The 72,089-nt window shown below is 32.3% G+C and overlaps 1 long non-coding RNA gene and 1 other non-coding gene across 2 annotated transcripts; both read left to right on the forward strand.

Moving 5' to 3' along the window:
- Nucleotides 1–15,172: 15,172 nt before the first annotated feature.
- LOC123663782 lies at nucleotides 15,173–15,278 on the forward strand. Its single transcript, XR_006744704.1, has one exon. It is a non-coding gene; the product is annotated as a U6 spliceosomal RNA (small nuclear RNA).
- An 18,915-nt stretch (nucleotides 15,279–34,193) lies between these two features.
- On the forward strand, nucleotides 34,194–50,870 carry LOC123663529. Its single transcript, XR_006744674.1, has 3 exons — nucleotides 34,194–34,204; nucleotides 46,038–46,041; nucleotides 50,710–50,870. It is a non-coding gene; the product is annotated as an uncharacterized LOC123663529 (long non-coding RNA).
- Nucleotides 50,871–72,089: the final 21,219 nt, after the last annotated feature.

Below are 72,089 nucleotides of genomic sequence, written 5' to 3' on the forward strand. Positions count from 1 at the left end.
TGTCCATTGCCTTTAGGGCTTCTTCTCGAAAAATGAATTTATCAAGAAGAGCCCCTCCACTTCGAGGAAGTTGACAAGCAACTGCCTCCTGCGATTCCTGCACCCCAATCCTTGTGGTCCGATTCTCGATTCGTCGTGGTCTTGTAATTCCACTTTAGTATCCCATAACAACGTTATAGAGGCCTAAGTAGTGTGCATAGGCATGGCCCTTATAATGTGATGATATTATAAGGGCCATTATACAAGCCTTCGGTATCACTTTCAGTCAGTAAGTTTAAATACAAGGCACGCTACCCGAGTCTACACACTGCTGACTTCCACAACGTGGCTAGTGTCTTGTGGACCAGAAAACCGACGCCACCTTGGGAAAGCCCATCAATTTCACGGAAGTAGAACATCGTGGCCTCGCTGTTCAGACTTCAGATAACCACAGTATGTTTCACTTAATGTGACTTAGTTCCCAGAGTTACAATCTCAATAAAATTTTGAGGATTACTTTATTTGTCTTTAGATCAAAAGTCAACAACAAAAGTTTGTTACCAACAAAAGTTTTCACATGCTAATGAACTCCAACAAATTAAGTTGACATTAAACTAAAAGCACTAGTTAATTTGACTAAAATATATTTTTTATTATTAGAGATTACAGATAAAAAAAAATTAAGGAATCGAAAATAGAAAATTTCCCTTTAGGTTAGCTGATAGTTAAGACATTAATATTCAATAACATAATTTCATCATGTTTTTATTTTCATTTTTTGTCAAATATTATATTCGGTTTTCAAGAATGACGGAAACTTAATAATTTAAAGTACTCACGTAGGCTGGACTTTTTTCATTTTACATAATTCCTATTTAATGTTCATGGAATCTCAAATAGATTAATTCTATATCACTTTTAATGGTTTCTTTCGTTTTTTATATTAAGTGAAAAACTTTAGGCAATTACAAAAGTTTTTTCCACGGAATTTCTTATAAAGCTACTAAGCTTGGTCGAATTTCAACTTTAGAAAACTGTATTATACTAATATTTGATTAAACGTTAGAATCGTTGCTGTTTAGTATATGATGACTAGTATACTACATACTGTGACAACGCGTTGTCGCAACGGTCACAGCACTGGTTTGTGGCTGTTGCGCTGGCAGTTGCGGGTTCGATCCCCGCACATGACAAACATGATGTTTGCCGTGGTCAAGGTATTTGCAGTCCTTGTGGGTATCCCCACCGTGCCTCGGAGAGCACGCTAAGCCGTCGGTCCTGGCTGTTATTATGTACACCTGATAGCAATCGTTACTCAAAAATATATCCGCCTACTCGTATTGGAGCAGCGTGGTGGATTAAGCCCTGATCCTTCTCCTATATGGGGTAAGAGGCCTATGCCCAGCAGTCTGATATTATAGGCTGAAACGTATACGACATACTGCTGCAATTATGATTAAGGTAAAATTTATGCTAAAAGAAAGAAAAACAGCTGAAAACGCTTTTTCTCATCTCTGAGCTCGTAATTCTTCTGGCATTTTTTTTAAACAATAATTCTTACAGTACCTCACGTAAAACAGTTGTTTATTTATGATAGAGCAGTGTGAGTATTGTGTAACATATCAAATGTTTTTAGAAATAATTTAAAAATAATTCATTTTATTTTTTCGACAGTACAATTTAGTCACCCTATGAATGCATGAGGTGCTGGCACTGTGCCAACGGTACGTATCTCAGATTTGCTAATAGATAAATTGTTCAGTGCATTCAACCGAGTCAGCATGATATGCTCATATTTAAACAAATACTGAACTAATTCGAACTTTATGATATAATCACATAACCATTAGAATTTAAATAAAACCGCAATGTACCGCAATTTCGTTTTAATTGTATCAGCAGGAGAACATATCACAGAAGTTATATGAATGTTGTAATATTGTTTTACGAAATATTATATGGTATTTATCCCATATTCTTAATAAATTATCATACGAATTTATTCCAAATATGTATGAAATACCGAAATGTAATATTTTTACGCTACTAGGAAAATATACCACGAAAATTTGCCGAGCTTTACTTATGTACTTCCATTTACCCAAGTAAAGATAAAAAATTTATATTCCCGAATAAAAAAATATATTGTATTACAGTTACCAGGCGTACCTATTATATAAATAAATACAGCAGTTGTTTCATAGTTCCCGTAGTAACTAATACTTAATCTGTGATAGCTACATATCAAAGTTTTTTATATCTAAGTATTAGCGAGTTTTGATTAAAAAAAATCATAATACTTACAATTTCATCGAATGAAAACCTTTAAGTATAATTATTAATGTATACAAATATGATAAAGTAATTAAATTTTTAAAAATATGTTTTTTGGTCGTTCCTTCTTAACCCTAACACAGAGTCTTTCTATTGATTTTTTCACGAGGCGACAGCATATAGATTTAAAAACCTTACGCACGTTATTACTTACAAAAAACATAACGACTTGTTCGTTGAAATACAATAAAGTATAAAAACTTTTAATTGGATTTAAGTATTAAAAAAACGGATGATATCCAGGAGTTCTAATCACACTCAGCGTCCTCCAGTAGGATTTAATCCTGTGTCGGGGGTCTGGAAACACATACAATACACAAAAAGGAACGCCTAGACCATGACAAACATCTATATGGGCAATATAAATGTCCGTCATGAGCGGTGATCGAACCCGCGACCGCTACGCCAACGCGTCGTCAATTTATCGACGAAATATCACAATAATCCTATCAAATATTTTTACAAATACATATAACAAGAGTTACAATCGTTTACTTATGATACATTAATTGTCTCACATTAGAATGAAGTATAAAATTAAAATATAATACAAATATAATAAATAAAAAAAAATCAAATTATATAAAGTCTACAAAATATAATAAAAATTTATAAATGTCAAACTATATCTCACTTTATAATTTAAAACATTTTATTTTTAAAGTGATCTAAAAATATTCTATATACTTTCAGGTAGCCAGCCCCTACGATATTTATTAAGCTGTCAGAGAAAAAGTTGGTGAGTATCCTTATCTTTACTTTAGGCCCTTCTCAGACGCGATGTCAGATAAATCCTATCAATTACAGGTATACGAGTATAACAAAAAAGCTATTTTTTTTCTCTTTGATATGGATTAGTACTTGTGCAAGGACGTCAGACTAAAATCTATACAAATAAATAAAATTGGAGTGTCTGTTTGTAATATTAAAATAACTACTTTTTACGAAATGCATATGTATTATGTATGTATATCAAAATAGCATTTTTTACAATTTTCGTCTGTCTATCTCTTTGTTTGTTCTGGCTAATATCTGAAACGGCTGGACCGATTTTGACGAGACTTTCACTGGTAGATAGCTCGTATAATAAGGAATAGCTAATACTTTTTTTTGATATTTATTTATTTTATAACTGCAAATTGAACAATAACTTTTGTTAAATTCCACGCGGGAAAAGTGAAGAACTGTTAAATTTCATAATAAACTTTTATTTTAATGAAACTTACGTACATACAGAACACCCTAATTACACATATTTTTGTGTCCTTATATAAATACTTGTCCTGAAAATATTATTGATTATGGAAACAAATTAATTTTATGTCTACTTAAACTAGCTACACCAATTAACATAACTTTATGTGACAAAACACAATTTTCCATTAAAATAACGACAATTAAATATATAAATTAAAATAAAAATGTTTTTAAGAAAAATTGTTTTTTGCCATTTAGGATTGTCTTAATTACTGTTTGTAAATGCCTTTACACCTTTATTATCCTCTTATCTCTACCGCAAAGTTCGCGCAACAAAGGGGAGTACAATACCTACTTTATTAATTTTTAATTCTTTGTTCAGAATATATTATGAGAGGAAGGTAATTCCGATATCATCAGCATAATAAAAATAATGTTGTTTCAAAATAGCTTCTATAGGGATGATGTAGTAAAAATTTTACTAATCTTTATTATAGTTGTAGTACCCCTATTGTATCAAGATCCACGCTGTTTTTCCTGCTTTAAGTTTCGACTCTTGTATGTCTATTAATTATAACGCAAACTGCTCACCGTATATAAATCGATATTAGAGCTCGCCTCATTCGAACGAAATGATTGTTGTTATGAATTATTCATTATTTGCGGCATATTTTTTGATGACTGTTCTTTTGTAGTAGTGCTCAAAGTTCCATTAACGTCTGAGTATAATTTTATTGCTTCTTACTACAAATACATGTTATTATAATATTGTTGATGTTGATAGCTATTTTTTTTTTTTTTTTTTTGATAAATATACTTAGAAATATTACATATATAAATTTATAAATACAAATCATTACTTGATTAGTTAAATAGCTCATTCGCTTATATTTACGGCTCAGCTCAGATCATATTTTGTACTGTGATTAAAAATTCGATAGAACACGTGAAAATATATCAAACAATCGCGAGCACAAATCAAAGCTACCGTAAAACAAAACAAAAAAAAACTTTTGAAATCATCCCATTCTTAGTGGCGAAAACATCGTGATGAAACTTGGCGTAATCTAGAGAAATTTTAATATATTAGAGTGGCGTAACAATAATGGATTACACGCTTGCTCTACTTTTTTAAAAGAGCTCAACCGTAGGGTATATGGAGTCTGTTACAGTTAATTATTTTACAATAAGTTTTATATACATTTATGTTCAAGACTGAGAAATTATCTGCTACGAAGTTCGTTACAAAAAATAAAAAACAAGAAAAAAACATATTTTAAAAACAATTTGATAGGAATGAAGCTGTCAATCATATAGTCACAGCAATGTTGCCATAACAGTGACACAATTGGTATATTCCGAGGTCTAATCGAGTAGCTTTATAGATTGTCTCGGAATAACAATTAGAACTTACGTCGTCAGATGACATGATCGTTGTCGGGAATAGTGAGAACAGATATCTACTTTTTAAAAGACAAACAGAATCGACCTTTTTTGGTGAATACGATTATCTATTCCTGAATATATTTTACTGCGGTGGCATGTCGATAAAATATTACTGACTCAATCCTCATAAATCATTATTAAAATAATGCGTTTGAATCGACTTAAAACCACCTTTTTTGCGCTTGAATTAATTTATATTTTTCGAATTTTTATTCGTAATTTTTATTATTACTTATATTAAAAACAAAAAATGTGCGATAGTTTCAAAATATGATAAGTAAGAATTAAAGTATAATATTAATTTTTGTCTTGTAAATTATATAGAATATCGTTGTCCATGTCAGTGATACGTCCCGCGTCTTTGTAAAGTTTAATCTGTTTTACCTGAAACGTTTATTGTTTTTAAATTAAATTCTATAACAAAACTTAACCGAACCGTAAGCTAGAAATGAGAGAAGCTAGAGTAGCCAAGTATTATTTCAAACCTAAGAAAACAATCCTTGGTTATTCTCGACTATAAATAATAATTTGTGAATGCCAATTTTAGTATTTTCAGTTTAAATAATAACAGTTATTAAAAAAACATATCAATATTTTATTACCACTTTATGAATATTAAAAGAAAGAAAATATAAATAATTTATGAATCCAAATGGAAATTGAAGTGAATGGAAGTAATCGAGCAGAGAATTTGAAATAAAATGTAGCAGGATAACATAAAGAGCAAGAACGTGCCTTTGCAATCTGTGCCTATTACTATACTGATATGAAATTCATAACAGCTACGAAATGGCGACCGTAACTAGTCCGGTTTTCTTTCGTGTTTCATAGATCTCACGAATAATAAAAGAAGATGATTCGGTGTCTAGTAACGTCTATAATAAGTTTGCTCAAGTTATGCGTAATAGTTGATATAATCATATAAAAGATGCCCCAGAAGAATAGAATCGTACTTTTTTATTTTGATGTCTCATTTCACATTTTATTTTTTATTTCTGTTTAATATGGAGTAGAGTCAGTAACTAAAACTATCCTTACTTATATAATATCACCAAAGTTTTCATGCGACTATTTTCTACATTTATATATTCAGATCTTCATTTACATAGGTAGTTTATTTTATCTTATTCAACAAACTTCATTAATTCAAATAACGATGACGGCGAAAAATTATATTCATATATCTCTCTATAAAAGTTACGTTCGTTAACCACCATTTTCAAATGATAAGGTTGAGTTAGTGGAGTTAATAACAAAATATTTCATTCAATACTAGAAATTACATAAGATAATTTAATTTTTTTTTATGTCACTATGTCGGCAAACAAGCGTACGGCTCACCTGATGGTAAGCGATTACCGTAGCTTATAGACACCTGCAACACCAGAAGCATCGCAAACGCATTGCCGACCCAATCCCTAATCCTCCACATTTTAATACAAATAATTATTTATTAAGAACATATAACATTGACTAAGAAATAATAAAAAGAAGTCAATCATAAATGCCAAAGCTAGTGGATAAAGTTGCGGATGATACAGCAATTTTTAATACAATACACAATAATATACAATAATTTTAAAAACACACACAATGAAAAATATTAAATATCAAGGTCTCAGGTTAAACTGACAGATCTTAACATCAGCACATTTGCTACTGAAGTTTTATTTCGGTATTCCCTCCCAGGGAGGGAATACTGACTTCAGAATAGACTCTTCTTATAAGAAAAATTGATATTATGATAACTTCCTCAAACTTTACTATAGAGTTCGTTTAGTCGTAAATTATACTTAGATCCTCAAAACCCTAAGAGCTTGGTAAAGTTGTATCATTTAATGTATGCAATAATTTACGTAATAGTTTTGTTTCGCAGTACAACCTACAGTTTATTTTATAACTACACGTACAAAATATATTTTTTTTATAAATAATGAAAATTCAAATCGCAAAATGTTTACAATTTTCCTAATATTTAGTGGATATTTAATAAATTACAACAGATATTCATCATTGTATTCAGGGCTATTTATATCTTTAAAAATGACAATTTGTACAAACTTTGGTCCCCAATTTGATCCAGTGACAGGAGCTTTCGCTTTAGTTACTTGTAGTTAACAGATTATAACATTCTAATACTTTACACAATTTGACCCAGCATCTAATCTAAATTATCAAAAAAGATCCAAAAAAAATTTTCTTCTATAAAAGACCTCCGACAAAAAGGATATAAAAAATAATTCTATTTGTTAAACGCTTTGCAACATCTCGCAGTAAATAATTAAAAAGTATCAATAACAGTAAATATTAGTCAAACTAAAATTTCAGAAAAATCAGCACGACTACTGGATTACTAAGGTTAGATGATTCCATAAAAAAAAAAAAATAACCCTACCAACCTTGTCCGTAATATTTTTACAGCTGCTGAATCAATTACAACGAAAACGAATCTCTTATCGAGGGTTCGGTAACGTATAATCGTATGACGTTAAAACGACGGTAAATAAATATTTGCAGGAATCAATATCGTGACCATTAATAATGTGGCCAGTTGCAGTGAAGGAATTGAAACAGTTACATCCTTAAACGAAAGCTCACGTACTAAATTTTCGGTTACCAAAGCTGAATTTTTAAGTGCCTGTTTAAAAATTCATCTCGTGTATAGCAGCGAAGTAAAATTATACGAGGAAACCTACCTGTCTCGTTTTAAAATATATACATATATCACCTAATTCATATAGCTTATTTGACCAATAAAATGAACCTTAATGCGGTAAAGACGAGTTCTCCCTCTTATTTTTCTCTTTTAAATTAAAAAAGGCTTTTTTACTATAGTACAAACATAGTTGTACAGTAAAGAACAGCAAACCTATTAGCCGTAATTTGACTTTACCAATCAAAAATAAGTCATGTAGGAGGCCAATTGAAAAATAATGACAATGGACATTTTAATTGAATTAATGACTTGATAGCTAAAACGAACAGTGCAATTTGTACCGTATATTTTAATTGATCCCTTTATTTAGAAACGCTCGTTCGCTTGTCAATAAATAATCCATTAGACGATTGACACATAGGCAAATAAAGGCAAGCTTACTTGATCCACATTGTCAACATTGATGTTAGTGTGTTGATATAATTATGATATGATTTTAATTATACGATTAATTACGCATCCATGTAAAATATGTATATTTAAAATTTTAACAAGATCTATATAAGTCGAGGTTTACGTGCCTGGTATATTTTATATATAGGGTAAAACCGGGATAGATGCCTCACTTTTTGAAATAGCCACCTAATTTTAAAAATATGATTTTTATACGAATAATTTTTATTAGTTTAGCTAGCTCAATCCTTCATGTTGAATTATGACTATTTTTTTTCAACCTAGCCAATGCAGATTAAGCAGAAATTAGCTTTTTGTGAACCCTTTTTTTGAGGATAGATGCCTACCTATATGGATAGTTGCGTCACCATGAAAATAGTGAGTAGGATAGATGCCCTTTAAACCGTGTAAACGAAAAACCAAATGTTAGGTTAGGCTACTCCTAAAACATCGATTGTCTCCAAGAAACATGGGCCATAGCAATGAAAATTTTTTTATGTTTTTTTATATCTTTTAATTGTTATAATTAGAATATAATTTTTATATCACACAGATTATACTATATATATATATATATATATATATATAATAAATTTAATTAAATTTTACAAGCATTTATTCAACAAAAGTATAAATTCTTAATTGTTGGTCTAAAATATTCATATCAAGTGTCAACATGCACATTGCACAATCATACTTTCTCATCGAAAGCTGACTGTAGGTTTTTTATAGTCCAAGAACATACTCGACCTCGCATTTCTTCCTTTCTTTTATATTTTCGTGGCATAGTTCTGCTAGAATGAGTAAAACATCCAAACATAAATATACCTAAATACATAAAAAATATAACAGACACAAAAAAAATTATACATATAAACTTACTCTGTATATGGTGAATGAAGGGATAGATAGTAACGATCGCTACCAGATGTATATGAAAACAGCCGGGACAGACAGCTTAACGTAATCTACGAGGCACAGTGGGGAGACCCAGAGAATAGACTTACAAACTGGAAAGAAATATTTGTACAAATGCAAGCACCCCTTCCGGGCGGGAATCGAACTAGCAAACTCTCGATGTTTAGGAGCATACATGGCTGCATGAGCCACTGAGAGGTTGTAATAGAATATACAAATCCCAAAAAAAAACGAATTTAGGAACATAAAATAAAAAATACTCGTACAAATATATAATGAATTTTTTATTTATGAAAAGTTAATTTCAGAGCCTTTTCTGTACCTTTCATCACTCTGCGTCAAGTCTAAGGGCACCTATACCTCAAAAAATCAGGGCAACTATCCTTTGTGATTGGGATAGATGCCCACGTATTTTTTAAATAAATTATAAACAAAATAGCATCTATTTACAACTATATGCAGACTCAATGACCCAGTATATTGACGTGATAAAAAATATAACGGAATTTATTACTATTTATAAAATTATACAACCTTAAATACTAACCTTTAAAACTTTGACGTGTTTTTAAATTTCGCCACGGAGAAAATTACACACACGATCCAAACGCGTCCTTGCCACACGAATATCTGTGGATATCCGAGGTACGGGGTGTCTTCGACTCCTACTTATGCGATTAATTTTTATTTGTGAGTTCGGGATGTTAGGTTTTTAGAACATGAGGCATCTATCCCACTGCGGCATCTCTCCCGGTTTTACCATAAATGTATATAAAAGATTTGTTTTGAACAACCTAGAATTTTGCCAAATTTAATACGGACATTCAAAGAACGTACTTAAAGTTACTTTACAATGCACACAAATTAATTAACCCTAATATTTTATGTTGAATTGATTTGATTTTGAATTTCATTTTAGCATGTAATTTCTTTGATTGGTGTGTTATTGTCCACCTAATTGTCATCACTTAAAATTCTTCAATCTTTAGCATTTTGTTGATTGTTTTTGTTATTCACAGAGTTTCTGCAGTTAGTTTGGTGTGTTTGATCTGATATAACTATTATTTTAAATCGATTTTTATTTATCTTTTCTTTATGCTGATATTATAATTGTTGTGGCTACCTTAAAAAGCTGCGCACTGTAACTTATTGTTCAATTTATATTACTAACTTAATTAATTATTATTAACTTAATTAAATTAACTGCTGTTTGACTACGGCAGTAAAGAATATAGCCACCCCCTCTCTTCCCGTGACTGTCATAAGAGGCAACTAAGGGATAACACAGTTCCACTACCACCTTGGAACTAATAAAGCCATCGATGGCGAGATAACTATCCAACTGGTGGCTTTGAAATACACAGGCCGAAGACGAGGCGACAAAGCCAGCCCTACGGTCACCAACCTGACTACTTAGAGTGGTGACTATGAGCAACACACATATGTTTACACCATTTCTGGCGCGAACCTGTGAAGGCCTATGTCCAGCAGTGGAATGCGATAGGCTGAAGTGATGATAATGATGTGATAAACTGAATTACCTATATTATTATTTACTTAATTAAAGTTGGGTACAGCAGGAAATTTTTTACTAAAAAATGGAGTAGCCTAACTGGGGTAGTACCTCGACCTTACAGAAGATCGAAGTTAAATAATACTGTTTTTAAGCAGTGTTGTGTTCCTGTTGGTGAGTAAGGCGGCCAGAGCTCCTGGGAGGAATTGGGGGTAGGGTCGGCAACGCGCTTGCGATGCTTATGAGGAAAGGGTACCGAAGAGACTTTTCAAAAATAGGTATTTGAATAAAATGTTTCTGTCACGCTGCATGCCGCTACCGCGCCCCGCGCCATCTCCGCCCCGTTTTTTCTATGTGTGACTGTCGTGTTGTTAGTGTGCGTGCGCCGGCTATTCAGCTATTAATTGTTGACGATATTTTAGTATTCGCATCTTTCGTTTGTGATTGACTACGAGTACATATAGCGCATAGTGCTATTTTTCTGAATTTGGCTTGTTTTATTGAATTTGTTCTGCATCGTATTGCTGTGACTCGGCTTACTATTATTGAATTTCGTAAACTACTTATTATTTATGTTTTATTATTTTGAATTGGATACTCTTTGTGACTTGATACATGTCTATATTTTTGTGGGTAATTATCGAAATACTTAGGTACTTTATTTATGAATTAGGTATGTAATTACATGGTTGAGGTGTATGTAAGAATGGGTAATGAAATACATACATAATTATAGTGTATACATGTAGTACATAGTATAAGTGTAAGTATAGTATATATATGTAATGTAGTACATACACAGTATAAAATGTTTGCCTTAGTACCTATATAATTTGTAATGTCTCATGTTTGTCGCAGTTATTAATACATGGGTATAGGTTATATATATTAATTAACATATGTTATATATGTAATTGCGGCGATATAACAATGGTTAAAAATAATATTATAAATAAAAAAAAAAAACAAGAAAAGCCGCCTGCGTGAAGAACTACTATTAGAAAGTCAATTGAAAAAGCTGGAACAAGATAAAAATTCAATAATTACACAAAGATAGCTAAATAAATTACACCAATTTCAAACATTATGTACTGTACACTTACAAAAATCATGAAGGCGACTTTTTCAATTATTATTTTATTTATGTTTTTTTAGTTAGGCAAATTACGTAATCGATTGAATTTTTTTAAAGAGTGGTTGATTAACATGACATAACATAACAATACACTTTATTGAACACCAACATAAAATAATAATACGTATCAGATTGATTTTAACCGACTTCCAAAAAAGGAGGATATTCTTAATTCGACTGTATTTTTCTTTTTTTTTTTGTGTGACCGAGTTCGACTTGTACGCAAAGGAAAAAAAGCCGACTTCAATTACACCGACATGTAATACAACAAAGGTAGACGAAAATATAGTCAAGTAAATACGCGTTATTAAAGATTACTCAAAAATTTGTTATCAGATCTCGATGAAATTTAAATATGACTACACGATAAACATCAGCTTTCGATTAAATTAAAAATCATCAAAATCGGTACACCTAGTAAAAAGTTATGCGGTATAATACAACGTAGGTCGACGAAAATAGTCAAGTAAAAACGTATTATTTATATTACTCGAAAAGTTGTTGTTTGATCTCAAATAAACTCAAGTGAGACCAAATGACACACACCACCTTTCGATTAAAAAAAAATTTGTAGAAATCGGTCCACTCAGTCAAAAGTTCTGAAGTAACATACATAAAAAATACAGTTAAATAGAGAGCTTCCTCCTTTTTTGGAAGTGGGTTAAAAATAGAAACCGATTTTACACGTCTATAGAATTCCTAAGTCGACAAGCTTGAACAGTGAAAGATTTAGTATAAACGAAAGAGGAGTGAGAGGGAAATTCAAGAAGTAAGCTTTCCTCAGAACGAAAACTGCGTTCATTGGAATCACTAAGAAAGTTAAATCGTCGTTTTAGATAAGCAGGTACAACATGATTAAAAAGAATAGAGTAAAGTAAGTTGAGAATATACGTATTCCCGAAGTAGGGAATTGGGTGCCACTCAGGGCGTAACTACTGCCGTATCAGCCGTATCAATGATACGGGGCCCCCTATTTACAAGGTGTGTAAGCAAAAATTAGTAAAATGCTATCCACAATGTCACTTAATCTTGTGCTTCCTGGAAAAAAGAATAAAAAAACTGTCATACATACCTATAGAGTTTTAACTTCAGAAATGACTGAAGTCTAAAAAGCAGTCCCCTTTTATCCGAGTCAAGCGTGCGCCCAATTGTTGATAACATTCTGTATCGTTTATTTCGGGATTCAGTTAATCATTATGAACAATGAATTAATCTTTTTTATATAAGAATGGGGCACACAAGCAGACGAAGCCATCTGATTTATAACGGCTACCGTCGCCCATGGCCTTTAGAGAAAAGATGTAGACACTAGACGCTTTAAAACCCCCAAATTTTAGCAAGGTCATTCCACACTTTGAATGTACGCGGAAACATTGCGCGCGAAGCTCGCACATTGGTTGCAAACCACTGGTGGATACAATTAGCACCACTAGACTTCTTGACATCGAAATAATGCAGAACACGACAAACGACACTGCTCATAGTGCACATTACGCATCGCGTGTTCGCACCGTGGAATGCTCGGTGGTGCTTTTCCCTCATCGTCAAGAGTTGAATTCGACGCAAAAAGAGTGCAAAGAATTTCGCTTACTTTTTCGCATAATATGCCAGAGAGCCTTCAGGTTCGCGCAATGATGGAAGTGTAGACTAAAAAAAGTTACCTTCGACAGCTTTTGTAAGAAACAAAAGGCATGGGTTCCATTTGGGAAGCCCAATAGTCTCTCACCAATTCTGCTGTGTTTGAACTTTGCCCTAGCGATTTACTACCTGTAAGACCTAGAGGCAGCGTTGAATCTCTTCTTCAGGTTATGCGCCTGTGAATCCCCCATATAGATGCGGAAGATTCATAGGAATTCACTAATAGTATTGGCCTCACAGGCTGAAGCGAACGATCCCCCGCATCTATTGCTGCAGGTCAAGGCTAATAACTCTCCAGCTTGGAACTACAAGCTCTTTAAATTAGCTTAAAATCCGAAATTCAAAACATTCATTCCATTAAAGAACTCATGGAATTATTACTGATAACATTCAATAGCCTTGCATCCAATTTTCCGGAGGTATTAACTTGATGTTTTTCAAAACTAAAACTGATAAAAAATTACCTAAGGATTTCGATGGAACAGGAACAGCTACAGCAGACTACACTCACTATTGTCTATTCTAGGAGGAAGTTATAACTTATAATCAATAAACATTTATTTTAATTCAATGCAAGCATTTTTTGTGAGAAATCTTTACCCATCATTTGCCTGCCCCCCCCCCCCCACTAATTTTGATACAGGGTCCCAAGGTTCCCGGGGTTCCAAGGAATGCTACGCTAGTGGGGCCACTTGAGTTTTTTACGTAATTCAGAAATATGATTCTATTTGCGAAGTCCAAATACAAATCGCATAGGTACATAGATTCGACTAAATTTAATAATCTGCTCCTCAGTAATGTCAAGAAAACAACTAAGCAATTTTTTACCGATGAAAAAAAAACAGAGGAGGTTCTAAAGTCGCTACGTACCTATATTTATTTATGTTTGACCATGCATAGCTTTTTACAAAGTATTCCGAAATTGATAAAAAAATATATTGGAAAGAGTAAACCCCGAAGTTGTTTTTCGCCTAGGAGGCGAGGAAGAAGCGCGGCTCGCAGCTTGCTTGGCATAGGCATGGGAAAGAGCAGTCCTAATTTTTTAAACTTTCTTATTGTATTTTTTATTAGTATTACGGTAATAATAATCATAACATACTTTTTTGAAATCCTTGTATTGAGCCCTTTTGATACCAAAAACAAACAACACAGTTATTTACCATAATTATCATTGTTATTTGTTAGCGAAACCCTTCGTTAGCCCAGGTTTGCACAGTGTTACAATAAAAACCGCATATACAAATACGGTTTTATTGTAGTTATGAAAAGAGAAATTATTTAATTTTGTTAATACGAATTTTAGAAAATATCGACTAAAAATAACATCACTAGTGTATCGATATAATTGTCGACTATGAGGCATCACTTCGCTGGCGTATATACGTATTGCTTTGACCCTTCCCTCCCCCAGACCTATCCCCCAAAAAGCAAGAAAGGGACAACTGCAGCTCAGACCGTTTTAGGTATATAATTTTTGACCAAAACAGTGTTTCGTAGTCGACTGTTTTCTCCTCAAAACATGGCAATTTTTTAAAAATTTTTTTTTAGAAAATAAAAGAAGACTTCGGCTATGCCCCTATGTTTTCATTTTTTTGAAAATATGCATATATTTTTTTTAATGACTGTCTGAAAATGTACAAAAAATTATGCAATATTTCGAGTTTTTGAAGTCTCCTAATTCCTATGATAATAAGAATATAAAAAAAATCAAAACATAGGGGCATGGTCATGGCAGCAAAGAGTTCTATGTCACAAAATATTTGATCTAGTGTCATTATCCAGGGAGAAAACAGTCGACTACGTTTGTATGGAGAAAGACCCGGTACCCTTTCCTCTTATGGTGTTGCAAATGTCAATAAGCTACGCTAATTGCTTACCATCAGTGACCCGTACGCTTGTTTACCGACTCGCTTCGTAGTACATATTCTAAAATTGTAACGATACAAAGAAGAGTAGCATGGCCCCTGTGCAGGGATGACACGCAAAATCGTGAAACGTTCCACTTTTTTTTGCAAGATGAACTAAAGATTCGACTAACAGTGACCTTTAGGTATAATTATCTAAATCGTGTGCACACATGCCCGCAGTGTGCGAGGATATTTACAAAAAAAATTGGCTACATAAGCCACCCGCGAGCACATCAAAGACAAAACCAGAGTTGAATGTAGTCACCGTGGCCTTAATCGATCGAGAAAAGATTAGTTAAAAAAAACCAGAAATCTGTATAAACAGTGTTGTAACTTCTAGTGATCCTTAAATAAATTAAATAAATAAATATTTTAATCCAAATATGGTTTGCGTTTTTTGTGTGAATATTTTGTATATAAGTTATAGTACCTGGATGGCGAAACTTTACTCGGTATTTTATTTTATTTTTTCGATTTCTTGGACACAATATGGTTTTAATATTTTGAAATAAAAGAATATAAAATAATCAAACGTAATAAAGTAAAAGTTAAACTTTAAAATGAGTTACAAAATTCTACTGTGAAATTTACATATTAGGTCAGGGGAAAAGTTTCTTCGTATTTTATGTAGAAATTCAACGTAAGATTTTAGAAAATTTATTTACATTCATTATAATATATGGGTGTGTACTATTTTGTACGACAACTTGATACCATCTCGTAGATAGTGACGAAATTCCGTTGCTGTAGAAAGTTTGGACTTGCACCAAATTGCACAATTTTATTAAAATTTTCTTTTGTCAGGATGAATTTTGTTGAAATATATAATTTATATAAAATAGAATTTTATACGAAAGAAAATTATAAATATCGATATTCACGACAAAAAGTGGTCATAGGAGGTGTGGCGGGTTAGCTAGTCTGATTATACTAAAAGGTATAAAGTTACTTTTGAAAAAACATATGACGTTATTATACAACCTAGGTAACATTACCTAGGTAACATTTTACTGAGTCAATTTCGAATACACCAAAAGAATATTGAATTTAATCAGTCAGAGTATCTTTGAATCGATCGGATGAGATATTCGAGAGTAAGGTTATTGTGTTATGAAGGAGTGGACGCATATTGTGTCACATCTTGTGTAGACGGCTTCGACGCTGGGAAAATTGCTTCTTGCTCGGACTACCCTCTAAGATTTATCGCCAGTGAACTTAATACCCTTTGAATTATATAAGATTGCTATTAATTAATGCTTTTTGAAACTAGATACCATGTTGTATTTTGAAATTAAAAACTTTGACGTTTGTAACTGATTAGACTAGACGACTACCACGACGTGTTTAAGTTTAAATAAATTTTATTTAATAAATAAGCTAATAATGCATTTAGTTATTTACTATATTTAACAATATTAGAGTATTTTTTTATTTAAATCCTATCTCAGAAACTATGAGTTTAGATGAGTTTTTTGATAGCATTTGATTTATATCATAATTATGAACAAAATGTGTAGACTCTTATATAATTTTTATATAAATAACCTAACGTTAACTATTCATATCAAAGAAATAGTAGTTATAAATGTCAAGTAAACTTGAACAAGTGAAATTTTATGAATCACGTAGCGCTTCGCTACGACGTAGAGCTCTACGTACTCTTGGACTCTTCGAAAATTCTTTAGTTTAGATATTTCAAAGCTTAGATTCCATTAGTTACGATTTAAATATACATTAGAACTATTTATCGACGACGCGTTGGCGCAGCGATCACAGTACTGGCTGTTGCGCTGGCGGTCGCGGGTTCGATCCCCGCTCACGACAGACGTTTGTATTGGCCATATAGATGTTTGTCGTGGTCTGGAACCCCCGACACAGGAGAAAACCCTAATTTGGGCCGTCGAGTGTGAAGCGTTTATTTATTTATTTATCTATACGATATTTAAGTGAGATCCAATAAATTGTATTACTTTTTTATCTTCCAGCTTGAAGTTTTTGCCTGTAGCAAACCTCATTTGTATACAAATATTACCGAAATCGAAGTAAATTTATATAATTTGGAATTAAAGCAACGTGATCAAAGATTTTGTAGAAACATGAAAGATTAAGATTTTTTCCAGACATGTAAATAGCTGTACCCCCGTTGTTCAACTAAAAGTCCCGGCCCCCTAGTTAATTTTTTAAATAAAAAATAGCCTGTTCATTATTTTTTTTTTGTTATTATTTACATGATAATCTAAATACTTTGGCGATGTTAACGTGAAAAATACCAAATATACATAAATATATCCTTCTATAATCATAAAAAGGCTAAGTATACTTATAATTATTGATAAAATAAAAAAGTACTAACAAAAAAATATAGTTTTATTTAAAGCTCTATTATTTTGATTCCTGTTTCGTAATTTTCTCCGTATTAATATCGAGTGGAACCACTTCAAATGAATATTACCGTCGGGTATCGGATAAAGGGGTGACCTGATTGTTTTGTATTAATGAGTTTTGAGCCGGCGTGATTATATTCAGTTTAATTACTATAAAATATTACTAGTATATGATGTTTCTAATGAATGCAAGCTCGGCGTCAAAATAAACTTATTAACTGTCATAATATTATTGTAATGAAATTAAGTTCACGCTTTTGTAAATGATTTTTATGGTGGTAAGTATAGACAAAGTTTCTATATTTTGAAAAAAAAATCGTATTTCGGTTATGAACGGTCAAATTTCGAACTTTACTTTTTACATACAAGAAGTCTTTAGCCTTCCATAGGCGTACAAAAATAATTGTAAAAATTTAAATTTTCTATACATTTTCAAAATTATAAGATAACTTAAATGTTTAAAAGGAAACACTAAAAATGCAAACACACGTCAAGATTCATAAGAGAATAGGAATAAATTGATTATTAAGTTTTAAACTGTAATTAAGTAGCATTTGTGAATTTTATCAGGACGATATACCTAAATTTCATATGTACAGTGTGACTAAATTATACTTATACTGTGGGGAGAATACACGTATAAAAATTATAAAAATATATTATTTATTTAGTTTATTATCGTTTAGTTGGTTAGTATCTGTTTGTCGATACTCTAGTCAGTGATTTACCTAACGTTGTGTACATCTGTCTGTAATGGTAACTGTACTCAGACTAGACAACTGTGTAATAATAATTATTAATGACTATACAGCATATCGCTGGGGTATCATATGAAATAAATAAAAAATAAACTTCTATTAAAGCACCAGTGATCATAAAGAAAGGAAATAAAACTTTACTATTACTATGAAACTAAGCTATTACTTACCTACATTAATCTTATTATAGTAAATAAAAGTTTCTATCTTACATAGTTTGATTATAAATAGAATTTTTATTGAGAACCCGATTTCATTTCTATTAACACATTGTAATAGCTATTCATAGAACCAACTCTTTCCTTTCATTATATATTGAAATAATTACTAGGTATATATAGACGCTGAAGTACAGTGAAAAGTCACCAAAGATTATTATAGGACCTCCATCGATCGTAAACTAAAAACATTTAACACTATAGTCAAAAACATATTAATCTATTCAGTAGTATTGACAAGTAAATTAATCTATTTATCTTATACTATTAAACGAGCAATTCTTGTATATATATATGTATATATATAATCTGAATCTCGGAAACGGCTCCAACGATTTTCATAAAATTTAGTATATAGGAGGTTTCGGGGGAGATAAATCCATCTAGCTAGGATTCATTTTTGGAAAATGTCGTTTTATCCCTGTTTTTAGGGAGTGAAAAATATCGTTAGAATACGAAGGTAAATTTCGCAACTGTTAATTTAGTTGTAATAGCTCGGTGGGAAATCGGCCGGTCGGGATCAACCGAGAAGATCATGGTTCAAATCCCCATGTCCCTGATCAATTATTTTTTCTTTTTTTTCTAATTGCAGTTGTTATTTTTTATTTAAATAGGCAGTTCTTATTTTTTATTATAATGTCGGTAAATCGAAAAATATTATTCATATTTTATCATTATTATTTTTTAATTATTTTTTATTTTTGATTTTTTATATTTATTTATATTTTTTATTATTGTCGGTAAAAAAAATACTATTCATATTTTATAAATAACGTAATTCGTATTTAAATATGATTTTCAGAAAAAAACACGATTTGTTGGAGCGCCTGTCAGTTTTTACTAAAAATACCGAGCTGGGCTCGGTCACCCAGGTACTTTTCATGAAAATAGTAATTTTAATCAAAGAGCGTTTGACATCATAATTGAAATAAAAAAAAACGACTCACCAGATTGCTGAATTGAATAATAATTAATTAAAAAAACAATAATTACATATTTAACACTTAAAAATATATATTTTTTTTCACAAAAATAATTTACTTTTCCTCGACGCCATATTTTTCAGTCCCGAAGCGTCCTCTTTTCCTTTTCTTTTTTAATAAGAAAAATGGCACAAACTATGAAATATTTTATACAGTTTAATTTTACAAAATAATTTTTAGGTAATGAAAAATAATTTATTTTAATATATAACGTTATCATATTTAAATTTAAATATTAATTATATACGTAATAATAATTACGATATAACGAAATATTATGCATGGAACCGTATCTAGTTGAAGAGACTCATCACTGACGACGGTGACGAAAAGTGAACTATCTACGATAAGAATATATGAAAGAAATCGTGGTCAAGGGTCGGTAGCTGCACAGACTATCGTGAAACCCGAGTTGACGCGCAATAAAGCGATGTTGAGTGTATAGTGGGATTGAAAGGGTATCATTCACTACTAGCTTTTACCGCTGGACAAAACCATTGATTCGGATTTCTACTGTCAACAGCTGAAGAGACTTATCCAAGAAATTGAGAATAAGCGGCCAAAATTGATCAAGAGAAAAGGTGTGGTCTTTCATTACGACAACATCCGACCACATGCATCTTTATCCACTGAATTAAAATTGAGAGAGTTTAAATGGGAAGTCTTAATGCATCCACCATATAACCCCGAACCTGGAACCCCTGATTTCAATCTGTTTCGGTCTTTTCTTTACAAACCAGTGCTGTGACCGTTGCGCCAACGCGGGTTCAATATAATATATATTATAATGAACGTAAATAATTTTTCGAAAATCTTATCTTGAATCTATACAAATAAATGAAATTGGAGTGTCGGTTTGTAATATTAAAATAACAGCTTTTTACTAAATGCATACGGATGTACCTATACACGGTACATATACCAAAATAACATTTTTTTTCAATTTTTGTCTGTCTGTCTGTCTGTTCGTGTCGTCTAATCACTAAAACGGCTGGACTGATTTTGACGGGACTTTCACTGGTAGATAGATAGCTGGTGTATTAGGGAGTAACTTAGGCTACTTTTATTTTAGAAATGTATTTATTTTACAACTCTGCGAATTGAACAATAATCTTTTTGTTAAATTCCACGCGGATTAAGTCGCGGACACAGATAGTTTCTATATAAAATACGAAGAAACTTTTGCCCCGAACCTAATAATTTGTAAATAGAATGTTGCCTAACAAAGGACACTTCGAATGATTTTTAAGATATTTTAAAAATATACGAATAAATTATCATTTGGAGATATTTCGAAATTATTATATTAATACTAGCTGACTCGGCAAACGTTGTCTTTTCGCTAAACGCTATTTTAAAATAAGGGTTGGTGGTAGAAGGGTGAAAATTTAGGGTTGTATGTATTTTTCAACGCCAAATCATAATAAAATAAAAAATAAATAATTTATCTAAAAATTAAAAAAAAATATATATTTAGGGGTGGACTACCCTTAACATTTAGGAGGATAAAAAATAGATGTTGTTCGATTCTCAGACCCACCCAATATGCACACAAAATTTCATGAGAATCGGTCAAGCCGTTTCGGAGGAATTTAACTACAAACACCGCGACACGAGAACTTTATATATTAGATAAGTTAATTGTCAATAAATAAATAAAATAATAATTATACAGCTTTTTTTTTTGTTTGTGACAGTCACAAAGTGTTCATTGCTCGCTATGTAACAACTCAAATGCAATTTTTTTATTTTCATTGGACCTTTTTCGTTTTATTTTTTCAATATCATAAAATAACTGAGATGAAATTCGAAGTAACTTTTGCAGTAGGTACTGGTGAGATTCATTTCGTTTAATAAAATAAATTTTGCTTTTAAATGATCTTTCGCTTAAAACAAAGAAAGGCTTAATTTAAAAAGTTTTAAATCCGGTTGCTCATAATACGTACTCTGTTTTAGTTTACATTTCTTTTATGCACAGAAACTTTAATACTACCAAGTTATATAACTATAAAGTATAATGATTTTATAAGGAATTCTTACTATTTCAACTAGTTTAGCAATTCATTTCAAAATAACTCTGCTATATTCTACTATTTTATTTATTGATCGAACACCTTTGCTTTGATAACGATAGTTAGTAAATTAAAAATCTGACATTAAGCCATTACCATCGCTCATTTACGAGTTATTTGAAAAAAAAGACTCAGTAATAGATTACTATTCACTCGAGAAAAAATATAATGATTTTTTTTAATTTATCTATCGTTAATTAAAAAATTTATGATGATGTTACTATAATAATGACGACAGAAGTTAAGTATAAAGAATAATAAGAGTATAGAGAAGAGGTGAAATTCCATTAAAATACATATAATGCTCACAGGGTCTGAATTTTTCTCAGATATATTTTAACGCTATAGATATTTAATTTTTTACCAATACATAAATATAAAGGACAGAGTTACTACCAGTTAGTTATAAGTATATCAGATTGAAAATAGAAAGCAAATTTAATTGGAATTGGCACATTGAACAAGTCTGCAACAAACTTCGCCAGGTTTTAGCTAATACTCTAAACTCTTTGAAGTCCTTTTAGCTTTTAGGGCAAAAATTTGAATAAAAAACAATATCTTGAATCAAACAAACTTTTTTCTTTATTTCACATTTTTTGACTTCAAAAACAACGATTTTTATAATTTTTTATCCGGTGTATTATGTGAAGTTGACGGTTTTTTCTATTAAATTGAAAAGACTATTTAACAGTAACATTACGTATTTAATATTAATCGAACTGTAGGATGACAATCTATAATATATATAAAAGCGAAAGGTCACTCACTCATCACGAAATCTCCGAAACTATAACACCTACAAACTTGAAATTTGGCAGGTAGGCTCCTTATAGGACGTAGACATCCGCTAAGAACGGATTTTACGAAACTCGACCCCTAAGGGGGTAAAACAGGGGTTGCAAGTTTGTATGAAAGTCCTATGTTTTTGAAGTAAAAGGCTTAAAATTTAAAATTAATGCTCTATAGATAATGAGAAGATGTTCAAATAATGTATCTTTAGAAATCAACTCCCTTTTGGGGTTAAAACGGGGGATGGTAGTTTTACCCCTCATCACGAAATCTCCGAAATTATAACACCTACAAACTTAAAATTTGGCAGGTAGGCTTTTTATAGGGCATAGACATTCGCTAAAAACGGATTTTACAAAATTCGACCCCTAAGGGGGTAAAACGGGGGTTGGGAGTTTGTGTGAAAGTCCCGTGTTTTTGAAGTAATAAAATTGAAATTTAAAATGTATACTCTATAGATGATAAAAAGGTGACCAAATAATGTATCTTTAGAAATCAACTCTCTTTTGGAGTCAAAACGGGGGATGGTAGGTTGACTCACTCATCACGAAACCTCCGAAACTATAACAGCTACAAACTTGAAATTCGGCAGGTAGGTTCCTTATAGGGCATAGATATTCGCTAAAAACGAATTTTACAAAATTCGACCCCTAAGGGGGTAAAACGGGTGTTGGAAGTTTGTGTGAAAGTCCCGTGTTTTTGAACTAAGAAACTTGAAATTTAAAATGTATGCTCTATAGATGATAGAAATGTGACCAAATAATGTATCTTTAGAAATCAACTCTCTTTTAGAGTCAAAACGGGGGATGGTAGGTTGACTCACTCATCACGAAACCTCCGAAACTCCGAAACTATAACAGCTACAAACTTGGAATTCGGCAGGTAGGTTCCTTATAGGGCGTAGACATCCGCTAAGAACTGATTTTACAAAATTCGACCCCTAAGGGGATAAAACGGGGGTCGGAAGTTTGTATGAAAGTCTTATGTTTTTGAAGTAAGAGACTTGAAATTTAAAATATATGCTCTATAGATGGTGAGAAGGTGTCCAAATAATACATCGTAATCTATATATATATATAAGAGAAAGGCCACAGACTCATACATCACGAGACCTCAAAAACCACTGGATGGTCTATCCATCCAGGTTGGACAAAGATAAAATTTGGCAGGGAGGTAGATTATAGTTAGCAGACGTCCGCTAAGAACGGATTTTACGATATTCCACCGCTAAGGGGATTTAATTGGGTTTGATAGTTGGTATGAAACATATACAGCCTGAAAATAAAACTAAAAATGTCGTGTATAGAGAGATTTTATAAAAATAACTATTAAATTATACTAAATTGTGCCTTTTAAAAAGTTACTCGGTTTAAAACATCTTAATAGTAATGCATATCTTCATAACCAAGCGGACGTAGTCGCGGGCATCAGTTAGTGTATTATAAAACCAAGTCCCTAAAAGTGTATGTGATCAATTCGCTCAAAATCTACTGAACGGATTTTCATGTGGTTTCACTATTGGAGAGAAGGCTCCACCATTGGCAAGAGGAAGGTTTACGGAACGGCTAAGCCGATTTTGATGAGAGTTTCACTGGAAGTTTGCCGGGAAAACTTTGTGACATACTAATTTCAACGCGGGCGAAGCCGCGGGCACAGCTAGTTTGTAATATAATTATGTATGTTTTCAAATTTTCATCGTCACTAATAATATGATTGTAGTAAAACGGGATAATTACCATGATTGAAGTTTGTCCTTTTGAGTTCCCGATTTATCACAGGTATCAGAGAGGCAGCGATAATATTAGATTGTTATCCATGAGCATTATTTAACCACCGAACAAAACCAAAATCAATACCTAATCGCTGGATTGTTTATAAAGCAAAGAGTAAAAAAATAACATTATAGATGCTTTGAAAATATCTATAACTTCCCATTATCACAGTGATATGAAGTATCATATACGACTATATTATAAACCTAAAGGCTTTTCGTGTTTACGAACCGACTTTGTCTATTATCATAAATTATAGTAAATATTATCATATCATATATAATTATCATAAATATTATCATAAAGAGGAAAGGTTTGATTTTTGTCTGTTTGTTATTGACAAAACCAAAAACTAAAAGACCAATTTTAAAATTGTTACACCAGTATATTTCTTAGAGAAACGGAACAGCCAAAATCATAGTCGTTCGGGTCAAGCCGCATTCGGAAAGCCAGTAAACGATATAATACGTATAGAACATATGCGTAAGTATGTAGACATATTTGACATTTACTATCAGAGCTGCGATTCGGAGCGTGTCAGGCTCAAGAAATGTTCCTGTATTTGATGAAGGGTACGCTTGAAGCCAGTAGCCAGCCTCATTCATACCCACGGCAAAAACCCTAGCTCGCTCCGAACCTGTACTACAGCTCAAAAGATTGTCATGAATCAATTTGCAGTTTATGTCGTCCCAGCTCCTCTGTGAATTTGGAGAAACTGGAAAATTTTGACCTGGGCATGCAATTAAGAAAACGTTTCTAGCTTCTTCCAAACCAGCAATCTCAAAGTTTGAAGGGGATGCCCTTAAAATTTTACTTATGAGATTTGCTGAACTATGGACAGAAGATAGGAAGGCTGGTAAAGTGACTATGGAAATTTTGCGAAAGATTATACATATTTTGTATTTTCTATACCTATTATAAATAAATTTTTAGGCTTATGATTCTGACGTAATAAATTGTGACACGAATACGTCAGTTATATGACTACTTATTCATATTATTTATAGATAAAAAGCAATATTAAGTTATATTTTAAACTAGCTGCCCAGAGAGACTCCGTTCTGTCAAAAGTTAATAGTATTTTTTTTTGTTTTAAAAACTTTCGTGGGCCTTAAGGAATATACAAAAAAAAAGTGGCCGCCATTCTCGAGTTTTGCGCTTAGCAACATTCATTTTTATTTATATAAAATTTTTTATCTGTCAGGAATATGATTTTTAAATATCACATCCTGATATAATGAATAATCTTACACTTAAAAACCTTCCATAGGATATGATCTCGTGTTGGATTTTGAAATCAGACACAAAGTAAGCACTGATGCTAATATTACAACAAATGTCTGTTCTGCTTACAAAAATTGTCGTGAGCGGCAGTCGATGTCCTGTGACCTCTTTGTGACATAATAGCGAGCAAAATTTGAAAATAAAACAGGTGTGTGTGGTAATTGTATGTCTAGTAGAGGCATAAAAATAACCCGAGGGTATCAGGATTAGCACACATGGATGCTGATCAAACACATTTATTCACCGAGGCGTGTACGCTCACACAAGCACGTCGTCATCGGGGGTATTATGTGTTCGGGTTGTTATATTATTTTATTTTTATAACTTACATCATTGTTTGCATGTGGGGAGATTAATTATAATAATATTCTCTTTTTTACATTAAACAAAAAGTAATGTTAATTTTGCAAAATTGTAAGTTATGTTTATTATTAAAACAACAAATATTTATGAATCTGTATTTTTTTTATAGAATGCGATATCTCACTGCTAGGCATAGGGCTCATGCTCCCTGCAGGAAATGGATTGGATCGAATCCACTACCCGTTCAATTGCGGGCTATTCCCTATTATGAGTAACGATCATTATGAGGTGTCTATAAGAAAAGCCGGATCAGACTGCTTAACGTTCTCTCTGAGGCACGACGGGAATACCCAGAAGGACAGACATCCACATCGGAAACAAATATTGTAAAAATATCCGCCCCGAGCGGGAATCGAGCCAACCATCGATGTTTAGGCACCTACACGGTACACATACCACTACACAAAAGCGGTGATTGATACCACCAAGTAATTGTATTTTCTTCTCTCGTTTTTCTGTCAATAGATATACCACGATCAATCTCCTTTATGTCTTTTCGATTCAACGTGATAATGGCGAAATTTATTGCGCAATTTTGGCACTATGAAGATAAATAATAGTAACCCGTAATTGTGTTCTACAATGTAACGTTAATTTACATTACGTGAAGTATTGATCGATTGCCGTCGCATCGCGTATTATTATTCTTATTCGCTCACCTATTCAATGGAATACGTTTCCACGAAACTATCAATTGCAATTGTCAATTAAGTCAGCTAAATGACAATTGGAAACGCAGAATAATTTCCGTATTTTCAATTGCCATCGACGATTTTGATTACAGTTATTTTCTTGTATTTGATCTGTTTTTAAAAATCAGACAAATGAAATATTCGGTCGCGCCTTTTACATATAACAACCGCTCTGATTGGTGCGAGTAGTCGCCTAAAGCACCGACGTTTTGCGGATTCGATTCCCGCTCGGGATGGATATTTGTATTTGTCCAGTTGTTATCATAAATACCTGATAGCGATCTTTACTCATAGTAGGGAATATATCCGCCAATCCACAGTGCAGCAGCGTGGTTGATTAAGCTCCAAATCCTTATCCTACAATGGAGACAGATGACCTATGCCCAGGAGTGGAATGTTAGAGGCTGAATGCATGCATATACATTTTACATATTTTTCCAGTTAATAAATGGATAAGTATCGAAATTTTCAATGGTGAGAATTAATTGTTTCAGTTGATCGTTATATTCTTTGTTTAGTGGTTCCAATAAAGAAAACACAACACATATGGATCTTAGTCGTATGCATAGTTGAGATTCAAACATCTATTAGATTCTGTAAACATTTTTAGAGGCCTTTCCATATTTAATAATTAATAATTTGTCTATTTACTTTCTCGTTTGTCTCTGTTCAATGTACCTTAAAAATAATACTAGTGATGATAATATGAGTAACAAAGTAACAATAATTTAATTATCTCAAGAATAATACAAGTAATGGTGTAATCACTGCCTCAGACTACGTCTCGTTTATAAATGAATTCGGGGAAAGCTAAATTACTTTGTGTAACCCTAAACGGTACTCAACTGGATTTTCGAGGATTTCCTTTCATCTGTTCGAATGGTTTTCGCTTCCAAATGTTTCTCTGAAGAAGGAATATGTCTTAGTTTATTTATATACTGTATTCTTAAAACAATGGAATAATATAATATATCTCCGGAATAATATAATCTATCTCTCCTCTATAAATATGAATAAAAATGGAATGCCGAATATTATGTACCGTAAGTACCGAACGTCTGCATCAACTTCGTCATACAGACACAAACACAACAGACAGACACAACATTATCCTTTATTGTGTTCGTTATTGTCAAGTTAGGGTTTTTGTGTAAAGTAAAATTGAGAAACAGTTAATCAGTCTTAACATATTTTGAAGCTAGTAAATAGTACTAGAATAACATAACACATGAGGTGCATATTTCTTTGTTATTTTGAACATGAACAAAATATCAATAATACCTAATTACATTTCATTACTTGAATAGCGAGCCGCGGTGAGAATAATCGAAATATTCCTATGTGACGAATGAAAAATTAATATTGCTTTTAACGATTAATGTAACCTTTTTTACTACGACCTTCATCGTTAGATGTTAATAATTTAGAAAAAGGTTATTATTGGAAAAAATCGATTACAAGTTTCAACGAAAATCTCCTTCGAAAATTCCTGAATAAATTTTTATTAGTTACTTTGAAGTTTCGTACCCAGTTCAAAACGTTTAGTAGGAATAAAACTGTAACTGAAGTAGACAGAATTTGCAGATAGTCCATTTAATTTTATACTATTAAACGAGCAATTCTTGTATATATATAGAATTCTAATCTCGGAAATGGCTCCAACGATTTTCATGAAATTTAGCATGCAGGTAATTTCGGGGGAAATGAATAAAACTAGCTAGGATTAATTTTTAGAAAATGTCGTTTTATCCCAGTTTTTAGACAATGAAAAAATGGCTGCACTATCGTTAGAATACGAAGGTAAATTTTGAAATTGTTAATAAAGTTGTAATAGCTCTGGTGGGAAATCGGCCGGTTGGGATCAACCGAGAAGACCACGGTTCCCATGTCTCCAGGTTTCATCATTTTTTTCTAATTGCACTCATGATTTTTTATTTAAATAACCAGTTCATATTTTTTATTATTATATCGGTAAAATCGGAAAATATTTTTCATATTTCTATATCATCTTTATTCTCTATATTATCATCTATTATTATCATCTATATTATCTTTATTATTTTTTGGTTATTTTTTTATTTTTGATTTTTTATATTTGTTTATATTTTTTATTAGTGTCGGTAAAAAAATATTATTCATATTTTATAAATATGTAATTCGTATTTAAATATGATTTCCAAAAAACACGATTTACTAAAAATACCGAGAAGCTCGGTCACGCAGGTAGTATAGACTTAAAAGAGATTGTCTTTAAAGAAAAACTATAAAGCTAGGTTTTCTATGTAATAATCTGAATTATGCTTACATAAACAGTTTCGTATAAGACACTAAACACCACACACACACGATGCACCAGATAATATGTGCTTTGTGTCGCAGAATAAATAATACTTCTTGTCACTTAATATTATTATTGTAACTCTATCTATGTTATCATTTCCATCTATAGACAATATAAAACCTATTCAGTCCAATGACTATAAAGAAAAATAAGATTTGATACGATTTGTTGAGTTTATATCAATATACTGTATTTTATAAACAAAATCAAATATGGTCATTCAAAAATATAATTGACAAGAGACGGTACGCGGTAAAAGATCATTCTCATTACCAGTGCAGGTCGCGTCATTGATCAGCATTACTGATTCACACGAATTCACTCTCCATTTTTTTTCATACTACGGGTCCTACGTCGTTTCTTATGAAGTAAAAAACTTCAATTATAATCTCAATAAGTCCCGTTAAAACAGATGTCTCAGCTGACTCTGTGAAATGACCATGAAAACTAAAAATATATAAAAATGAGAGGTGAATAGCTAATATAAATAATATGTAAAAGAAAACGATCGTTAATTTATATATCTATATATACGTGAAAATGTTGCACCCCTTTTCACGGAAATTGCACGGACGGGGGAGTATGAAATTTCGCTCACTTACATATAGAAAGAGTACAGAATGCTAAATTCTTTTTCCAATTATGCATAAAAATACATTAAATCAATAAAAAAATATTACACACACTACCATGTATTTGACAAACACACGCATATATATATACTCTTTTGTTTATGTTAAGATCTACGAAGTTCCGTGAGCTAGGTTTTATATGTTATTTATTGACAGAGTAATTGTTATGTGTTTTTTAGGAATAATATTATAGTTGTAACTTGATGTCACTAGCCGCGATAAGATCTTCTATCTATAATATAAAAATGAGTCGCTGAATGTGTTGCTAAGCGCAAAACTCGAGAACGGTTGGACCGATTTCGCTAATTCTTTTTTTAAAATATTCCTTGAAGTACGAGGATGGTTCTTACGGAGAGAAAAATAAAATTAAAGAATCGACTGTTAGGCGATACGAAGTTCGCCGGGTCAACTAGTATGTAATAAATCTTAAAAACAAAGATTATAGTAATTAAAACCTGCGGGTTTATTAACGCCCTAACAGTTTATTATTATAGAAGTATAGTCTTTGACAACGCTTCAGCCTGTAATATTCCACTGTTGGGCAAAGGCTTCTTTTCACATATCGGAGAAAGATCAGAGCTTAACCCACTACGCTGCTCTAATGCGAGTTGGCGGATAGTCTTTTGAAGAATTCCTTTAATATTAATTATCATTTTTTACAGTTCCAGAAGTTTTAATTATGTCGGACTCAAGCATATTTTTCAGACCTTTTTCAAATATAAAATAAAAGTATAGACCAATGCTAATAGCATTTGAAAATGGCAAAAAGTGAAAAAAAAAACCCTCCATCCACTTCCCACTTACTATGAGTAACGATCGTTATCTGGTGTACATGATAACAACCGGAACCGACAGCGTAACGTGTTCTCGGAGGCACGGTGGGGAGACCCACAAGGAGTTTGACAACAGAACCTTAATAATGTTCAAACTTATAATTTAAATTAATTGTGGTCGAATTTTGACCACTGGCCGGCCAAGCACTAGTATTTATGTATATTAAATGGTAAACAATTTTAAAGCTTCTTTAATTTTATATTTTTCATTCTCATAGCGGGCTGTAACGATCAATAATGACGTATGTTTCGATGACGTTCACGTTTACAAAATGTTAAACCGATATTCGTTCACGAAATTAAATTTTAAATGAAAATACAAAGGTACAAAAGGAATTTAATTTCGCATGCTATTAAGATAATTTCGAGAGAGAATTTAAAATTGTTTTTGTAGTGTGCAGTAAAAGAGTTCTTGCTGTATTTTTTTTTAAGTACACAAGCTAAAGAATTTTTAAATGATGAAGAATTCATGAAACGTTTTATTTTTCATACTAAACTTTCATTCAACTATCACAAAAAGATGGTGCAGTAATTTACACATAGCGGTAAACTGTGCAGCTACAAGTAGCTTATATTCTATTAAATATCTTATATCTTGTATAAATAAATAAATAAATATAATATAAATAAATATTTATATCTTATAACATAACACACACGGTCGTCTGTTCCCATGTTAAGCAACTTAAAGCTGGTGTTACAGGTAACAGACGACTGTTATTGCTATTTTTTTATTAATATACATAGAAAAATTACCTATATAAACAATTAAATACGCATATTACACCCAGACTCAGGCGGGAATCGAACCCGCAACCCATGGAACAGAAAACACACTACAAACTGCGCCAACGGACTAGTCATAATGTATTATATGTACATATATCAATATTTTAGAAATAGTAGAAAATAAAATGACTGACCGTCCTTGTGTAGCGGTAAAAAGGTCCATAAAAACAGACAGTTACAAGTTCGATACTAGATACATTAGAATATTTATATTCATAGAACTGTTGGTTACCAGTTTACGATGCCTTTTCATTGAGATCTATGCATTTAAGAATTGCCAAATCTGGTATATTGCTATTTTAAATTATTATATTTCCTCTAGTCTGCAGTAATAAATGTGGCGGTTTACTATCCAACCTTTCTCCTATATGTAAGGTTAAAGGTTTTTGAGAAAGGATTAATTTATATATTTTCTAACTAAAACGGGAAAAAGTTTAAATGTCGTTATTTTCACCAACGTGAGAACAGATACAAACGCCTTATTTAAGTAGCGCCGGATTGCTTTGGTATTGAAGTAGACTAATTAAATAATTTAAGATTTGAAAAATTCCTCTGAGTTGGCTCATTTAAAGAGGTAGGCAATACTTCCTTCTTCTTAAAGAATACCTAAGTATACTTTAAGAAGAAGGAAGGCTATTTTCTTACATAAATCAACGCGGGTAATCATGTAATAGTAATCAATAAATATAGTTTGACTGCAAAATAAATCAGAACCTCTACAACTAGAAATTAGTGCTCACAAAATAAATGAAGCTTGCTTATAAATGTTGAATATCATTAATTGTATAAAATATAGTATATTCAATTTTGATCAAAATAACGTTAAGAATATTATTAGATATAACATCATGTGTCAAAGTTTGAAACATTTCTTGAGGAAATTTTTATTACACATGTCGCCGGCCAAATCCATAGACTATTTATTATATTTTATAGACTATAATTGCCACCAGTGAGAACTTCTTTAATAATTCATTTGGTATCTACAGTGAATGTACATCTATCTCCATGAGTGCATCCATCCCAATACCTAGTTCCCTATCTATTTTCATTCAACAATCACGCTGCTAGAGGTCCTTCTTACACTACGCATGCTTAAACGTAGTGTAATATACGCTGTCACATGTATCACGTATACGTGTCAACTGAACTACTAGCAGCTCCTCATCTTATATATCATCGTTTTATAATATTATATACGGCTTATATTTCTTTATACGCGAACTCATAGGGGTTTACGATCTACGTAAGATTGCCGGTGTAGGCTGGATCAGGATTTCGGAAAATCGGGATTTCTGGCGCGAACTTGGGGAGGCCTATGCCTAGCGGTGGACTGCAATAGGCTGAGCTGACTAACTTATATTTTTATATTTTTTTAGAAATATATAAACAATAAGTAGAAGCATATTTAAATGATGTAGAACGAAAATAGGTCAGGCATGATATACATACGTTTAGATTCCTTTGTCGTTGTACCATTAATCACACGGAGTGGTTGCACACACGAGAATAAGTACTCTAATCCGATCACATTTATCACTTAAATATTACATGCATCTATACAAAATTAGATTACAATATATTTGTGTATATTTACGTATTTTTTATAACTAAGTTTGTATTATAAGACCAGTGCCGATAATGTTTGAAACCAAAAAAAAATTATAGTAGAATGAAATTCATTGGAAAAGGAAGAGAATACAACGAAAATGAAAGGAAAAATAAATTACTGGCGATCTGAGATCGGGAAGTGGTTAAACTACAAGTCCTATGGAAAAAAGTTAAATGACAAAGTTGGAGGTAATAACTACTACATTTTTTTTTTCACTTTTTACCATTTTCAAAGGCTATAAGCACTGGTCTATACTTTTATTTTATGTTTGAAAAATAGGTTTGAAAATTATGCTCGAGTCCAACGTAATTAAAACCTGTGGAACTGTAAAACATGATAATTAATATTAAAGAAATTCTTCAAAAGCCTATCCGCCAACCCGGATTGGGGCAGCGTGGTGAATTAAGCTTTTGATCCTTCTCCTACATTGGGAAAGAGGCCTATTACAAGCTGAAGCGTCTTCAAATTGAAGTCAGAAGTAGCAGCTATTTGACGTATGATAAAATTGTAGTCATATTTTTGTTGAATTTACTAAAAGGTTTTTCGTAACATAAATTATCGTATTTGTAACAGCCAAATTAATATTAAGAAATAAATTTCATTATCTTATATATAAGATTCTCGTGTCACAATGTTAGTTACAATACTCCTCCAAAACGGCGGGACCGATTTTTATGAATGTTTCTATCGGGTAGGTCTGAGAATCGGTCAACATCTAATTTTCACACACCTAAATTACAAGAGGGGGGGGGGATTAAGGGGGCTAATAACGCGTATGGCAAAACAACGTTTGCGGGGTCAGCTAGTTATTATATAAAATTGACACATTTAGATACTTAGACCGTCGAGTCTCGTGGCTTTCACAAGCACGTTATACAAATTTGTACCTGTGGCGCGTCTTGCCTATGATAATGTTATAAAGTAAAGGAGTGAGTTGAGTAAGTGTAGGTTAAGTAGAGTTAGGTAAGTGAGTCGTTTGAAGCGTATAATCTGTAAATTTATTTGAACTATTTCAAAACTACTTATTTTTTATTATAAACCTGAAAGTTAGTAAAGGAAGACCATAAACGTCTATGCGGTAATAATAGTTGTTTTTTTTGTTTTGTTTTCATAGGTTCTATGAAGATAGTGTGAAAAGCTGCTGCCGCGCACCAATAGTTACATTGTCGAAACAACGCAAAAATATTATTAACTTATTTTTTTACTTTTTAAGTGTATTTCAGAGTGGAATATCCATCAACATTCTTACAATTGTTCGAAGTGTTTTTTTAAACTTTACGTTGAAAATATTCATGTTGTTGTAATTTTTTACTTCAAATTAACTACGTAAATAAATATAACATATACTTGGAAAGGTAAGAGATTATAAATAGTATTCAAATAATGTTTAACTTCATTATATAAATTATAACCAAAATTGAAAATACGATACAATAGGAATGAAGCCTTCTGTACTTTTTAACGAGAACCTGTCTTAACTCTTGAGACTCCTCTATTTGGTATTAAGTGTACTGCACTGCACTTATTGTTACCGCAGTTGCATTTTTAATAAAGCCTTTACAAAGTTAAAGAGCTTGTTTTTCTTATACGTTTTTATGCCCTAAAGGAAAACGAATCAATATTATTTTTCAGTTACGGTTTCCTTGTGTTTATAGATAATATAACGCAAAAAGGTTTGAAGTTCATACAATGAATGAAGAAATACAGAAATGGGTAATATTTCCTATTTATATAAACAACAATAATAATGTATGCACCAAATAAAATCCGAGGAAAAGCATGATTTCGTTTCATGTAAATTAATAGCGTTATCGCTATCGAAAATTCAATACGTCGGCTTTAGAATAAGCTATGTATAATTGAAATTCATAGTTTGAAGCGGTTAGGGAATATTTTTTTTATCAGTTAATGATGAAGGCGATATCTTTCACCGTAGATTAACGAGATGTATATTCAAACAAGTTTGACAACGCGTTGGCTCTACTGTCACAGTATTGGCTGTTACGCTAATGGTCGCGGGTTCGATCCTAGCTCATGGCAACATTTGTATAGGTCACACAGGTGTTCGCTGTAGTATGTTTTGCTTGTATATTGTGCATGTTTTCAAACCTCCGACAAAGGAGTAAATCCCCGTAAGGGCAGTTGAGTGTGAGCGTGTAAGTATGCTTAGCTAGAACTCAAAGTACTAGCTAGTACTAGCTCGAAATTAAACCAATGATATTTGATTATATTACCGTATATATTATAAACTATTTCACGATTACGATCATGATTCAGCCTGTAACATCCCACAGCTGGGAATAGGCCTATTTCTCCATGTAGGAAAAGGATTGGAGCTTAATCTACGTCGCTGCTCCAATGCGGGTTGGCGGATAATTGATAAGCACTAGCTGCTTACTAATTAATAAGTATTTAGATTGATGATATTAATAAGATTTTACTTAAATCGATTTATAGTAGAGAACAATTGTTGTTGTTTTATTATTGAGTTAAGTTGCCGTGTTTTTAAATAGCTTTTACGTATATATTAATATACAATAACTTTGAAATAATTGTTATCGATTATACTTTAAACGAGCGTTTATTAAATAATATTCAGGTAAACTAAGTCAACTTAAACGAAAGTACGAATAATAAGATATATTATCGCTATAAAAAATTTAAAAACAATTTTTAAAGAGTAGTGGATTAAGCTCTGATCCTTCTCCTACATGGGGAAAGAGGCCTATGCCCAGTACAGGCTGAAGCGTACTTATCAATTACAATATGATCTACCGAACTGCTCTTAAAATAGCCGCCTAGCTTGGTATACGACGTATATCCCGAATTTACACATACATTATCTTTTACACTTCAAATAATACTGAAAAAATTGCTATTTTTTTAGAGCATATCTTAAATATAGGTACGTACGTCACAAAACCATTTTTTGTCAGCAAGTTCCTTTGTGTATCGTCTAAAAGAGATAATAACTTCGTGATAAAACTACACATAAGGCTTTTGTGTATTTAATCTTAGACTCCATTTTATATTTAACGTTTTACTTTGACACTAATAATACTAAATACACATTACTGCCTCCTTTAGACATAAATCTTTAGTTTTCTATTATAAATTATGGGTTATCTAGAAGAAATGACTAATTAGCCATAAGTCCGCCCATTGTACTTCACTGTCTGTAACTGTCTTTATGCTTTGTTTGTAATATATTTGTGGTGTACAATAAAGTATAAAAATAAATAAAAACTAAAATAAATTTATAGGTCGGGGAAAGAGTATTGTTTATAACTTTTTTTTTTATGTCACTAGGTCGGCAAACAAGCGTACAGCTCACCTGATGGTAAGCGATTACCGTAACTTATAGACGCCTGCAACACCAGAAGCATTGCAAGCGTATTTCCGACCCAATCCCCAATCCCCAGCTCAGGAGCTCTGGTCACCTTACTCACCAACAGGAACACAATACTGCTTGAAAACATTATTATTTTGCTGTGATCTTCTGTAAGGTCGAGGTACTACCCCAGTCGGGCTGCTCCATATCATTGAGCAGGAAATTCCTGCTGTGCCCTACCTCAGTTAACCTCCTCAGTATAACTGTCCTACCTCAGTCCTACCTCAGTATAACTGTCTGGATTTGATAATATAAAAGGGTGAGATTTTAAAAATAAAATTAAAAAGTAAGAAAACAGTTTACTTGCACTCTTCATTTGTTTTTCTGTCCGCCAAAATGGGTAAATCCAAGAAATTGCCGAATTAATTTTATTTTTAAAAGGGTACATTTTAAAGTTTTACTAAAAAAAGGGAAAAATGCGACTCAACCCGCGAAAAAATTGTGATTTTTATGGACTTAATGCAGTGTTGTAGCTGGACTTAGTGCAGTTAGAGTAACACAAAATTGGTTTAAGCGTTTGAGGTCAGAAAATTTTGATGTCAAAGACACATTTAGCGCCCAGTTACGGATAAACGTAAAAACTTTTTTGAAAAACGGGAGCTATTCCTTTGTAGGGAGGGGTCGACATTTGAGTAATTACGATATAGCTGAAGATTTGAAAATTTACCATAAAACAGTTTTGACAGAACGGGTGTTGTCTTTCATTGCGACAACACAAAACCACATACGCCTTTAGCGACTCAACAAAAATTGAGAGAGTTTGACTGGGAAGTCTTAATGCATCCACCACATAGATCTTGCAACCATTCAATTTCTCATGTAAATGATATCTCATCAGAATCCTTTAGATAATATAAAGTTAACATCAAGAGAGGAATGTCAAAACTACTTGTAGCGTTTTTTTATTGAGAAGTCCTATAATTTCTACAGCAACGGAATCCTGTCAGTATCTACGAGATGGTGTCAAGTTATCGAACAAAATGGTACATATATATTATAATTAATGTAAATAAACTTTGTAAAATCTTACCTTGAATATAAAATACGAAGAAACTTTTTCTCCGACCTAATATATTCTATTATTATTACAGCGAAGTGGAGAGGATGGGGATAAGCTTCTGTCGCTCCGAAAAACTCAATCGGCTGGCGATTTCGCCGGGACTCGCCTTATTGATAAACGGTAGCACTCAAAAGACAAGCATAAGGCGCACAAAAATCACAGCGCTAGCGCAAGAGCAGGAGGGCGACTCGACCTATCGTTTGTTGCGGTTAAAAAACAAAGAGATCGCACTCTTCGAATGGGGAGAGACGTCCGCCTTCGCGCAGTCCAGCTTGTGGCTACAGCGGATGAGCGAGATCCCCGGGGGAATCCCCGGAAGAATCAGTGTTGATTCGATGAGAGTCGGCTATGATAGAGGCGACGTATCAGATAGGTACGGTTGCCTAATGGCCTCCAAGAACAGTGAGGTCATTGTCTACGAAGACAGGGGGGAGGACCTTGGTTACTTAAGACCAAAATCAAAATCACCTTCACCCTCTGCATCGCCGGCTCTCGGAGAAGCCGCACCGAGCGACTCGGAGCGCCTACAACTAAAGGTCGAGGCCCAGAAGGTAGAACAACGTAGGGCAACGGCCGCACCCAAATCTAAGCCGAGCTCGATATCATTGGCGACATTTATCCAGGCAACCATCTCCCCGAAGCAAAGTAAGCTTCCCCATCACCCCTCTCCTAAAAAGGCTGGACAGGGAGAGCGACTATCGGAGGCGCTGAGCAGGTTCACCAAAGACAATAGTCCGAGGCACCCAGCGGCGTCACCGGCCGCTCGAACTAGGGCCGATATGGGACAAGTATCACCACCGAGACTTCGACCGGCATCCACACCGCTTCAACACGCGGAAAACGCCCTAATCGAGTTCCTGGCCATTATTAAGGCAAACCGTGAGGTAAGCTTGGCCACCTGCAAAAATATCATGCAGGCCTACCAGTACGATTACCAAAGATTACTGGAGGTGGAACTCGAAGAAGCCGAAGCAGCCATATACAACAGTGATACCCGACAAATACTCAAGGGCAAGATGTCGGGTAGGTATATGGCCGCATATAACATCACAGCAGGCTTCGTGAGCGCGGTCGAGTCTGAGGGTAATGACGAGGAGTCACAAACCTTTGAAACACCCGAAGGGGACCCGGTGGTGGTAGTGGCGAGATGCACGAAAGTAATGCTGGGTGACCGGATGCTACGGATGGCAAAAACCATCACGGGCGACCGGGCCGAAGCCGGCTTACCGTACGTGACCTGGGAACTACCATCACTGGAGTGGATAAACGGGGTACCAAGATGCGGCAAGACAACCCGAATAGTCAGGGACTTCGATGGGGACACGGAAGTCGTGATTACGACCACAGTCGAGGCGGCTAAAGATCTAAAAGAAAAACTGGCGCACCGCTATGGCAACAAGGTCAAGCAAAGGGTGCGTACTATGGCCTCCGTTCTGGTAAATGGCTTCCGTGAGGGTTCAAAAATCAACCGCCTAACGGTGGACGAAGCCCTCATGAACCATTTCGGAGCCATAGTAATGGCCGCCCGACTATCGGGAGCTGAGAAGGTAGTCCTCATCGGAGACATAAACCAACTGCCGTACATCGATAGGGATAACCTGTTCGAAATGCGGTATTGTAGACCAACCCTTATAACGACTATTTCGTGCGAGTTGTCGTGCACGCATCGTAACCCCAAAGATGTCGCCTTTGCCATCAGTGAGGTTTACAAGTCCGTGTACAGCTCAAGCACAAAGATCCGATCTTTGCGAGTGGAGAGTCTCACAGGCGCGCGCATTCCTGTAGGAAGGGACCGAACCCTGTACCTGGTATTTACGCAAGAGGAGAAGAGATTGCTGACTGACCAGGGATACGGGTCCGGTGAGGGATCGCGCGTCTTAACCATTCATGAGGCGCAGGGCCAGACCTATGAGGACGTCATCGTCCTCCAGACAAATACAAGGAGGCTCAAGATCCACGACAGCGTTTCGCACGCTGTAGTCGCGGTGACTAGACACACCAACACCTGTGTCTATTACACCGACGACCGTGACGACGCAATTGGTCGCTTTGTGGCGAGGGCAGCGGAGATGACGGACAAGAAAATCCTTGAGCATAGTCTCAAGATGGCCATTCACCATAGAGATGCTGCCGTCATTGAGAATGTGCTCAAAATGTTGAAAAATGTAGAGGTGTGAAGACATAATTGTATTGTAAGTATAAATTATGCGTAGATAAAAGTGTAAAGTAAGTAATATAAATAATAAAATTGAATGTAATAGTATAGGAATAGGATAATGTAATTGTAATGATAAGGCTTTATATATTTACTTAATAAGATAGGATTAGTCATATAATATATTAATAAAAATTAAAAAAAAATGAAATTTAAATGGATAAAACGATTCCTAACCACAAAAAAAAAAGTACCTAACTACTAACAATAACATAGGTTAAGTGTACATTGTAAGTAGCAAATAAGTGTACATATATTGTAGTTAGAAAATAAGTGTACATATATTGTAGTTAGCAAATAAGTGTAAATATAATAAAAATAATTAGTATATAAGAATATAAAATAAGCAATATGTAGAATAGTCTTGGTCAGTGGACTCGCGTCGACTTTTAGAAATTTGAAATTTTAAGACTAGTTATTAAGGCTTCTGGATTCTAAGTTGCGGTGAAGTACCGATGCATGTTAAAAAAAATAATAATATTAACAATATATGGAATAACAAAAGCACGGGCATAATAAGCCACCAATATATCCACAATATAACACATAACTAAAAAAAATATATATATATATATTCTATTAGACATTAACTGAAACATTATACTTTATGTAATTTTAATGATAGCTTTTCTTTGATAAGCATATTACATATGTTTAAAGAAGCTATAAAAATTCGAAGATGACAATAAAATTACAATCTATTTACCACACAAGACATATACCCACTTTTAGGGTCCGCGGTTTCACCCGCGTTGATTTGAGGAATAAATATATATTATTTTGGATTCTATTTATATTATACAAAACTCCGATAATTCGTAATATTCGATTCCGATATTCCTAAATATATAACATGTAATACAATGCTATGCTACAAGTTACTGCTCTATATAATGGTTTGTATGTAGATAGGTATGCAACAAATGGACATTGTTGGTTCGATCAAATGCTGTTGTTTTATACGCATCACCTGCTACAACTGTACTAGCCATTCAGTTTGTTCACGTCAGCTATAAATAACCTCTATTCAGTATTTTTCATCCGTATTTTTGTAATGAAAAATGTAGAGAGTAAGACTTACATTATACGTCGATTTATCGAAATTTTAGTTAAATCAATGTATTAAATGTTTTTAAGTTTGGTTGATACTTCTAATATTGTGTATAATTTTATAAATTTTTTTTTTTTGAAAATCGTTTAATTATGAATGTTAAGTAGTAAACGGAGCCGTTGCCTATTACCTTAGAATATTATCAGAACTTTTTCTTTCATGTCGTGCTGAAAATTAAAGGGATTAACGTTTAGTTGTATTTTACTTCTACAGTTAATCATATAACAGTATTACAAATTTTGTAATTATTTAAAAATTCAATCTATAACCGTTCCAGAAAGAAGAAAATAATTTAAAATCTCTAAATATAGTGCTTAGTAACTTACATTTGCAGTTATGTTTAAATCAACTCGAATGGAGCGCTAAGTCGTCTTTGGTACAAGATTATACAAGACTTGTAAAGCTATTCGTAGCTTTCATTCAAGACGTATGACTGAGTTTGTAACTATTAATTTCATTGCGCTTATTGTTAGGCGTCTATATGTATTTCCCTTAGCAAAATCCACATACCGAAACTACTGCTTCTACTATTATAATTAATACAACAAAATTAATCCGAAACTACTACTACTACTATTATTATATTAAATACTACTATAATTAATTAAATAATAAATTCGCTTTTTAAAATAATTATTCAAACTATTTTTACTTGTATAAAGGAAAGTTTTTTAATTAATTTCTTCGGTGCACAGAATCTTTGAAAGTTTTTGACTATTCATAATATTATAATCATGTCTCCGGCTTTGCTTAGATAGTGATGCTTTTTATTTTTCGTCGAAAATTTCTTTATAATTCAATTTGCTACGGTGAAGTAAACATAGAGAAGAAGAGAAAGAACTGTTGATTATTGTTAAGTTTCTTTTGCAAGGATCCATTTTTATTATTTCTGTCACATCTTTAAAGAATAAATATTAACTAAGCCCTTAACACTCCTTAAGATAATAATGAAATTAAATACAAACAGAACTCCGCTTACAAACAAATATAATTATAATATACATTGTGAGACTTAGGTGTTCGTTTAATGCTATTAGGACGAGCTGTTTCCAATTGAATAATATGGAACTCGGATATTGTGGACAAGAAACATTTAAATCTATAGATTGACGTATTCTACTTATACTAGTATATGTGCACAACTTTCTAGTAAAGCAATTTCAATATTTTCAAGTTTTTAACTTTGTCATTACTCATAAGTAATATTTGAAGCAAGCTGTGTCGTCGGCTTCGTTTTATTTTATCAAAAGTTGTGTATCACGATTACTAGTTCGTTGTGTGGACACAACACAGTGTGTTGATGGAAATAATATTTTTTTGGTTTTACTTGAATTCATGCGTGATGCGCGGCCAAGAGCAGGCAATCGATTATAGATTGCACCCTTAATATTGTTTTAAATAGCTTCGATTTACAGAATCATTCATTATAAGTATAGATTTTAAAATTTTACCTTAGAGGAAGACTATTAATTTTACTGTTTTAAAATCAATGTCATCTACATTTGCTACCTTAACATTTTAAAACATTATATTTAAATTTTTTAATAGGTTATCACAGCTTTTTGACATACGAACTTTCATATAAGTAAAATTTTAAAAATTAGTTTGCAAAAATTAATGGTATTTTTACTTCTAATAAAAAACAACGTCATGAAGATAAGAGAATATCGGCTATTAAAAATCTATTTTTAGACGTTTTTTTCTAAAAATTTCCAATTGACTTAATTTTCTGACGTTTTTAATCTATACTTTTATTCTTAGGATAATATAAATCTAAAGAACTCCTTATCGGTTTTTTCTTTATGTTTTTTTTTTAGTTATTGTTCATAAAACGTATAATATCAACGTAAAGTACCAGGATAACATAAATATACATAGCAGTCTATACGCTACTTAATCTATGTTACTTGTCTGTAGATCGTTACAGCGGTTTCAGCAAAGCGTGCCGATTCAGTAACGATGCTTATTCACGTATCCATTAATTTTTATGTTTTCCTAGTATGTACTCTTGAAGGCAAAGTTTTCATTTTCAAGTGTGTCTTACAAAAATAATAAAAAGAATATTAAATATTACAGCATGCTAAATACTAATCATTATAATCTTGTTTCATTTAGTAAAATTACGTAATAAAATTATTTGTAGTATTATTTGTTTATTAAAAAATAATTAATAATTACAGTTATTGGCGTTTTTTTAGAATTTTAATAAAATTTGGAATGTAAAATTTTTTAGGGTAATATTTAGCTACTTACATGATAAAGTACCTACTTATATTTTTATAACAATTTTAATAAAATATTAAATACATAAGTCCATCAACACACTGGCTTTATCTTAGACTAGGAAGTATGTTACGGTCAGAAAACGGTGCTGGAAAAAATAATTGCATTTGCAGGATTATGTAAGATAAGTATAAAGCTTACATAAAATAAAAATAAAAATATCGTCTTCCGGATTCTAATATTTCCGGCGGAAATCGATTACAGAATTGTCGCGGAATCGTTAGTCTCATCATCGGTAGTTTTTTACTATTTTTCATCCACATCGTTAATAAAGCGGGTCGATGATTTTTATTTTTTATTTTTAATACTATTTCATTTTTGTTGCTTGATATTTCAATGAAATACCTATACAGCTTTACATTGAAAAGAATTTTGAAACGGCGTTTGTTAATGTGCGTGCGTCTGCTGCTGGTTACACATACATACTGAAGCTTAATGACTTAAATTTTATATTGAAGTGTTTATTAATACCTACTTATATTATTCACATTTTTATTCTTATACACACTTCTGGTTCGATTCAATATTTCATTTAGATATTTTTAAAAATGTTTCATATATAAGCTGTTGTTTTATTACATTATTTTTATATCATAAAATTATTGAATAGTATATTGACCTCCAATAGTTATATTGATTATATATTGCTGATGATTGATTGATATTTGCTTTGAATTCGACTCATTTTGCTAAATCATGTTGTAAGAATTTATAATCGTGTTAAGTAATGTGTTGTTGTGTTTATGTGTATATCATAAGTTAAATTGTTAATTGTTTGGTATATTCTCGTATTGTAATTATGTGTTTGCTTGTTTGCTGTGTATTTGTTGTAAGCTGTGTGATTACGGCAATAAACAATATATCCACCCCCTCTCTTCCCGTGGGTGTCGTGAGAGGCGATTAAGGGATAACACAGTTCCATGACCACCTTGGAACTCAAAAAGCCGACCGGAGGCGGGATAACCATCCAAAGGTTGGCTTTGAAATACATAGGCCGAAGACGGGCAGCAGCGTCTTCGATGCGACAAAGCCAGCCAGCTGCGGTCACCATCCCGCCTACCCAGCGTGGTGACTATGGGCAACACATGAATTTACGCCATTTTTGTCGCGAAGTTATGGAGACCTATGTCCAGCAATGGACTGCGATAGGCTGAAGTGATGATGATGATGATGATGATGAAGTGATGATAGCTCCCAAAGCAACGCCAGTCAAACAAAAGATCAAAAATAACAATTGTGCTGACAAAACTTTACAGACTTGATTGCTTTGAAATAAAAATAAAAAAACGTTTCTAGAAAGAAATGTTCAACTCCAGCGAACAGGTTCTCGGTTGTAGTGATTTTAGAGCACGGCTGGAGACTAGTTATTTGCATGACAAATAAATACATACAACCATTTTTTGATTAATTGATTCAGCCTGTAGCATCCATACAATACAACTCTTTCTTTATGTAGAGGAAGTAAATTTTGATCAACAAATACTCGTAATATACGTAACACGCTTAAAATATTTAAATCAATTTTAGATTTTTCACTGTTTGTAAATGTTTACTTCTGTAATGGCGTATTTGTAAATGTTAGTGTAATTTCAGTTGTGCATTTTAATGCTGTGCTCGCGACTACGTCCGCATGTAATTTAACAAAAAAGTTATAGTTTAGTTCGCAGAGTTATAAAATAAATAAATTTCGAAAATAAAAGTAGCCAAAGTTACTCCTTATTACATCAGCTATCTGCTAGTGAAAGTCCCGTCAAAATCGGTCCAGGCGTTTCAGAGATTAGCCGGAAAAAAACAAACAGACAGACAGACAGACAAAAAATTTTAAAAATGTTATTTTATTATATGTACCGTGTATACATCAATATGTGTTTTGTAAAAAGCGATTCTTTTAATATTACAAACAGACACTCCAATTTTATTTATTTGTATAGATGTACAGTCTATGTAAAATTTTGAATTTTTTTTTATCTTGCACCTAAATATCCCTAACGGAATACCGAAATCAATCTTTTACTTACGAATATTCAACCCACATCAACTATTCTTAGAAAAATCTGTTATAGTAATTTGAAAATATGTCTCTGTACCAAGTGCATAAGTGGATAACACGAAGCTTATACCGTAGATAGTGAAGCAAAACAATAGCTTTGATAATTTATGAAGCCTGCATTGTGTCACATTTGTTAGATTTTGCGTTTCGCTCTTAATGTCCTTTAATTAACATTGTGCGTATTTAAAACGACGACCGCTCTGATGTAATGGTGCGTGTATGTAACGGTCGCGGGTTCAATTCCCGCTCGGAGTGGATAGTTGTCATTGTGGGTCTCCCCACCGTGCCTCGGAAAGCACGTTAAGCTGTCGGTCCCGGTTGTTATCATGTACCTGATAGCAATCATTACTCATTGTAGAGAATATATCCACCAACTCGCAGTAGAGCAGCGTAGTGATTAAGCTCTGATCCTTCTCTTACATGGGGAAAGAGGCCTATGCCCAGCAGTGGGGTGTTACAGGCTGAAGATTGTGCTCTTTATTTTATTCTTAACTAGACAACTATCGGAATTCTGTTGTAAGGTTATTCCACATGATCTATACGTTTTTAAATGATTTTTTCAATAGGTCATTAAAACTCAAAATTTAAACATTTTTGAATATCATATCAAAAATTGACCGCTCCAGCGGGGTTCGAACCCGCGTCTCCGACTGACTATGTCGGCGCTCTAGCCAATTAAGCTATGGAACGATGTACCCGGTAGATCGAAATTTTTGATATGATGATTTTATTTTCGGTTTAAGCGAACCGTGGCGCCGTCTATAGTGAGTTCTTTACAGAAACCCGTAACTATTCAAAGTTTCATATTACAATGAAAATCTTTGACAGGAGACGACACCATGCTATTTTTAATTTGATATTCAAAAATGTTTAAAATTCCTAATGTGTGGTTAACACAAAAATAAAATCGTACATACTCAAACTTTAGATATCCATTTAAAAAAACAATTCCATAGGCTTTTCTTCATTAACAATTCATGTGTGAACTGTTTGATTAACAGAGAAAGAATCTGGTTTTCAGCATAGCATAGATATTGTTGATTTAAGAACTGTGGCAAATATTTCAAGAGTGATAAAAAAAGTATTAAAAATTTCCGTCTGTGTTTTTTTTTCGTTTATTGCGCGAGTTACGTTAGTACTCCCGTTGAATCTATGTCGAGTGGGTATCCACTCCCTGTTACGCTCTCAACCCGCGATACAGTACGAATGGTCGGGCAAAGAGCCGGCAGCTTTGTTCCAAGCTTTCGTTGCCGCTTTATTATGTGAATCCGTTTCATACAGCCTTTGTAACTCAGCAGTTTTATAAACACATATCATCAAAATATTATTTTCATATCATTCATGCCATTGAAGAAATTTAGGCCTCAAAATTATGCTTGGGTACCGGTTATCCTGTATGGCTACGCCATCAAAGAATATAGCCACCCCCTCTCTTCCCGTGGGTATCGTAAGAAGCGACTAAGGGATAACACCGTTCCACTACCACCTTGGAACTTAAGAAGCCGACCGATGGCGGGATAACCATCCAACCGCTGGCTTTGAAATACACAGGCCGAAGACGGGCAGCAGCGTCTTAAGAGCGACAAAGCCAGCCCTGCGGTCACCAACCCGCCAGCCCAGCGTGGTGACTATGGGCAACACACGTGAGTTCACGCCCTTTTTTGGCGCGAACTTGTGGAGGCTTATCTCCAGCAGTGGACTGTAATAAGCTGAAATGATGATGATGATGATGACCGGTTATGCATTATATACTTAAAAAAAATTAAGTTTTTTTTTCAACAACACAAAAGTTACTTAAAGTGCTAATTCAAATGATTTTTAATTTAAATATTTTTTTATTAGAACTTATTTACGTTTTGTTAAGAACAAACTTCGCTTTTGAACATCTATCATTTTATGTTATTTTTTTTGTTTCTTTTAATGGTGTACAATAAAGAGTATTATTATTTTCATCTTAAAAATATTATACAATAAGTTATAGAAAAATGTTAATTAATATATTAATATTTTTTATAGAAAAGCATTAATTACAATAAGTTTACTTGCAAAAGCCTTTATAGGCTTGTCCGCAAGTAACAGTCTCACACATCTTATACCATTGTTATACTAAACTACAAATAAATTATGACAATTATAAATAACTGAGGTAGGGCACAGCAGGAATTTCCTGCTCAAAATATGGAGCAGCCCGACTGGGGTAGTACCTCGACCTTACAGAAGATCACAGCAAAATAATACTGTTTTCAAGCAGTATTGTGTTCCTGTTGGTGAGTAAGGTGACCAGAGCTCCTGGGGGGATTGGAGATTGGATCGGCAACGCGCTTGCGATGCTTCTGGTATTGCAGGCGTCTATAAGCTACGGTAATCGCTTACCATCAGGTGAGCCGTACGCTTGTTTGCCGACCTAGTGACATAAAAAACACTTAAACAATTTTTTGTTCAAAAAGTTCTCGCTTCTACCCTCCTTTAATTAATAACAAAACACTCATCGACGGTACGGTCAGAAAGTCGATTGCAATAAACACACGAGTCTAAGCGAAATAGTTAGGTTATTTTTTATATGCTCAGTTTAGCTAGCAGTATACAGAATCATTCGATCAGAAAAATATAGTATTAAAATATACGTCATACGTACATACCTGTATATGTTTACCCAAATATAATTAATGTCTATTTACACATTTTCTTGTAGTTGTTCGCAGAAATATTATTAAGGTTATTTTTTTTAATATAACAATATAAATATAATAAAATAATAAAATATATAATAATACAATATTATATTCTCTGTCTCTTTGATGAAAAATAGCAATTTACATTTTCATCCAACAGAAATGGCATCCTTTTGAGAACAAAATTTTGCCATCACTGGTGTCCATTCCAATATGACAAACTGCCGTAGATATCAACAGGAAATTGCATTTTTGTAATAAAATAGACGACTTTTGAGTGTATTCGTTTTTCAAATATATCTTATTGATAATTTTCAACAAACTCTACTATAGACTAAATACGTTTTCATGTTAGCTTTAAATACTTACCATACCTATGGTACCTATTAAACTTAAAAAAGTCTGGTAAGAGTAATTTGTTCATATGATATGTGTTTGCTCGCAAACGAAAAAAACCGACTTCAATTACATCAACAAGTAATACAACGTAAGTAGACAAAAAAAAAATAACAAACGCACTAATCGTCACTACGATTTTCGAGATCTTTCCTCGATTTCTCTGGAATTCCATCATTAGATCGTGGTTTCACGATGACGATGGATCGTGATTAAAAAAGAATTATCAAAATGGGTTCATAAGCGACGAAGTTATATCCGAACATACATTTAATATATACGATGGAATTGAGTAACCTCCTTCTTTTTTGAAGTCGGCTAAAAACATATTAACATTTTTAAGAGCAAATTTTCTAAATAAATAGAACTATAGTCCGTTTTTTTTAACAAACGAGGACTGAAATTTTTGACTGCGTTGTTATTGGTCAACATAATCAACATAGAGTCCGCTTCGCACAAACGCTGTAATTAATTAGTATATTACGTCCATGGTTACATGCAAATGTTTGTGCATGAGTTATGGCAGACATGTTTACTGTAGTAAAGAGTACTAAGCGCCCATTGCAATCTAAAAAATAAAATAGATACAATTTGATTACATCACTTAAAGATTCTGAATCGAATGAATGATGAAGCCCAGACAATATCAATTTTAATGGGGATTTGTGGTTCTACGGTATATAAGGTAAACATTTTTACTTAATTGAAAACAATATTATGTTATACATTATTTATTATACATATATAAATTAATTAAATACACATGAGTAAACTACTAATTACGTCAAACTACATTATAAATAAAAAATATATATTATATATACTATTAGACGCGTTTTCTTATAATTAAGGTTATTGGAGAATTGATATCACTTGAGTGCTACTAACAAATATCATTTTACGAATCTTTTGGATTTCGTTAAGCAAAACAAGGATCGCTTTGAAAAATTTGTCATAGACGAGATGGCCAAGTTCACAGATCACCCAAACCCAACCCAATTGAGCTATTTTGGGCTCAAGTGAAGAGCTACGACGGGCAGCAGCGTCTTCGGTGCGACAAAGCCAGCCCTGCGGTCACCAACCCGACTACCCAGCGTGGTGACTATGGGCAACACACATGAGTTCACACCATTTTTGGCGTGAACTTGTGAAGACCTATGTCCAGCAGTGGACTGTCATAGGCTGAAATGATGATGATGATGATGAGCTACGTGGTAGCAAATAACAAAAGTTATAAAATCTTTGAAGTTATATAGCCAAAGTGGATACCTGAAAATGATCGTTATATGTAATTCATATGATAACCAACATCGAAACAAGCATGTACGAAGTCAAAACTTATGTAGGAAATATGTTAGAGCAGTTTATGATGCAAAAGACTGCAGAAAGTTCATCAGAAGGAAGTGATGACGATAGTTTTTAAGATTAAAAGACTTGTAAAATAATTATTTTATTTATAAGATATTGTGCAAAATATATTTATAACATATCCATTATTGTTTTATCGTTATTTCTTTATAAAATTATTTATATAAGAAAATATTTTAATTTTCTCCAACAAAGGCGTTGGCTCCACCCCTAAAAATAATACATCACTCTGTCTATATCTGAAATATGCGAGAGACATACTCAGGACTCGTTTTAAAAAAAACAGACTTCTATATGTAAATATAATAATACTCTAACATCATATTCTTTTAGCGTGTAGTACAGTAACACTTAGTCGTTAATACTTGTTATATCATAGGAAAACTGGGAAGTAGTAAAATTGTATTCCAACCCAATAGACCTGCGTGGTAAATTAAGCTCTTACTCTTCTTATAGACGGTTTATTCAGAATTTAGATATTACCAGACTATTCAGTTTTATTGCAGAAATAAAAAGTATCACAGCGGCGTAAGCATAAATTTTCGTAAATATATACCAATGCACATTTTATGTACATATGATAATCCAGAAACTACGACGAAGGGAAAGATTAGGTGTTTGACTGTAAATGTTACAATAAGTTTAATAGTTTAGACAAGAATTAACCAGACAAAATGCTCAATTGCAAGTTTCGAATGGAATTCCTAAGCTTATAGTTTCTATTATGTAATAGAAATTTAGTTGGTTTATTAGCGTAGAAATCATATTTAACGTTATTTGAAAATAGAGTTAAGTCGGAATGTTTAATTATATAATATTCTTTGCTTAACACGAATTTTAATTCAATAGACACAATTAAACCACTGATTTAATTCAGAATATTGATGAGGGTCCGGATAGTGATGTTACTACATTCTATATCTACGAACATTAAAAAATATATATGCTTTTAATAACCAAGAAAAACAAAAAACAACAAAAAAATATTGTATATGAGTAAAGGAATTGATGATTACTTTATGATCTATACTAGTAATTTTAAAATGACAAACATTAGTATTTTTATAATATTAATTATTAATTTACCTTCGTATAATTACTTTTTCAAGTATAAATTTAACGACGATTTAGTTATTATATACTAGACAAGGAACGAGAGTCGGTGAATCTGCAAAGGTTTTGGGATACTGACTCATTCATTGACAAAGTTTTACGAATATGATTTTCACCGCAACGAAATTTTTAATGCTAAGACAAATGACCAAGAATATTGAGTTGAGCTGGAGATAAATAGATTGACAAAATTTTTCGGGGTTAAGAGGTGTGTATCATAATAAACGTTCAAGTAAAGAATCACTTATCTTACCCTATCCGTAGAAGAGTAAAACAAGAGTATATCTTTTACCCTAAATTGTTTACTAAACCTTTGAAGGATATATTCAAAACGCGGTCATAAAAAGGGTAGGATATAAAGGGTAAACCAGAGAGTGATTGCCCACTGACAGTGATCGCCCACTTTAAGAAAAATATTCTCATGTGCTATCTTTGAATCATTCTAGTTCGATTAGAATTTACTAGGTGGCTCTGTGATTATTGTATAGTATTTTTAAAATTGACTGCTGGCAACACTGAAAGAAAAAAAAACAGTAATGACGGATTTTATCGAGACGGGTGAACGTGTTATTCAAAAAGGTTAGTAGTTTAACAGTTTTCATAAGGAATAACTTGCTTAAAGGCTCATTTTTTCGCATTTTATTTGATATTAAACTATTGGCGTATAGTTATCATGAACTTATATGTATTTTCTCAGTTTTAAATTAGAATACCTGGTAATATTTAATTATTTACGGTTATTTTAACGGTGGGTAATCACTGCATGTAAATCTGCATATTTTTAGTGATTGCCCACCATGATTTTAGTTATTGCCATATGATAATGTCTATAGTTATTGCCCAGGGCAATTATTGTTATGGGCATTTCTTTTAGCAAAGTGTCTTGTCATCACATGAAGTAGTGTCTAACTTGCTCATTGCTTAAACTTGTTTCACAATTGCTATGCATGATTATCTAAATGGTTATTATTATTACATTTACAGTATGCCAAAGAGACCAAAAGTTAAATATAGCAAAGAGAATTTTCAGAAAGCCATCGAAGCTGTACAAGATATTTCCAACAATTTATCTACAAGACAAACTGCTGAAAAGTACGGTGTTCCTAAGTTTAGTCTCCGATACCACATTAAAAATCCAGGACATAAAACTAGCTTAGGCCCATCACCTATATTAACTATAACTGAAGAAAGTCGTTTAGACGATTGGATAATAATTTCGACAAGAAAAGGATGTCCCGAAATAAAGAAGACATTTTAGATACCGTGCAAAAGTTCCTGGTGGAAAACTTGCGTCGTAATTCATTTTTAAATAATAGGCCAGGTGATGCTTGGAGGAAGGCATTTTTAAAAAGACATTCGAAGCTGACGGTCAGAACATCAGAAGGAGTGACAAAAGCAAGTTTAGCTTAGCCAGAAACGCCAATAAAGAAAGGAAAAAGGCAAACTGAACGACAGCCTTATGTCATTAGATCCCAAAATTTTAAAGCAGCATTACATAGAAAACAAAGACAAAAAGAAAATCTGTTAGAATTAAAAGAAGAGAAGAAGTTGATCAAAGAAAATAAAAAGACTGAAAATGAAAATAAATATACTAAGAATATTGATAAAAAAAATCAGGAAAATACAAAAAATAAAAATTTTACTCTGAATTCTAATATTGAGATTATTAGTTCTAAGGAAATAGATACAACTTTAGGGAATAATAGCCAACAACTGATTGATCATTCTGAGCCACAATTTGAACTGATACCAAAAAGTTAAAAAAAGAAATAGACATAGTATATAAGGAAAAGCGAGGAATCCCAACATCAAAAAATATCACTGTTTTAAATAATATTGTAATAAAACCTAGTAACATTGTACCAAAGCCTACTTGTGGAGTTTGTCATTTTAATGTGATAAAAAATGATTAACTTGCAGTTCTTGTTCAAAGATCTTTCATGTGCGTTGCATTCCACCAAAACATAAAGAAAATGTACCCGACAGCTCCGATTCACATTTATTTTTATGCCATCTTTGTTTTAAAGTAGATGACTCTGTCTCTGGCGATTCTGATTCATAAACATCAGCCAAAGAATTATTTGATAGAGTTATTAGAGCCAAACACAATTTATTTTGAAAGATTGAAGATTATCCTATTAGATGTATAAGTGTAATATTTTATTTTGATTATTTATTTACGTTTAAAGTTTATTTTATCATTTTGAGTTTCTGGGCAATTACTATGCTGTGATGTGGGCAATTAGTATAGGAAAGGGGCAATTACTGTACATTTTAGAAGATTTTAAGTTTATTTCATTATTTTCTATGTTATGTAAGTTTTAACTAAAAACTGTTAATATTCTGTTGGAGAATTTATCAGGTAACAAGAAAAAAGTAATAAATGGTTGATTGTTATAATACTTTTTTATTTTTTTGATGTTAATGCATTAGAAGTCCTTAAGTGGGCAATAGCTATACGGTTTACCCAACGTAAATTTCAAGTACGTTTGATATTTTAGACGACATCGTTACATCACTATTGAAACTATACAGAATTTATATGGAGAATTTTAACATTATGTGCGTGATTGATTTGTTCGTGTTTTTAATGATGATGATATTCTTGAATCAGTTATTTAAATACCTACTTCTTAATGTCGATTTTGGTAAGAGAGAAAATAATAGAGAAATTAAAGAAAAGGAGGTTTCTTCACTAAACAACATAAGAAAATCATAGTGAAATTGTTAACTTTTGTTTTTAACACCATAAAGCTTGAAGTTAAAATAATGAGTGAGTTCGATTAAATAGATTCACTTCCCCAAAATGTTGAAAGTTAACTTCACGTAATCAAATTTTTGTTCACTCTGCAAGTATTGGCCAGTAATATCGAGGATTAAGTATCAAATTTTCGAATGATGTTTCAGATTTGAAACGTGAAGTGGTAAAGCAAGAAACTAAAAGTAAAATACTGGAGAGGCCTAAATCCCGAAATAAAAACCAAATTCATCTAACCGACCCGTATCCGTCATTATATAAAATATCAGTTGTACCCTGCGCGCGTTGCTACGAGTTTTTTTGGTCGTACCAACTCAGAAACCTTTGTGGGCTTATGCACAACACTTTGCTGAAGATCATGATATTATCAAATGCATAGTTTACGATTCTATAAAGGACATACAGACTAACATAAATTTTATATATACAGAAAAACTAATAAATATATCAATATTCTCCTACACATACAAAATATATTGATATACACTACGTGACATATTTTCTTACAATTCACATTTTATTTGTGTAATGTTCAGAAACGGTTAATTAATCAAAATCTAAAAGCTTATAGGGGCGATAGTCTGACACATACTTTCATATCCATTTGTCGTTCTCATGTGGTAACATATGTTGAATGGATTAAAAAAGGCTAAAAACAGGTTTCATTATTTAAATTAAAATAATTTCGTAAATGCCGGAACCCATCTCCTAGCACAAAACTTTTATTTCCAATTTCACCGTGTATAGTGTAAAATTTCCAAACATTAATTCCTAATACAATTTTTATTTAAGTATTTGGTTCATTATTTTAAACTCTGCGACGATGACCACTTCTATTAATTTGGTTTAAATACTAACATAAGCATTGATATTTATTTGATTTCAAATGGTTAACAACTTAGTTGTAGTACTTCAACGTTAGTTTTACGTCAAGTGACAAGAATTAAAGCTTAGCGTATCCTCTTCGTATATTTATAAAGAGAAAATATATGTTCGTCGTTACAATCGATGTTATTAAGAACAGTATTAAAGTTTCCTGGTTGTATCATAAATTGAAAAAATATAAAGTATAATTAATCATTTAAAGAGATTGTTAAAAGTATATCTTACTGATATCTCTGATATGTCTGAGAAAGCTTGTTAATTTATAATAAGCTCTAAACGTTTTAAACGAAGATCAAAATCACAGATGCTAGGTTACTTTATTTGTTACCATCCTCGATGACTGCATCGATCAGGCGTTACATATTATTTTTGAAAAGAGTTTATGATAAGCAAAGTTTTACTAACTTTTTTTTTGTGTAATAATCATGTTAGCCTAATATTTACGAATTCTAGACACTAAACCATTTCAGCCTAAATATGTATAATATTTGACCTTCTATAAGACTCAAATGTCAGTGGTATCTAACATAAAGAATACGCCTCAAACATTTGCAATTAAAGTAACCTACAATTATGTAAAACCTTTCTCACAATTCAAAGCAACATGTTAACCTCAGAATTAGATTAAAGCCTCTTAAAACCGCATACTTGCCCAGCTGAGGATTACACCATTTAATGAATATCACATAACCGGGAAACCACTAAATCCCTTCTCGCTCCAAAATAACTGTAACTATTTATTAATTTTCAGGAATAATTAAGTTGTTGTGCAGGTTATTCAGTATAGCAAATTAAAATAAACAAAGTTAACGCCTCACAATCGGGCCTCACGAGGCTTTTACTCCTGAGTCGGAGTCCAGAAATATACACAATACATATGTAACTTAACATATACTCATCTATAAAAATAAATAAAATTGGAGTGCCTGTTTGTAATATTAAAATAACCGCTTTTTACTAAATGCATATGAATGTGTATACACGGTACATGAAACCCACCCACCAACCAACTATGACATCAACCAAAATGACATTCTTTAAAATGTTTGTCTGTCTGTCTGTCTGTTTGTTCCGGCTAATTTCTGCAACGGCTGGACCGATTTAACCGGACCTTTCACTGGCAGATAGCTGATGTAGTAAGGAGTAACTTATTTTATAAATCTGCAAAGTGAACATTTTTTTATTAAATTCCAAGCAGACGAAATCGCGGACACAGCTAGTAGGATATAAATCTCAAACTTACAGAATTCGTCAAATTTTATGACACAGTCACAGTTATTACTCATAAGAATAAAAATAAATAATTATAAAATAGAAATGAATAGATGGTATCATTACAATGGAAGGTTGTTTTTTTTTACATCCACGGGCTCAAAATGCCCATCCCTTTTGTTAATCATACATGCATTATAATAATACCACAGGCAATTTTTCATTATTATGACAGATCGACAATCCTGTGACTGCCTAGTAAGAGGACGTGGTCCGACGCTGACGGTTTTTTTTACGATCAAAGGCTAAGAAAAAACGGCTAAGAAAGTATGCTGTCAATTGTATTCGCTTAGTTATGTTTTCATTTCAACAATGAAAATTGTAAACACAATAGGCAGGTGCATACTTATTTTCAATACAGACTAACAATAACTGATATTTATTTACATTTTTTTTTTTTTGGTAACTCGCGAATCTCTATTTTAGAATATTATTATAAAAAGACAGGATTTATTCTCTAAAGAGCTAGCTGCTGACATTACTAACACGCTAGGATGTACGTACGCAATAAATTACATTATTGTGCCTGGTTTTCTGTAATTGTGTAAAGGGTACACTACAGGAAAAGGGGTTTTCTTATTCTATGGAAAGTTTAGAATGAGAAATTCAACTCGCAGCGTAAATCAAATACGTATTCGTGAGATAGAAAATATACACAATGTCTATTTAAACTGAACATTCCTTTGCATGAGATAAATTTTAACTTTAGAAATTTAAGAGTCAGCGGTGTCGGACTGAATTTACAAACGATTAGGAAATTTGTCATTTCTCAATTTGTAATCAAGAGGTATATAGAGTAACAATTATTATGATTTTTGTGAGTAAATTTCATACTTCTTACATTGATTGATACGACTGTTTACCTCTCAGCTACTTTGAGTCGTTGTTCGGTAAAGAGAGTAATGAGATATAAGCTATTCCATTTGTTTACGTGAAAACGCAAAAAATATTCTTATAGTTAATAAGGTGAATCGAGCGAGATGATCATTTTAAAAGCTCATCAAGTTTAGAACATTAAATTTGTAAACCCTCGAGCCATAACTAGTTAAACATATACAAGCAACGTTGTTAACGTAATATATATTATTATAGAAAAAAATCAAAATAATTATATATATCATATATTTTATCAAAATTTAACCATACAGATGGTTCTGCTATGATATTAACAGAAGCTGTATTTGAAGTTATAAAGATTAGATTTGTAAGCAACATTACGAACCTCTCCGGTAACCGCCGAACGTAACCTGCTGTACATAGATTGTAACCATATGCTACAACTTATACACTTGTTCCTACCGCCTATCGCATATTGCCAAAAATGCTGCAAGGACCGTTGATGATACTTAATATATTTTATAGTAGATTCGAAATATAAACATCTCATTTCTTTACTTTATTTTGTACTCGTCTGCAAATCACCAGACGAGTCGCAAAGTTACTAACTGTGTAAACAGAGCTCGTGCTCGCCTCGCACCTCTCCCCAGCACTCGCTACGCTCACTACTTGCGAACTAAGTATTGCTTAACCTAAAAACCATTTGCAATACTGCACTTTTATATCTAGTGCTTCTTAGTCACAAGTTCCTTTGAACACATGTTTTATACAAAAATCCAGCCAGTAAATAATAAGTAAAAGTAGTCTGCTGTACTTTATAACATTTAAACATCATTACAAAATTGTGCTAAAGTACACTTTAGTACTTTTCTATAAAGTGTATTAACTATAATTTCTACTACTAGCACATTTCAATCAACACAGCAATATTCAGTTTTATTTTGTATTTTTATGGCAATAATTTAATATTGTTTATCAGTCATCATCATCATCAGTTCAGCCTAATACAGTCAACTGCTGGACATAGGCCTCCACAAGTTCGCACAAAAATTGAGTGAACTCATGTGTTTTGCCCATAGTCACCACGCGGGAAAGGCGGGTTGGTGACCACAGGGCTTATTAAATTATGTATATATAATACTATATTTAATATTGTCTATACATTAATTAATTATTTATTGTTGCTATGTATTGCATATAGTGCTATATACTATAGATGTTTTGTTTTCATATGTACATATCAACTTATTCGGCAGCAAAATGTAAAATGTTACCTACATATAAAGTGCAATATCATTATCCATGATTGTCTTTTTTCTTATTTGACGAGACAAAACTGGATGAAATTCTTATCTTTTAGGGAGAAAGGGAAGAGCATATAGAGATAAAAAAACTCGTTTCGTCTTTTCGTGTCTGACGCCCGTTAGTGGATGATGGAACTATTGTTTAAATTTCGTATAAAAACGCTTTTGCTATTGTTTCTTTTTATCAAAAGATTTTTCATCTATTTTGTTTTAATATATGTATACTTACGTATTGTAACATTGTAACATACCGAAATAAATACATATTTAGAATAAACTTAAATATAAAATATATGAAAATAATTCACTGTTATAATGTAATAAAAAGAATTGTTTTTATTTTGTCGTCTTCTGTACTTGTTTACTTTTTTTATCTTTCACCAATAAATTTTATCAGTAGAGATTCAATGCAAAGTCTTGTTTCCGAGTCTAATAATTAAAATTATAAGTATACAGTAACACATACAATAATGAATACGTACAAGCTGTGTTAATACAATACCTTTGAAAACATTTTTTTTATTTGTCAAGATTAACTCGATATTATCTCGCTAGAGCAAATAAACAAACTTCAACTTTCTTATGGCACCATAAATTGTCTTTATTCGCCAACCCACATTGGAGCAGCGTGGTGGATTCAACTCTGATCCTTCTCTTACATGGGGAAAGAGGCCTATGTCCAGCAGTGGGATATTATAGGCTGAAGCCTAAGCTGTCATTTTGTGAAATAGAACCTTAGAGCAGTTGTGCTAAAAATTAATTATTTTACACATTAAGTCTAATTTCTTTAATCACTGCTATAGTTGAAACTAGCTATCATAAAAGTCATGAAAAGCTTCAAATTTTAGAATAATCCCAGCGAAATTCGATTTCAAGATTGCCTCGGTGTTTGCCAAATGGCCTCTGTTATCATGAAAGCTATTACAGCCGGATCCCTGGACTAAACGTATGCTTAGATATAAGTGACCCAGTTAACTGAAGCATTTGCTTCACAGTATTTTTAAAGCATTCAAAGTTAAACAAAAAATTTATATAAAACAAATGAAAAAAAAAACTTCACACTTTACGGGCCTATGAACTTTGTACTGGCATTTTTTTTCGTGAAGTTGTCGATTTTTTGTAATTTTCTTTTATACAAGCCTTTTCCTGACAATAGCAAACACAGCAAAAAAAATGTACAGTTTGCTGCAACCGTTCGGAAGCTACACACGTACATACGTACGTACATTTCAGCGATTCACTGCTATCTATATCTATAAATATAAAATAGTTAGGTCATTCACTCATCACGACATCTCGAAAACCGCTTGATGTATGAAAAATTACATTTAGCGGAGGTGTAGTTTGTAGTTGACGTCCACAAAGAACGAATTTTACAAATTTTTACAAGTCATCAATTTTGTGCTACAAAAGCTATAAGTTTATGGTAAGTAGACATCCGCTAAGAACGGAATTTAAAAATTATAAATTTAAGGGGGTGAAATTAGGGTTGGAAGCTGACACGGCAAGTTCGTCATTTTTAAACTTAGAAACATGAAGTTTTAATTATGGTCTGCTAATTAAAATTGAGTTAATATTTAAATAAGTGTTTGTGGAAATTCTGTACGGTAAGTTATTTTTTAACCGACTTCCAAAAAAGGAGGAGGTTCTCAATTTGACTGTATTTTTTTTTTATGTATATTACATCAGAACTTTTGACCGGGTGGACCGATTTCGACAATTTTTTTTTTAATCGAAAGGTGATGTGTTCCAATTGGTCCCATTTAAATTTATTTGAGATCTAACAACTACTTTTCGAGTTATATCTAATAATGCGTTTTTACTTGACGCTTTTTTCGTCGACCTACGTTGTATTATACCGCATAACTTTCTACTGGATGTACCGATTTTGATAATTCTTTTTTTATTAGAAAGGAGATACCCTAGTTTGGTACCATGATAAGGAAACCGGGATCTGATGATGAGATTCCAGAGAAATCGAGAGAAACTCTTGAAAATCCGCAATAACTTTTTACCGGGTGTACCGATTTTGATAATTTTTAATTTTATCGAAAGCGGATGTTTATCATGTGGTCGCATTTAAATTTTATCGAGATCTGATAACTAATTTTTGAGTAATCTTTGATAATGCATAGTTACTTGACTATTTTTTCGTCGATCTACGTTGTTATTACTCGTCGATGTAATTGAAGTCGGTTTTTTTTTCGTTTGCGAGCAAACACAATTATTTGTATACAGATCAAAAATTAGTAAGCACGTGTTTCAACCTCTGTAAAAATTCAACCCTTACAGGGATGAAATAAGGGATGAAATTGTGTATGCAAGATCGTCATTAATTATGTTAAGGATACGAAACTATTATTTTATATTTGAAGATGCAAGAGTCTTTATTTTTAGACTTCTTTTGAAATGATAAATACCCACCTTTGTTCTTAGACCCAGTTAGGAACTGATTAAAAACTAATAAGTATATATAAGTATTCAAATCTTATTCGAATTTTTACGCTGCATATCTTAAAAGTATGTCTGTGTAATTATCTGTCGGAAGTTAGAAGCAACAAATTTTATTTTTAGGTTGTTGATTGCGTGTTAAATAAATTAGTATGTATTCAGGCGTGTACGTAAATTCTGGATAGTAAAAATTTAAAAATGACTGAAGTAGACTTTAGGAGAGACTGTATTTTGCACAACTGTTCGTCTCTGTTGTCTGTCGTCTGTGTTGATCGCGCGACAGCCCTGCGAGCAGTATGTTCTAACACACATAAATTAATAATTGTGGTATACAAAGAGGTCCTAAACTTTTGTAATATAATAATTAGGTACTACTTTAGTACTTGTAAATATAATAATTAAATTTTCTGCAAATGAAACTGCGAGCAACAAAATAAATAAGTAATAAAAAGTAATTATGTAAGTGTAACAATTTGATAGAACTATAAATGAAATAAGTAAATAACAACAACAATGACTATAGACACAAACACTAAGCAAATAACTATGAAATTAATATTCCATTATTCGATTATTTCCTGATTGTTTATACTTTTCTAATGTTTCCAGTGTTATAGAATTATAACATTTCTAAAAAAAATAAAAAAATAAAGCTTGATATTTTTGTATTATTATAAAAGACTGCTCTACGTAATATTGCAAAATGCAGAAAGTCAGTCTATTGTTGTCTCTCAGAATACATTAATCCTCTTTAAATACAGGAAGAGTACATGATTAAAAAAAATGCTTGTTACAAAATAAACTCCACCCGGTACACTATCTAATATAAAATTTACGATTTCCATTAAAGGGGAAAGCGCTACGAATATTGACGAAGTACAGAGTTGAGAAATAAAATATACAGTAGTGTGCATGTTTGAGTTGTAAATTTGAAATACCAATAAAATTAAGTTATATATATCTATAATAAAGTAAACAGACATGAGAAAAGCCAGAGAGAGCCACTCGCACACCCAAACCCCTGGTTTCATTATGTTTTATTTTTCGTCTTTTTAAAGTTATACTTGAGTGTAAATTTTTAAGATGAGCGCGCACACCGTCACGAAAAAAAACCGACACCCTAGTCAATGAATAAGAAGTCAGCAACTTTAAGTTATCTAGCCAATGAAGTATAACTTCTTACGTGCGGAAATATACACACACTTTATTTTCATGTACTTATTTTTATTTAAATTTTTACTGTAGATTTTATCCGGAAAATATTACCACATGACACTTAGTTACACCAGGAGGACGAAGGGATTGAAATAAAAAGAACCACCCGTAGTTAGATTAGACGTCAGCATATTGAAATGATGTTCTACGTCACGAAAGATAGTTTATCGTTTGTAGGTAGAATAATTTCCAATTTCACACTGGTAAAGTTATCCAAAGTTGAGTTACATATATATTATAACTCAAACAATATTGAAAGACTGAGAACTGACTTTTCGAACTTTTTCCATCAAACTTTCGTACCCGTTAGATTTTACCCAGGACATTTAGTGAACATATATGGCTCTCAAAAATAAAACAACAAAAATATTTAAAGACGTTAAAAGCACTTTAAAACCATAATTTTCCAAATTATAATAAATCAATCTTTAACAAATTAATTATACTTAATCTGAAGCTAGCGCCGTATCGGGACGTAGATTCTACTGAGAAGAATCGACAAGTAGCTCAACAGCTGTGTAAATTTTGACTTATCATTAGGATCTCAACAAATACTACCCGTGCTCCAGGGCTCATAGAATACACTAGACGAAGAGTCAAAATTCTAAAATTACTAATGGAGTAAATTAAACATAATTTCATAAAGTAAATTTTAATGAAATGATCATACAATTTTACACTTATTCGAAGTATTTACCGTAATTTCCATTAGTGTAAGTTACTAATATGGTAAATGTTGTTTGTCACATAAACAACGGTGACGTATTAATATATAGTTATAAATATAACCCACTGTACCCCTCTCTTCCCGTGGGTGTCGTAAGAGGCGGTAGAGACCGATGGCGGGAAAACCATCCAACTGCTGGCTTTGAAATGAACAGACTGAAGACGGGCAACAGCATCTTCGGTGCGACAAAGCCAGCCCTGTAATCACCAACCCGCCTGCCAAGCGTGGTGACTATGGGCAACACACACGACATCACGCCATTTTTGGCGCGAACTTGTGGAGGCCTATGTCCAGCAGTGGACTGCGATAGGCTAAAATGATGAATGTAATGTTAATTAAACAATTATTTATAAGTAAAATATCAAAGTAGCTTCCAACATATGGGTTCAGTTATCTTATAACATACACACACGGTCGTTTGTTCCTGTGATAAGCAACTTAATGCTTGTGTTACAGGTAACAGCCGACTGTTATAATTTTTTTTTTTTTTGATAAACAGACTCAGGCGGGATCGAACCCGCAACCCGCGTAACAGAAAGCGGGGCAAGCAGTTATAAAGTTTGTTAATTAAAGCAATAGTTACTAAGATAATCGATAATTTACTTACTAATATACAGATGAAACTAATGAATCCTCGGTACATCTGTAAACTGAGCGAGACATTTAAGTGAACAGAACACGTTAATCTTATTGTTTAATCCTGTTGTTGATTTTATTATGTGTGAAAGCTCGTGCTGCTAATCACCTACTTATCTTTGCACTTTACACTTGAAATCCAACCGTAACTCAATTTTTTTTTCTCTCCACATGTTCTATAATCTCGGTTTTATTGAAACAAATTATTTGCATGTCATAAAAAAGCTTCTATAAAACCAAATCATCAAGTTAAAAATTACCGTAAATATTAAGTCAAGTATCTTGTTATAAATGAGTGAACGAGTAATATATCGGAGTTCATAAACTTCTATTTTGTAGAAGTAAGTTTACCCGACATAAGCAATAATCCAAACAAATAAAAGTGTAACAACTGATAAAACAATACTTATTACGTTGGCTGACATCCAATTTCGGTTAAGTTTATCTTTTGCGTTCAGTGAGTATTAGGAGGTAAATTTGGTAGGTGAGCTTATTGATGTTTGTCAACGATACGAGTATATTAATAATAATTTATTTGTAAAGTGGAAAACTGTCAATCACTTATAAGAAAATTATTAAGATATGGACAAAATGGAAAATAAAAAAGTATAATAAGTACGAAAACTTAATTTAAGTAATGCTGTAACTGTGGTGAAAATAAATATAGCTATTAACAGAATAAGACCACCGTTCCTCTTACAGCCTGTAACATCCCACTGCTGGGCATAAGCTTCTTTGTCCATGTAAGCTCTAATAGCTTAATCCAACACGTTGCGCCACTGCGGGTTGACGCATGTGTTCCGTACTATGAGTAACAATCGACATTAGGTATTTATGTAACCAACCGGGACTATCGGCTAAACATGCCCTCCGAGACACGGTGGGGATTCTTTTGCCAGCATTTATTCACCAGAACTTTTATCCTAGCCGCTATTTTATTTACGAAAAACAAGTTTTTTTATAAAATAGTTTTTTTTATGAATTATTTTGCTCAAAATCTATAGCAGCCCTATTGGGGAAGTATCATGACCACACAGAAGATCACAGCTAAATAATAATGATTTCACGCAAAGTTGTGATCCTGTGCTGAATAAGGTGGCCAGAGCTCCTGGGGAGATTGAGGGGATTTGTCAATATTATTACTTAAATTAGTAGTATGGGTAGTAATATATGTATTATATGTAAAACAATAGAAGATGCTATAGAATAGGTACTCGAAATCATAATATTAGGTAACTGGTATTAGGTAACTAACCAACATGTTAATGTTGGTCGTAATTACTGGCTATCCTCTGAGATTACTAGCCATAAAAGGTAAACACTAAAATTAGTATGCTCTATTTACTGCACAATAGAGTTGCGTTTATTATTAACTAAAAATAAATTAAAAACTTAACAACATATCGCACATTTGTAATTCTGTTACTTGTTTATGAAAATCTATCAACCGATATGCTCAGCGTTCTGAAAGAAAAGGTTGATGCAATTTACAAATATAATTATCATTCTAATACTCTATCTGTAATCCCTGTTGAATCAAAACAACACTTCCAGAAAACTGATATCAAAAATGTGTAGGAGAAACACTTAATAACAATAGAAAGACGTTATCTATAGTCTACCGAGTTGAAATCCGGGAACTGATTATGATGGTTCATTTTATTCACGTGTCAAATGCAAAATATAGTCCCCACAGTATAAGCATAATACTATAAGCGTATTCAATATCCGAAAAAAACCCTCACGAGTTAATTTAGAGGTCTAATATCGGTCCTTATACATAAGGACCGATATTAGACATCTTAATTTATAACGGATACACTAATGACTTCAATCACTCCTCTAGTAATAATACATAGCATGTAATATAAATACATATTATCTCAAATTTTAAAATTCTTTAGACTGTAAAAGAGAAATTTCTATTATTTTCCTATATTCTGTTAATATTAAATATGTTATAAATTAAAAAAAATACGTTTAACTAAAGTTGTTATAGACACAGTATAAAACGAGATTAAATTGTGAACTCAAAATATTAAGTAAGATAAGGATAGATACAAGAAATGATTCATTTGTATGTGGCGACGTAGCAATCAAACGAGGATTTTGTACAAAATGCCTTTTCGTCATATTTAGAGTAACCTTTTCCAAATAATAAGTCGACCTTTAATATTTCCAGCTTATCGTATCATTATTGCTTTTTAAACAGATGTCAAGAATTATATAAAGATACTACACACATTTTCGCCAAATATCGCTTATATATAAACTCGGTTTACTTTTCCTGAAATTAAGTTTTCAGAAGTTCAAACCAAAATTTTTGTTTCAATTTTAATAATAACCAGCTTATGTACGGAATTTTCATCGGTTCTGTAAATCATGCCGATAACGCCTTCCGATTTATTCAAAACGGTACTCGGTCGCTTATTTGCATGCGTAAAAGTCTCGGTTTAAGCTGATAAATTGGATACGTTTATTAAGTTACAGAGTTATGTTCACAATAATAGTTGAGAATGAATATATTAATTAAATGACAAATTTTATACAATTTTTAATTAAATTGCATATAGGAAATTCTTGTTTTTTCAATAAATCTTTCGGTATTTATACTTTTACATCCAAAAGTGTTAGTTCTATTCTCAATTGTGTCTGCAAATCTATAAATTTTACACATATGGTCCATGAAAATTTAATCCGAACATTCAAAACTAACTTCCCGGTTCATTTGCTTGAGAGAGGAAATGCAAAAAGTTGATAAAAAAAGTGAATCCAATGTTTCACAAAGAAATGCCCGTCTACAATGTTTGACGTTACTGGGTAGGTATGCTCGTTTTTCCCGTGCGTTCAGATTACATCGCAAATCGGACCGACCGTCTCAAGTACATATGTATGATAAGTTATTAACAAGAGTTTTAATAATTTTTATGCATAAAAGGTTAACGTATATTCATTATTTTCGTTTTATCAAAAGAGATATTGCAAACATACGCCCTAATTCCATATCAGCATCACAGTCGATATTACTCCCGGCCAATGTTTATCTGCTAAGAAACCTATCTAGGACCGCCTATCCACTGAGTAATCTCGACAATATATATCGCTAAAATGTTAATTAACTTTAAAAATCATACCTTTTTTCCTCTTAATAATTTTGTTTAACATTATTGTTTTTGTTTTTTGTTTTTACCTAATTTAAAAAAGTAAACGATTAATAGAAAAAAAAGAAAATTCAAGATTTTTGCCATCGATGTTCCAAACCACAAGCACTCAAAGATAGTTTTACGAAACGAAACATGAAATCAACGCGAGATCAAAGAGAAAACCTTTTAAAAATCGTATTACCGTATATTTATATCTAATATTTTAAGGCTGAAAAATTTGCTTGTTTTTTTTTTTGTTTCAACGCCATTATTTCAAAAACTATTGGTTTCGATTTTAAAAGAATATTTTTGTGTTGCGTACCCCATTTACTGAGAAAGGCTTATAAGCGATTTTTATACTCAAATTAATGCGTGTGAAACCACGGGGAAAAACTGGTATAGTAATAATAATAAACTTTAACTTACTCTTTCTTCTTATCGGGGGTCCGGAAACAGACACAATACATATGCATAAACGCCCTGACCACAGCAAACATCTGTATGGCCAATACAAATGTTTGCCACGTGCGAGGATCGAACCGCTAGCACAACACTCCCAAGTTGGGACCGCTGCGTTAACACATTGTCAACGATATAATAACTTTAAGTAATGAAAATATTTTTATAAGTTTTAACAGATATTACTGTAATGAGATAGGTACTCGTATTCCCAAATAAAATTAAATAAATTATGTATATTACTTGAAACAAACAAACGAATATACAGGCAATAGAACTTACTGCATTGCTTGAATAAGCTCAACATTCTCACTCTTGAAATTTATGAATTCGTATTTTAAAAGTTGTATGTTTAATTAAATTTTGCATGGAAGGCATTTAAATAAAACAAAGTTTTAAAAAACGTAATAAATCTGGATATGTAAATAGGCTCTTTGTAGTATTTTTGTGAACATTATACATAATACATGTACATATACATGTATGCATAAAGTATCACCGATTATATCAACACGCATCTATAATGTTACTCAAATATATTACGTCTATAAATCGAATTCATATTGCCACAAATCGTATTACGTAAATCTAAAGCCACAAGAAATAAATGGATTCAAAACGCGTCTGAAAAACCAATATGGATGGTACATTGCTCGGAAAGGTCATCCGTCGAACACCGCCATATTCCGCCGTATACATTTCCCTCGAGATAGAGATACTTGTATGTAATATCAAACCTGTTTTACCCCTACCATTGATAATTCACATAATAGTCACTTTATTTATTTTTCTTACTTTTAATCGTTTGAATAATCAGAAAATCAAATGTTCAGCCAGTTTTAGACATTTTCGACAGAGTTTGTCATTATGAAGCTGATCAATAATTTGTTTCACATGTTTCTGATGGATAGTTTTCTTAAACATTATTTATAAGAAATAGTGGTTAATTTTGAGATAGAAATTTCTATTAAACCACTCATCGAAGCCTATTTCGTGCTATATTTGATAAAAACCAAAAATCTGAATGAGTGTTAATAGTTTCTAGTTAAAAGTTCGTCACTCTATGTATGTGCTGATTTTTACAATTTAAATTTTGCCATCACATGTTCACTAAGTATATTATAACTTTGCAATAGCTCTAAACGTTTTCAATTAACTGTAATGGTTCTTTTAGCACACTGCAGAAATCTTAATATATATAAATCTCGTATCACAATGTTTGTCCTCAATGGACTCCTAAAATACTTAACCGATTTTAGTCAAATTTGCACACCGTGTGCAGTTTGATCCAACTTAAAAGATAGGCTATATTTTATTTTGATATATTATGTTATTATTATATTTCAGAAAAAAATAAGGTGATACGAAGTTCGCCAGGTCAGCTAGTAATACAATAAATTGTTATTGTTAAGTATATATGTGTACTTTGTTAATCCCAAATAATAGGTATATTTCATTATATATATATTTTATATATATATATATATAAAATGAATGAAACCCTAATTTCCCCCAGGAGTTCTTATTACCTTACACACCAACAAGAACACAATACTGCTTGAAAGCAGTATTATTTCGCTGTAACCTTCTGTAAGGACGTACGTAAGTACTACCCCAGTCGAGCTGCTTTTGAGTTACGGCGAGGTTACTGCAATATCTTAATAAGAAAAAAAAACTACTAGTCATGCACTACTTCAAATAGAAAACACTTCCAAACATATAATAAAAAATACAGTAAATAAAACAAAAAAAAAGAAATGTCGCTAAAAAAATAATAAACAGCGAACAAGGTGAATTTAAGAAAATTCTATGGATACGGAAACGCTAACAAATATCAGTAAATAATTATCACTTTGTCTTTATTATTACATTTATTTTCCTCTAAACTTAATAATCTGATAAAGTAGAATAATAATCTTAATAAAAAGCTACAAGAACCCTTCGCAAAATATTTTAAAGGTAGGATGCCATGTTTTCGCCTTTTATGCGAATATTTACATGATTGTATGACTAACTACTTATGTATTCAGAACAATATTAAAAGAGAAAATATCGAGTAAAAAATGAGTGAGATCAAATAGTAGCACACACGGTAAAAATGCAAATTGTCCTTGCATTTCAAAGTCAAGAGGGAGTTGCTTTAATGTATATTTTACATAATAAAACACGTCTCGATAAACAAATTTGCATACGTTACTACATAAATGGAAAACGCTTGAGGTAACAGTTCTCGTTTGAATAAAATTGTCACCTATAACTTTGTCGAAATCAAAGACCGTATCAGTTTGTGCTGTGTGGCTACGGCACTAAAGAATTTAGCCACCCCCTCTCTTCCCGTGGGTGTCGTAAGAGGCGACTAAGGGATAACAAGGTCCCACAACCACCTTGGAACTTAAGAAGCCGACCGATGGCGGGATAACCATCCAACTGCTGGCTTTGAAATACACAAGCCGAAGACGGGCAGCAGCGTCTTCGGTGCGACAAAGCCAGTACTGCGGTCACCAACCCGCCTGCCCAGCGTGGTGACTATGGGCAAAACACATGAGTTCACGTTATTTTTGGCGTAAACTTGTGGAGGCCTATGTCCAGCAGTGGACTGTATAGGCTGTAATGTAATGATCAGTTTTAAGGCATTTGTTTTTCGAACACTTTATTTTCGAAATTCAACAGTTCTTGAGAAAAACGAATTCTTTAGTTTTACATCACGGAACAGGGCTTTAGGCAATAATATTTACTAATCACTAATGTACAGGATATTTGTAGGCATTTAAGATTTAATTTAGATATATAATTGAATAGTAATTGTTTTATGTCTGTTAAAATTAAGTTATTGTGAGGTTTTCATTTGAGAAACACAAAATAACTGAAATTAAACTCGTTAACGTTAGTTGCTATAATCACCCCGGTAACGTGTCGTTAAATGTTTGCCACTTGTAGAAAGAACTATTTATGAACAATCACTTAAAATTATTTCAGCAAATATTGACTTTAAAAAACTAGCAAAATTATATGCTTTATATTTACGTGATGTCAGTAGTGTCTACAGAACTCACGTACTTCGTCACTTGCTATGTCATGACTGCAGACGATAAAAAAAAATCTATGCAATATGTTACAGTCATGTAAAAATACTGTACCGAACCTTATTAGTAAATTCTAGTATGAAATTATAAAAGTAATCGTGAGGTAAATTGTCCATACAGTACTAAATTATTTGAATAATACAAATATTTACAAATTAATACTTTAAGCATACCAATATTTATGTCTTTGCAGTAATGATCATTTTAAAAAAATGGATTCGATTTTTTACTATTACTGACTATTAAGGTTGAGATACCGCAACAAAAGAACCAATTTCTTCGGTGTAAAAATTTAATATTATGTATAGCCACATAGAAAACATAAACATAATATTTATTGATAAACAAAGACAAGGAAATTAAAGAACATCAATCTTCTCTAACTGACTTCTTTTTTTATATTCTTTTTATAACGGAAGATAAATTTTAGTCAGCCTAATAATTGTGTAGATCAGAACGTTTAGAATAGCAACTTTTTATGCTTTATTAAGTAATATTAATCCAGTGTTCGTATTTCATTCACGATAAAACTTAAATCTTAAACGCTTACAAGGGGACGTAGTCTTTATTATTGCTAAAACATGTATATTCGTCAGTCCTGTATAAAGATATTTTTTAGATTACGCTCCAATTTCCTTAAGATTATAAATCTTCAACTAGTTAACTCAAGTTATGGCGCTATTTTTTTTTTTTTTTTTGTAAATATATTGTTTTTTTTCACACAAATCTTTTTCTGACATTATTCAAAAATATTCTTCTGACAATATATATTTATTTACTAAAAAAAAATGTCTAATTTCGTAAAGTCGTTCAGTAGTTATGCGAAGTAACGCGCATACATACATTTCGGTGATTTATTTTTATTTATATAAATAGTTATTTTAGTAGAACATTAACAAGCTGTATATTATGGTACAGATTAAATAACGCAACTTTCCGCTAATATGAAAATCATGTTTACCTAACATCAGTGTCGAGGTGTTTTCACGGCTGGCTACTTTTCAATTAGTTCACTAGACGGAAAATTAGCAGCGCCCCAAGACACCATATTCAGTTTATTTAAAATAAATAGTTTAGCGGAAACGTATACGTAATTGTTAGTTGATGCTGGGATTCGGATTACGATAATAATAATAATAAAAACTCTTTATTGTACACGTTGTGTTGTATTGAGTAAACAAAATCACAAAAATAAAAACAGGAGATAAGTACAAAAGGCGGCCTTATCGCTAATGAGCGATCTCTTCCAGGCAACCTCTGGGTAAAGGAAATGGTATATATGTAGACAGTTTAGGTCTACAGTTTTACCTAAACATACACAATATATTTAGACAAATAAATAATGTAAAAAAAATTAAAATAAAGTATATGTACGTACATGGCATATATAAATGGAAAGTTGTAATAGACATACATAGACGTATATAAAGTTAATGAATTATTGTGATAAGATTCAAAGTGAGGACAGGAGACAATATGTGACTAGATAGAAGGAAATTGAAGGAAATAGTGTTTCACCGACCTCTTGAAAATTGGAAGGGATTCAACGCGTCTGATGGGCAAAGGTAGGGAGTTCCAAAGCCGAGCAGCTTGGACAGTAAATGATTTAGTATAGAAATTAGTGGAGTGGGGAGGAATTTTAAGAAGTAAACCATCATCGGAGCGAAGACTTCGCTCATGAGACTCGCTGAGATACTTATTTATTTATTTATTTATTTATTTATTCAGAAAACCAACAGCTTCTTATATACTATTCATATCATAAAGCATATTACAAAAAATCAAGCCAATAACAGGTTTCCCTAAAGTTAACAAATTGTGGAGATATCGTTGACAAAAAAGAAAACAACAGTCACAATCAGTACATTCTGATACACAAAAAAATGCTTATAAGAGATGCAGTTAACTTACACTTAATAATATACATATATAAATACATAGTAAAAGAGGCATATATAAAGAGAGCTATACATCATACATATACAGATACATAATATATACTTATAGTTTATACATTGTTACGGTGACTCAGATAGTATTTTTATTATATTGGTTTTAAATATCCTTTTAGACTTTGTGAAGATGTCGACGTTTTTAAATAATGTGTTATACGTATGAGGGAGTCTCAGTAACAGCGAGTTTTTTAAATAATTCGAAAAATGTTGAGGAACTTCTAACATAGATGTATTACGGGTACGATATTTAGGAACTCGGAAACCTATTTTAGATACTAGGTGTGGGCAATCAAGCTTACTATTTATTATGTCATAGAGCAGACCCATATCCAAAAGAATACGTCTCTGCTCCAACGAAAGCATTTCATGTTCCGCGCAACCATCTTCATAACTCTCACAAAATTTACGACACCGAAAGTTTAAATGTTTTATGAATTTTTTTTGTATATGTTCTAGGCGGTTAAGATAAATGCGGTATTGAGGTGACCATATAGGGCTAGCATACTCTAAAATGCTCCGTACATAAGCAAAATAAACACACTTAATAGCTGATATATTTGTAAACGGTTTACACACGCGAAGAACAAATCCCAGGTTTTTATATGCTTTCATTACTATATTTTCTATATGATCTGATAGTATCATTTTTTGATCAAAGTAGACCCCCAAATCTCTCAAACTTTGTTTCCTGTTAATTTGTTCGCCATTAAAATGATAGCTATATAGAATAGGCTTTTGTTTCCGCGTAAATGAGATGCATTCACACTTGCCAGCATTGACTGTTATATTATTATCTTTATAAAAGTTATATAAATTATTAAGGTCGCATTGCAACGATAAACAATCCTGTATGGTATTAATTACATAAAAAATCTTTTTGTCATCAGCGTACATAAGATAGTTACAATGCTTCAAACTTGAACCAATATCAAACAAATATGCATTGTAGAATAGTGATCCTAAATGTGAGCCCTGCGGAACACCTGTTGGAATTTTGACGTAATTTG

This window comes from Melitaea cinxia, chromosome 20, assembly GCF_905220565.1.
Source record: "Melitaea cinxia chromosome 20, ilMelCinx1.1, whole genome shotgun sequence".
Classification (NCBI taxonomy): domain Eukaryota; kingdom Metazoa; phylum Arthropoda; class Insecta; order Lepidoptera; family Nymphalidae; genus Melitaea; species Melitaea cinxia.